This window comes from Patagioenas fasciata, chromosome 1 (assembly GCF_037038585.1).
Source record: "Patagioenas fasciata isolate bPatFas1 chromosome 1, bPatFas1.hap1, whole genome shotgun sequence".
NCBI lineage: Eukaryota > Metazoa > Chordata > Aves > Columbiformes > Columbidae > Patagioenas > Patagioenas fasciata.
In genome coordinates, this window is record NC_092520.1 from 69,016,551 (window position 1) to 69,086,808 (window position 70,258).

Consider the following 70,258-nt stretch of genomic DNA (forward strand, 5'->3'; position numbering starts at 1 on the left):
GGTTCTCCACACAGTCCATGCTGTCAGGCACACGATGGGCTAAGAGAAGGCCCAACTAAATGCTATAACCAATTGTTTAAGACCAGCTATTTAGATTTGATTTACACAAGTTAAGCTTGTCAAAAACAGTGCACTTATGGCCACTTCATATTTCAGATTTCCTTAAAGAAGTCAGCAATTTATTAAGAAAATAATAACAAGAGACCTCTGTTTATACTGATGTCTATATTTTAAAAGTTTGAGCAAGGTTTACCCAGGCTTCGTAATATAAAATGTCTTTCAGGATCTTAAGTGAAGCTGCAACAAGTTTAAAAAAAAAAAAAATTAGTTTCTAAAAGTTTCTAGATAAATGGCTGTCTTGAAATATCACCCTTCTGGGGCTCAGTGAGATCTTGATGACAGTCTCCAGTGCTCTAGGTGGGAACACTGGCTGCAAGTGTACTGTATCAATCTTGATGCTGTCACAGGAGTTAGTCATCCTCTGAGTCACTCTCCCCCTTGGCTGGGACACACGTCCTGATTGAGGACATGAGCTGGTCCTGGATCTGCTTCCTGGGGTTCTCCTCAAGGTCTGTTTTGATGGCACCCGACTCTGAAATCTTCCACTCCAGTTCTGTGGAGAACAAAACAACAGAGCCATGAATATAGCAAAGTAAACTGGAAAAAGCTCACCCTTGCTTCTCCAGCTGACTTATCACCCTGTCATCACCACCACCAAAACCAGGGCCCCGCTCCATTCCTCCTCCTCCTTTTCCACCCCTAGGTCTCCGCTCCTGCCCCATCTCCTGAACCCGCTCTACCCAAGCTGGTGAAGGAATACTGCTCATATGTTTCAGCTGTTTCCGTCATATACTGAGTTCATCACAATCAGAAGAGGGAGAGAATAGATATGCAGAGGGGCAAAAAAAAAAATTGTGATGAATCCATTTACACATTTGAATCATAGGTATTTTTCAGGGATGTACTCTGCAAGTGCAATTCACCCCTTTCCCACTACACCATGCACTGACTATTAGTTTGTTAGCAAGACAGTAAGGGAGACTCCACCATCAGTAGTAGGCCTATTACTTTACAGACTCAAACTGGATTGCTTCCTAGAAGTGGTAGAAACTCAGTACAACACATCCAGTTGAAACCTTTCTCCTAGTCCTGCTGGCAACCCTATCATTAAATCTAATTCCCTTCAGACATTACAGAGTAATGAATACAACCTCACACTTTCTTTAATCTCTAGTGAAAATCACCTGGGCTTAGAGGAGAAGGAAGAAATAAAAGTGCAGAATTTCAGCACCCAGCTTTCTGTAATGACTGAACTAAGCTGGCTCAGACACCTTTGGACTCCCCTAAAATCAATTATTTATGTGCTAAAAATAGGAGAAAGCTAACTGCAGGTTCTGCTACTGTTGCTCATTTCAGTGCAAAATTAGGAAACTGCTGTAGTTAAGATATAGCTGTTCTCAAATCAGTGATCTTGTTCGTGAGTTTTTTCTGCTTCCAACAGTTCAAAGTAGGGGACCGTTTTCTACAGCACATGCTCAAGACATCCTGTAAACTTCACGGTTTTAGAAAAAAAAAACCCAAACTCTTTGCATCCTATTCCAGTATAGGCAGTGACATCATTCAGCAGGGACCTTGAAATGCTGCTGAAATGTGGTTCACTTCAGATGAAGAGGCCCCTTAAAGTCTGACCTTGAAAAACACTGAAGGTACCTGGACCAACATGCCTACACAGAAAGCAGATGAGTCTGCTTTTAATTGAAGTAAAATCCTCCAGGTTACATCCTTTTCCACTGCTGACCTCTGTCTTCAAGTACTGCTGTAGGATACCATCCCAAAGCACTCATCTTCAAAGAGCAGCTTCTACTGAAGAGCCACAGTGCTCTGTGAGATCTGTACCACCACCCTCATCTCCTGAAGCACATCACACTGATGAGGCTGCACGACTCAGCCTGCCTCCAGGCTGCTGAGATGGGCAAGGAGAAACAGGTCTAGGGAAAACAGTGACCTCCAGAAAAGGTAACAGCCTCTCCCCATGGTGCCTTGTGTCCCCTGAACTACTGGACTACCCCTATCTCCAGGAGGTGGCAAGAGGAAAAGGAAGCCACTGAATTTCAGGCTGGCAGCCCCATCTGGACAAACAGACGGGATCTCTCTAAAGGTTCATGAAGAGTGGAGCCCACATGCCAGGATGACAGACAGACAAATGTGAGCCATTGGCCTGAAACTGAAATGAGAAGTCCTACAATGCAACAGGCAGCACCAGTTATCAAGTGCATAGATTATCAAGTAGCTGGGGGGCAAGGTCAGTCTTTCAGGTAAGAGAGCTGGAAAGAATGTGCACAGGTACTATTTACCCTTTAAAACATTCAGGAAAATTTATTTCACCCATCACAGGGTGTGAATACTTGCATGCACATAAGATAGATATTTATACGTTGTCCTACTCAGCTACTCACTGCTTTTACAAGATAGCCTTAATTACATGATGTTGAGCCATAAGGGTGCAGAAAAAAAACTAATACAAGTTTTAGTACCTCCCTTCTCCTCCTAAGCTTCACTTCTCTCATTGCCAGCAAAGCAGTTTTGCTTTTCCTTTGGAAGAGCAGAGATGCAGATACTCACCGTCCCTTGTCAGGTTCATGCCACCAAACACCAAAGGCCCAATGAACTGAGCTTTGATGTCTCCCTCCAGGTAGACAAATATCGTAGGCAGGTTCTTATCAGGGTAGTTGGGAATGCAGGTGGTAGAGATAGCTTTGATGAATTTCACATCTTTGAACTTTCTTGCAAGCCCGCTCATATGTTGGTTTATTAAGGCACAGAGTGGAATTCTGTAGGGAACAGCAACAGGCACACATAAGGAAAAAATAAAAGGCAAATTAGGCAGTAATGTGCTCCAGAAGGAAGATTGGAAATATCAGCTCAATGAGAAGCATTTATAGAAAGACAAATGTACCACAATTAACTTCTGAATACTTTTGTTGTCCAATAGTCTAGCAGTCAAAGCAAACCAGCATCACTGGACATTTCGATGTGTGGTGGTGGTTTTTTTGTTGTTTTTTAAAATTAGCAATACAGCCTTCCCCTTTATCATATAGAGAAATCGGTTTACGAAGATAGGATATTTAGAAATTGCATGAGCAAGGGCAAAATAGAAAGCAGGTCCTGAAAGAAAGTATGCAAATGATGGTGAACACTTGTGAGGCAATTCAAGACAACGATCAAAATCAAGTATTTCTATCCCTGTCTAGAAAAACCTAGTAAACAATTATGAACACTTGCGAGGTAATTCAAGCCAACGATCAAAATCAAGCATTTCTATTCCTGTCCAGAAAAACCTAGCCATTTATCAGACCTTTTTGACAAGTTTTTCCACCATGCTGACAGGACTGGAAACCCTGTTCACTCCATTTTTATGTCTCTAGAAATCTGGCTAAAGATACATGGTGATCCTTCTAATGCACAGCCCCTTACACTTTATCCAAAAGAATTTCCAAAGCTCGGATATTTCAGTGGCAGCAGCTCCCTCTATGGTAGCTGTATGGTACAAGTCATGCTGTGCTGTACAGTTGTACAAGAAAAGCCATTTCACAGTAACATCATTTTAGAGCTAAATCCAGCAATATTGAGTCAACAGCAATGAAATTACTAAATCCATTTTTTATTTCTTAGAACTCCAGAATCAGCTTCTTATTTTCCACAATTACTACACATTTCTCCAGAGTATTTCAGCTATTGACAGTGAAAGGATTAAAGGTTAAAAACAAATTCTTACCCTTGTTTGTAGAGGTGCAGGACTACCCATATACCTTTTCCAGCTTTCGTAACCTCCTGAACATAATCTTTTCCTGAAATCTCCATAACTTCCCCAAATTTATTCTTCATTTGAGCTGCTTTCATTTCTGCTAACCTTTGCTGCCTGAACAGCAAGAAATTAGAAAGATCTTGAGAAGAGACGCATTTTTGACAGAACAACACGTAAAAGGAGCTGATTGAAACACAGACTTCAGAAGCACATTACAAACTCCTTCAAACCCCAGAGCGACAAAAGCAAGTCAACATAGTCAATGGATGCTCTCCTGCACCAGAAAGTAAAAACATCGACTTGCAAGAAGTATAACTATATTCCATTGTAGGGCTTTTCCCCAACACATTTCCACCTTCTGCAGACACTTCTTCTGCAGATACTACATTACCAAACTAAATGGAAAAACCCACATGAGATGGAAAAGTTAAAGAGATTATGGAAAACCAACACTGTAATTATGTAAATCTGCAGCACCTTAATCTCATTCATGCAAAAATTGAGAAATCTTGGAGGTGATTTTCAAAGTACTCAGAATCCCCAGCCATGAACTCAGAATCCCCAGCCATGAACTCAGCAGGTGCACATTATCTCTGCAAAACTAGGTTGTAAAGGACATTGAATTTAAATCCAGTTATCCTATTAAAGACACTTAAAAGCTTTACCAGAAACACAAGCCACTTTTTCTATCATCAGATCTAACAACATCTTTCCTCTCTTCAGCAATATCTAACAGCATATAAAAGAAAAAACACTCCAATTTTCATTAAAGCCAAATTCTGCATGCTGCTCTGACCTGTACATTTCAATAGCTTTCTCATCTTCCTCATTAAATTCATCTTCATTCTCTTCTAGTTCTTCCAGAGTCATGTCCTCGTAAGTTTTCACTAGAATGGAAGAAACATCAATACATCAAAAAACCTCTTTCCAAGATTAAAACTCATCTGCTTTTATCAGTCCAACAGAATTTATTTACTTTAAAGACAGATTAATTATGAAAAATACAGCTTTTTTGAGGTATTATTGTTACTGGATTTTTAGAAATTCTGCACTTGAGACATAAATGGAAAGACAATGACGTAAGGGACTCCGAGCTGAAGGCTGCTTAGACTAGCACATGAGTACCTGCACTAGCTTCCAAGTTTGTTGGCTACAGCAGAGACGTACCTAACACACAACACAGCAGGTATGCTGCATGACAGAGGAAGGAGGAAGCACAAAACAGGTAACATCATGAGATGTTTTTACTTGCGCATTCACATAGCAGACTCCTTTTGCAATGTTCCTATTTCAATTTTCCAACATTACTTCTGTAAAAGTATGGAGCTGACATCAAGAACAAAGCTCTCCTGTGCTGGAAGAATCCACAAGTTCAGGAACGTATTTGTTTGATACTGTTAACAGATGACCAGCCTACACGAGAAGCAGCTTTGGTATCCCTTATAGGCTTGGAAAAGGGCACGTTCCTTTACAGGCATATAAACATTACTGCTGGCCATTTCTTTGTACAAGCTTCCCCCAGGAGCCATTCCAAGACTTGTCCTGCTGTTGTCTGAGTCGGCCTGGTCACTCACCAAGAGACTTTTGAAGGATGACAAGCTGCTCCTCTTCCTTTGCACGCTCCTGTTCCTCCAGGTTTTCCTTTGGAGGAAGGATACCTTTCTTGCGGAGGATGTCATTCCACTCTGTGTCTTCATTTGGGTCCTAGAACAGAACAAGAAATGGATGATGTGCACTCGAGAACTTTGCCACTTCCAGAAGTTAACACAGGTAAGTTTCTAAAGAGACACAGCACCCTGCTAAAGTAGTAACTGTCTGGATGGCACCAGAAAGTCAGTATGCATCCTCCTGATGCTGAGGCTTCTTTGTGGCCCCACACCAGTACCCTGAAGAGTGACTTCATTTTATTCCATCCCATTTACAGCATGCACAGGTCTTAGTAGGATACAAAGGTCTGAAGCATTGTAACCATTGTTGCAGCTCTTACAAGTTGAAAGGGCAGGAAAGCAAACGGGTGACAGGGAAGCACACTGGCCACAGCACTTATGTACTGAGCCTCAGCAGAACAAAAGACCATGAAATCAGTGGTCATTCTGGTGAAATGACACAAAAGCAACAGCCACATGGACCTAACTCTGGGTATATGGGAAGTCTCCTTGGTAGATTCAAGTCAGCATGACTATACAAGCGCTTAAAGAGAAGCAAGTACAGCCTCTGCCAGACATGGCCATTGCAAGGGAATCAGATCTAGATCTACACCCTAGGCTGCACCTGAAAGTTCAAGAACACACAAACCAATCCACTATACTTCGAAGTGGTTGCAAAAACCCTGAAAAACAAGTCCAACAGCCACCCGTGTACTGCTGAGAAGCTCAGCAGAAGTCCTTTCAAATTATGCAGTGATGTTTGTGGGTTTTCTAATACCTGAAAAATCAGTGGTAAACACTCATGGGTTGGTTTTATTTCCTTATTATCTCTACTTGAGTTCACTTTGAAAACTGAATGCAATGCTTTGCTGCGGCTTGTGTCAATACACCTTACATTACATCTGCTCAAGATCGCATCTCTTCTCTAGACCAAAACACAGTGCTTCTGGACTAACCCCCCAAAAACACACACAAAAGCCAACCAACCGAAAAAAAGAAAAAACAAAACAAAACACCACACCAAAACAAACAAAACACACACACAACAACATTTCACAGCATCTACTGTCGTTTATCAACATACTGGTGAATTGCTTAAAACATCCCTTTGCTTACTACAGCAACAAAATAACTATGGTACTTGAAAAAAAACAACAAACAAAAAACCAAACCACCAAAAACCAGGCCACGGAGCTTCATAACAAGACAGCCACACCACAGACACCTTCACCCACGGGAAGGGGGAGGACAGCGGGGTGCCCCGCTCCCGGCTGCCCCAGGGCGCTCTGCCGCTGAGGGCGGCCCATGGCTGCCGGCGGGGCCCGAGGCCCCCAGCCCGGAGACCTGTGTCACACACGGCGCCCAGCCACAGCGGGCTCTCCCCCGCAGCACCGGCCGCACATGGGCCGGGTGAGCCACGACCCCCAGCTGCTCACCTGCATCCTGCCGGTGGGGCCGGGGCCGGGGCCAGGGCCCAGTCAACGGCGGCAGCGCGGCTGTGTTGGGCCGGGCTAGGCCAGTCCCGGCGTGCGCGGCGCGGCCGAAGGAGGCGGTGCTCCCCGGCAAGGCAGGCGCAGGAGCGCTGCCGCTTCCCGTACCGCCTAATAAGGCCTGTCCCGGCGGCGCGGTGGGGACTTGGGGGAGGTGCCGTGCTGGGAAGCGTCCAGATCTGGAGCCTTTCGTGCAGAGAGAGCTGTTGGAGAGGGGCCAGAGGGGGCCACAAAAGTGATCAGAGGGCTGGAACAGCTCTGCTGTGATGACAGGCTGAGAGAGTTGGGGTTGTTCAACCTGGAGAAGAGAAGTTTCCAGGGAGACCTTATTGCGGCCTTTCAGTATTTAAAAGGTGCCTGTAAAAAAGGTGCAGACAGGCTCTTTAGCAGATCCTGGTGCAACAGGACAAGGGGTAATGGTTGTAAAGTAAAGGAGGGGAGATTCAGGCCAGACATGAGGAAGAAATTTTTCACAATGAGGGTGGTGAAACACTGGCCCAGGTTGCCCAGAGAGGTGGGAGATGCCCCATCCCTGGAGACATTCCAGGCCAGGCTGGACGGGGCTCTGAGCAACCTGATCTAGTTGAAGATGTCCCTGCTCATTGCAGGGGGTTGGACTAGCGGGCCTTTGGAGGTCCCTTCCAACCAAAACTATTCTATGATTCTTTGAAATTAGTGGGGCTGGAGTGCTCTGGCTAAATGAGTTCATGGGTTTCAACTCTTGCTATAGTGCTCTTTATTCCCTCTTTCCTTGTCAGCATTTCCCAGTGCTGCTATAGTGCCAGTTTTTAAAAGGTCTGGGTTCCCCCCGCTGCATCTGCATGGGCATGACCCCTTTTCCCAGTGGGGACCCTGCTTTGTTTCCTGGGCAGGGAGCCCTGACATGCACACTGTGAAGAGCAGCATGACTTAGAAACACTCGGTTCTTGCCTGTCTGGCCTCCCCTGGCCAGGGTCCTTGCTGCTCCCTGTCCTTTATCTGCAAGCAGAGAGGTGTGGGTGCCTCAGGGAGCGACCCGGGGGCTGGCTGGCACCAGTCCCACCTGCAAGCAGCTGAAGTGGGTGCCCACTTACCCCTGGGGCTGCAAGCAGCTGCCCCTGCATGTCACCCCACAAGTGCTTCTGGAGGGGTTTTGTACAGAGGTTTTTCACCTAAGCCATGAATCTGCGTAAATCCAACAGGGCTCTGTGTGAGCCTCAGCCCTGCCCAAAACCCAGCTCAGCAGGGCTTTAATGCAAAGCACCATTTGTCTGGAGAGATGCCCACACGCTCTTTTTATACCCCTCCAACCAACATTAGCTCAGAAGGGGTGCGGGATGGAAGGTATGGAGGGCAGAGGAATTCCTGCCTGGTTTCGAGGTGTCGCATCCTCACAGCTGGCACAACATAAGAAACTTCTCCTCATCCCCCCACTCTATATCCCTCACCATCGGAGTCAGCCAGGTTTGCAATGCATCTCTGCTCTTGCCTTGCCCCTTTTGTGATTGTTTCAGCAGCACAGTGAAGGATACAACATCATGCCCTCTAAAAGCAGCCTGCTAAATGCACCCTGGGAAAGAGTTACACAGTGGGAAGCAAAACAAGGCATTAGATATCAGACTGAAAAACCTGCAGAGCTACTCCCTAACACCTCCCAGCATTATTTTCTCACCTGTGAGAATTTGCTTCTGGTCATCTATAATGTATTTTTTCCTTTTCTCCCAAATTAGGGCTTAGAAGGAAGATGAACCACAGGTGAGAATGACTCATTAATTGCTCAGGTGACTCACTGATGAGGAGAAAAAGTCGCTAATAAAAAGATTCAGCCTCAGGGGTAAAGGGAACCATATTCTATAGCTTGTTTTTTCTTTGAGTGTGAGCTATAGGAAAGCACAGCCTAGGCTAAAATAAGAAATTCTGAAGGTAATGGGATATATTTTTCATTCATAATACACAGTAAAAGATTTGGGGTGATTGTAGGCTTTATGTTATCTTGGAAGTTAGCTGCATTTGTATGTCTGTTATGGGAATAATCAGAAAATGAAAATTATTGACTGATAATAAGGATAAAGAATTGTGGCTTGGTTTACTTGGGAGTTTATCATGGACTGAGATATTTTAGTTTTGTTCTTCTCTCCAACATGTTATTCTGATTTTTCTTAAATATTTAATTTTCTCTATAAAAACAAAACAAACAAACAAAAGACCCCTCACATGTTAATCTGGTGATGGATGTTCTTGGGTATTGGAAACAGCTGTGTTGGAAGTTAACTGTTCAATTTACTCATAGATTAGAAGTGTTATTTAAATTAATATTTTTGGTACTCCAACTGTAAGAGTACTCTAACTGGACTGAATTTACTAATTCTGGAGTAAATAGATGGTAATTTCTATTCTTTAGTCTGTATTGTGCTGTCCAAGTCAATTCTTCCTTTTTCTGGTGCAGAACACCTCCAGTTCTATTGTAGCAGCCAGAGATTATCCTTTGGGGAATTAATTGAGAACTTTGTATGAAAGCCTCTTGGAATTTGGTTTGGTTTTGGTTTGGTGATTTTTGTTGTTGTTTTGTTTTTTGTTGTTGTGGGTTGGTTGGTTTGTGTGTAAGATGCAGGAATTCTTCAGTTGTTAGATTTAAAATGAAAGGAAGATCTAACTTGATAATGATTGAAGTTAGAATACAGATTTTTCTTGGAAGGAGAGGCAGGCCTGGCCTCAAGTGAGCTTTGAGGTAACAGTTAAGGAGTTTAAGAACAATATAATTGAAGAAGACTTGCTGTGCATCTATGTCAAATATGTTCCAGGTAGCAGGGGGAAATCCTCTTTTATTTTGAGCTCTTCATATCTACTTTAATGAGCCTTTCTTGACAAGTTATCAGATCATGCTGGTTTTATGAGGTCTCTCTCATGAAAGGTAGGCTGTAACAGGCTAGTAGTTAAAATCTGAGCTCTGCTATTAATGAACTGTGATGTGTAGCTCTGTATCCTCAAGTAAAGAACAAGCTTTCTTCTTTATGTGGAAGAGCCAGAAGTGTAATTCACCTTGCTGTTGTCTCTCCTTGCTGCCAGCTATCTGTACCCCGAGTACGTGGTTAACTTGAAGATCTCCAACCCTTTGTGCATCCTCACTCATCAGAATGTCTGGACGTGGCAAGAAACATGCAGCAGCTGGCAAACCCGGAGCTGCACCAAAGAAAAACAAATCAGCCAGGGCTGGTCTGCAGTTCCCTGTGGGCCGTATCTACGGGCTCCTCAAAAGGGGCAACTACACTGACAGGATCAGTCTTGGGGCTGCCATCTACCTGACTGCGGTGCTGGAGTATCTGACTGCGGAGATCACAGAGCTGGCGGGGAATGCTGCAGAGGAAAACAAGAAAAAAAGGATCACACCAAGGCACATCCAGCTGGCCGTGAGAAATGATGATGAGCTGAACAAGATCTTCTGCTGTGTCACCATCGCTGAAGGAGGGGTGTTGCCGAATATCCTTTCCCAGCTCCTTCCCAATAAAACTGCCAGAGATTCTGTTTCTTCTCAGCAACTAGGTGATCAGAAGTGAAACCTGCTTTTCCTGGTCTGTGCGTTTACAGATTATTGGACTCAATAGCACTTATTTATGTGTTTACTTCTTTGTCATATATTTTTCATGCTAGTTTTAATACATTTTTAAAGCTTGTAATAAAGTTCCTAGAAAGCAACACTGCTCTTTTTCTTTCTTTTCTCAGCTCCCCTTCTAGGGATGGAATAACACAGAAAATGCCCAAAAGCATCTAGCATATCACCCAAATAGTTTTTTAAAAAGCCAAGTTCATGTTTACTTTTGAAAATGTGTTATGGGTAACTGTTGTGGAGCAGCCAGAGGAGCCCAGATGCATGTTGCCATTCATGTGAACTTTTCCTCCACCACAGATTCATAGTGCAAGTTGTTTAGTGTCTCAGAGGTTGTTTAACTCTGTGTTCGAAGTTAGTAACTCTGTGCTTTAAAGTCTTATTGCTTATGAAGCTGAAAGCAGTACTGAACAACTACCTCTCTGTAGACTGCTCCAATGTGACACTAAACCTCTGTCCCCTCCATCTTGCTGTAACAACTACAGGCAGTTTATTTAAAATCTGGTGCAATATTTGTGCTGTTGGTAGAGGTGACTGTCTTGCTTCTGTCTATAAGTGCAGGAAAACTAGAAGTTTCTATATCCAAACAAACCCCCAGGCTTTTCCTGACTTGGTTATTGAAAGTCTTCCCTCAGGAACGTGCCCAGGGTTTCTCTGTTCATAGTGGGTGCTGAGGCATGTTGTTGAGCTGGAAACCAGGGGTCTGCTGCAGCTGCATTAGGATCAGTCTACCCCTAAGGCTGTGCCTGACAGATTTCATAGCATCTCACAGAGAGAAGAGCTGGTTAGAACCAGCTTCCTAAACTGTAGCTGGAGCATGAACTTTTTATTTGAAAATAAATCTGCCTGTCCTGTTGAGTTTGACTTAGCTCCTTCACCCCCTCAAAGCATGGTGGTGTCAGAGCCTACTGGGTGGGTTTTAGGATGCTGATGACTCATTTCAAGCTGTGCTTACACAGAAATGGGAAGAGAGGATACCTGACTGAGTGGACATTGATTGTAGGGTGGTGGGCAGCTGGAACAGCCATTGTATGCTGCCTGGTTTTCAAAAGCAACTATATGAGATCTTGGGTGGCCTGCAATTAACCCAGTGAAGTGAGAAAAAGTGGAGGATGCTGTAGCAATGAGAAGTAAGTAAACATCTGAGGGCAGATCTTAAGCTCTGTCTATATAGTGAAGATGTGCTATGTACAACTAGCCTTGTGCTGAGTGTTTACACCTGTGAATGGGAAAAAAAAAAAAAAGCTTTAAAAAAGGTACCTGAGAAATGAACACACGAAACTCAAATTATTTCCTCCATTTGACTATGGCAAGGGAAAGCAGGCTTTAGACTGATTATTTCTTTGGACTAAGCAAAATTCTAAGGGTTTAAAGTAATGGTAGAAGACTCAAGCAAGGTACTAATTTTGTGTCATTTTAAACATAGCACTTACAGCACCCTCTGCTAATCTGGAGAACAGTGTGTCAGTCATCATGCTGCTCCTTGATGCAAGATGCTCCTCAGAACCTGCTCTGCACCACACCAAATAGACCCTGCAAGGCATGGCCGGTGCTCAAATAGCTTCTAGAAATGCCTTCACCTGCCATTTTCTGTGTGATAAAGAACAGTGAGTGAGCTCTGTGGCCCTACCTCTACTTACAGCCAAAGGCAGAATTTGTGGTGAAGTACTGTTCCAATTAAAAAGTGAATTTTTTTTAAGCATTTCTTTGATCAAGAGCAATCTTGTTTGCTTTCTTCTAGCCAGTAGCTCAACCTATTTGTAAATTAACCAGACAGCATAGTGATCTGAAAACTTGCCTCTCTGGCTTCACAGTAACAGAGGGTAAATATCTATCTCCTAACCCAGATGCTCAGCAAAAGTTTATTTTGGGCCAGGGCTCAACTTTCTAGCACTCGTATATTAAAGAAAAAAATATTCAGCTGTCACCAGAACCTTGACCCTAGAAAAAACATACCCTGCAACACAGCTGTGCATGACTTTGGAATAAAGCTGGACTGTGTGGCAGATGAGGACAACTCCTAGAAGAGAGAGGACCTGATGTCAGAGATCCTGAGTTTTACCTAGGCTCTGCAGCACAGTTACAAAGCAATTTGGCTACTACTGGAAACACAAAGAACAGCGGTACGGGTTGCCAGTTTTAATCCTTGATGCCTCCAGCAAGGTGAGCTCTGCCCCCTTCCAGCTGTAAGAAATGAACTGCCAATCAGAGAAACTGAAGTTCCCTGAGGCAGTAAATATTAGGCTTGTTTCTAGAGAAGATCAGTTAACAAGGTGCTAAGCAGCTCTGTGAGGAGTAGTGACAAATTCTGATGCTCTTGTGTTGGGACCTTGATTGTTTTTTATTTTGAGTAGCCGAATTATTGCTCACCCAGGAGGTATTAAGTGGTGCAAGAGCTGGTAGTGATATGGCTATCACTATCGAGTTTAAAAGGAGGTCGTGCTTGCCAGAAGTTGTGGTTTGAGGGATTTGGGTATTGGTATTGTTGGAAAAGATACTAAGTCAATAGCTTATTTGGGTGAGAATTTGTTATTAAAAAATGACAGCATGTTTTCTTTGTGTTAGATAAACTCCTGCATTTGTAGTATCCTGATGTACAGTGTGCTGAGTGGAGCAATTAAGGCATCTGGTGTAAAACAAATCTTCCCTACTTCCCATAAGTCTCATTCCTGATTGTGGCCTGCTATCTTGCAGCAATAGGTCCCCTCACTTCTGGAAAGAAAGATCAATTTGAAGTGATATCCAGTAGATGAAGTTCTTTTCTGTTGTTCTTATTTCAGACAAAGAGATGGATTTTTAGTTCTGACTATCCCAAGTTGATGATTGAAGAAGCTATGTAGATTCTTACCAGGGGTAAGTTCAATGATGCTTCCCTGTGTGGTTTCTGAACACTTGTAACTATCCTGAAGCCTAGTTTGTTTAACTTTTCTCCTTAACAGAAGTTCTTCTTTGATACTGGGTCAGAAGACCTTGCTCCTAAGTTCTACCTTACTGTCTTGAAGACTTTTTGGAAATGTAGCAGATGGCTGACCTCCCGCTCTGGCTGAGTTTGTAGATTTCCCTTGGCTGGGAACTTGTCAGACTCTCCTAGAGCAGAGCCTGACCCATCTGCTCCTTTAAACAAAAGTATGAACAACTAGCAAAATTTGAGTGGGGAAAGCTGACTTGTAAGGTTTTTTGGAAGGCGGTGAAATGAGGAGGAAGAAAGGACTTGATTTCTGTGTCTGTTTTTGTTTTTTTTTTTCAATTATTGGTCTTTTTATAATAGATTGGTGTTAGAATGTCTGAACATGGGAAGAAAACCACAGACCTCCTCCTGGTACCAAGGAAAACCAAATCAGCCAAGACTCATCTGCAGTTCCCTGTGGGTCGTGTCTACAGGCTCCTTAAAAGAGGCAACTACACTGACAGGATCAGTCATGGCGCTGCAGTGCTGGAGTCTCTGATCACAGAGATCATGGAGCTGGTGGTGATCGCTGCATGGGAAAACAAGAGAGCCAGGGTCACACCCAGGGACATCCAGCTGGCCGTGAGAAATGATGATGAGTTGCATGAGGTCTTCTCCCGTGTGACCATTACTGAAGGAGGGGTGTTACCTAATGTTCTTCCCGAACTTCTTCCTAAGAAGACCGCCTTGCTTAAACGACCCCACAGATATGTCCAGTCGCAGGAGTTCTAGCTGCCACCAGGCTTCTGACCTTGTGGTATTGTTAGCACTGGCTTTCTTCACAGCTCAGAGTTTTTTCATGCTGCTTGACATATTTGATCTAAATTGGTGTGTGTGTAACTGTGTACATGTCTGGAAAGCTGCTAAAGATGGGGTTGATAGTTAAGTTTTCCTAGGTATGTCCTTCAAAACCAAAAAGTCAGCCAATGACTACTATGAATACATAAGCGCTCAAAGGACTCACGTGCTTCTTACTCCCTTCTATAAAATATTCGTTGCACCAAACAGATTTTTTTCTTTGGCAATGCAGTTATCTAAGGAAACCTGCTCTATGATCTTTAAAGCTTGTGTCTCTGTGTGCATGACTGGAATCTCCTTATTCAATATTGAGCAGAAGTCTACTTCACCTGACCACTTTAGACTTCATCATGGGCACAGTTAACTACTCAGGGTAAGTAGATGCACCTGGAAAACTTAAACTGGACTGCCTTATAATGAGGATAAAGCTGATCAATTATCTTCTCTAACATCTGGATACGAAGGTAGAGCTGTGCTGTAACTTGAGAGTGTTGCTGCACACACCTTGGTTCAAAGATTGTGTTGGAATTGTCCTGAGTTTCTGCATTAATGGAGTTCAATCCAAGGAGTCTTCTACAGACAGTATATAAACCTTGTCAGTGCTTTAGCCTTAAAGATCTTTTAGAAACTGATCTTAAGAATGAATCCAAATATAATTTCTGTCTCTCTGGTACTGTGAATCCCCTTTACTACTTTGAGGCTTGTTCCATTACGATCCTGATCAAGGAAACCTGTGTGTTAAAAGGCAGTTCAGGGAGTAACCTTCTCCAGGAGCCTCCAAAACACTTGTCTTCCACCGAAGCAGTTTGAAAGGCTACCTGAGCACTATTAGATTTGCCCTCGGGCTTGCAATGTTATGCTGGACACATACTAGTACTAATCTGTTATGCTGTGGAAAAATTTGTTTAACAGCTTCACCAGCAGGATGCCACTCGAGCTTTATAAGTGCATTACTAGGTGTTTGAATTATTCTGTTCATACCACAGAACAAGAAAGAAAAGGCATGCCCTGGTGTCCACCAGCTTCAGATGTAGTAATCCAGCCAGGTAAAAAGGCTATTTAGAGAACTCCATCAAGACTGACCATACCAGCCCAAGGTTTGGAAGACTGTTTCTTCTATCTGCCCTATAGTAACCCATAGTATGCTGCTGCTTTTTCTCCAGTGACTCCAGTATCTCCCTGGTCCTCTGGTCTTGTGAGAACTGGGGCGTTTTGAAGAATGGGCTGCAGAGTTCACCTCTTTGTATAGGCAGGCTAGGGAGTTTAAACAAAGGGCAAGAAGCCAGGAATGAGGTTTTGTGGGACTGCAGCCAGAGGACTTTCTGTATGAGAAACCTCTAGCGTGTGTGTAAGCTGCAAATACCTACTAGAGGTCATGCTATGAGAAGGCAAAGAGAGAAGAGTATTAGTATTGGGTCAGCCCCAGTATGAGTGGCTGCTGTGGGCACTGCAGGTAAGTGATTTATAGTGTGAACTGTAGAGAAATGTAATTCGGAGGGCAGCCACAAGATCAGCTGTTGCTGCCCGCGGCAACTTTGGCTACAGATCTAGAGGGTGAAATGGTGCTGAAGTGCTGACCTGCACCATAAACCAAACTCTCCAGCTGGTGTCTTGGAAAGCAAGAGCAGCTTCTTAGGGGGCTGCTGCATGTTCTTCTACAGCAGTTTTGATCAACGCTGGCCATATGAGCTACATTTGAAGAAAAACAGTCCCATTTCCCTGTCAGGCTGACAGTTATATTTTGCACTGTGTTGTCTCAGAGGGCTGCTCCTGGTTTGTCCAAGCCAGCCAGCCACAGCATGGGTGCCCAGCAGCATCATGGGCTCCTGCAGCTCCTGCCACACTGTAGTGTTCCCTCTACTGTGCCAACACAGCTGCTTATGGCACCTGCTGCAAACCAGCTGCTGCTGGGCTCAGGTGTTAAACCTTTTCTTCTTTTCAAAAAGCAGAACTCATGTCGAACTAAATGTGTGTGCCTTTCACAATGATTCTGGTACAACTCCAGGGTTTCCATGGGGGCAGGAAAAAGAGGCTGAGGATGGGATGATGACTGGAGCTGCTGAGGCAAAGATTGCCTCCAGTGCCTCCACGACATGGGCTCTGACTGTGAAGTTCCATGGGATTTTCAAAGGCCTCTGCCTGAAGAGAAGCTGTATCACACCAGGTACGTGAGTTGAAATGACCCATGGAACGGGAGGTTTCAGCAAACCCCTGTGCCTGTAGAAAAAATACCAAAAAAGGGAAAATTAATGGAGACCTTTACCCCAGTCTCAGCTCTTCTGTAGAGGAAGCAAAGCTTGACCCTGGCTTCTGTAAAGGGTTGCCCCCAATCTTGAGAAGCTGTATGGCCTGTGCTGGGACAAGCTGGCCAAGAGATGCTGCTGCCCACGGTACAGGACTCAGCCTGAGACCCAGTCAGAGGGAAAGCAACTATTGGAGTGTTGCTTGTTGGTCTCGCTGTCTTTGTTGCCAAATAACTAATTTAATACATCTTATATTAAACTGATCTAGCTTTACCAGAAAGTTTATGTAGGTTTAAGCATGACTGCAGGGTGGCTGTCAAGCTCAAAGCATCCTGTTGCTCTAGAAGCGGCAAGCTTGGGAAGATGTGGTCTGTCATGGCCGAGTACCCGATAGATGCTCTGGGGTCTGCAGCTCACATCTGTGAAACTGCAAGGTGAGAAGAAGCATCATCTTCAGCAGTGGCTCACCCTCACTTTCTCAGTAAAACTCAACAAATAAGAACAAACTGCAGGAATACTGGCATGGGGAAGGGGTGTGGGGCATGGGGCAGTGACAGGTCCAGGGAGAACCACAGGGAAAGAGCATCCCTGGAGTGCACAGAAGTCCCAGCAGCCATCAGACATCTCTGTTTTGTCTTTAGCAATTGGAGCTGACCTACAGACATACTAGTCCTGAAACATGTCTTGCTGTGGCTCTCCTGATCCCTCTGCTCACTACTACAGCTTTTATGTTGCACTTCTAAATGTAGAGCCACCAGTGCATTCTTTCCTGCTCTTTTTTTGGGTGAAGTTTCAAGACAATTGAAAAGATAATGCCTAATGCTAGGACATTAATTTTGGGGAATTCATCCTCCCAGTTCTGTTTCTCTCCTGCAGCTGTGAAGCCTACTTTGTCTTTCTTTTGGAGATACATATGCTTACAAAATTATGCATGCTTCAATGGGATACTTTTAATCTTTGATTGAAAAAATTCATTGTCACTTTAAATACATAATAAAACTTATATTCCATCTTTGTGTATCCTTAGACCTATTCATTACCAGGTTGTGCACTGCTCTACTCCAAATGTATACATTGATTAATAAGTGAAGCACATGGTTTGGGAAAGCTGTCCTAGCAGCTGGGTCACACTCTGCTCTTGTTTCCACCACTGCTGCCAGCTTCACTTGGGAGGTTGAGCCAGATGATTGGATGACCTTTGAAGGTCCCTTCCAACCCAAACTACTCTATGATTCACTTCTTTCTCAATCTCTCTTCGTCAGCTCTCCTTGCTGTCACCACTTACAAACTTTCTTGACTTCAGGGAGCAAATTACATGTTAACTAGCTAGTGTTCATTGACTATTTTGAGGCTGTTGAGTATTAGAAGTACTGGAAATTGTTTTGTTTATACAAGTAGCTCATTAGGTTTCCAAACAAGCGGTTATATGAAAAGAGTGCTTGAAGGAGAAAGGCGCAACAATTTCTAGCATTGCAATGAAAAGTATATTCTTTCCAGCTTGCCCCAGCTATCCATGCAGCTTTGTTTGCAGTGCTGTGCATGACATCTGTGAGAATATTTTTACCAGCAACATTGTGGTGAGGTTTCTTAATCATTCTACCCATAAAACAGACAAGTTCACTTAAACTCAGCTAGTAACCATTTTAACTTTCAGATGCCTGTAACAGCTTGGCAGCTGGGGAGAGGAGTCAGTCATGCTCTTAGAAATGTGTGAACAATGAACCAGCAAAATGTGCAAACTGACCCTATGTTATCTTTGTGCTCTGATATTCCTTGAAAACAGTGAATGGAGGATGTGGTCACTAGGCCGAGTTAGATTTTAAACGCATTTGTCAAAGTGGCACACCCACAAAGAGCATTCGTGGCATAAATTTGCTAGCTGCATCCTTTGTCAGAGTGAAAGCTCCAGAGCTGCCAAACTAAGGAAGGTGTACATGTTTTCAAACATTGCTGGGTTTGGGTGTACCTGTCTTCTTCCAAAGTACCACAGTTTAGGTGCCTTTCTACTCATGCCCTGATCTAAAAGGTTTTCATGAAGCTGCCTAAGGTTCAGTTTGGCTGCTGTTCTTTCTGTTAGCCCAAGGCATTAGTAATTTCTGTTGCTAACAGCCTGCCCTGGAGCTATGTTAGCTCCTTGCTGCATATCACTTGTTAAATCCTGGGCTCTGAACTGCCACAAATTTATTTTTCCTTTTTCTAATGTCTAGTCCAGATGTGATCTCAGCCCATAAGTACGCTTCTAGGTATCATGTCATTTAGAGATAAAAGGCAGAGTTGACAGGCCTACCTTGCATAATGCAGCACACAAGAGATGTGAAAGTTAGTAACATGAAAATAGCTGGTTTTCGTCTATGTCAGAGGAGAAACTTGGGTCTGCCTTCTTGTAGCATGCACTAAATCCGTGGCACTGGTTAAGCTGGAGTTAATGACACAAAGGAGGAAACAGTGAGGCACTGTGTCAAGCCATCACAGCACTTGGTGAGGTTTTTCTTTTGAAACTCAGATATAGCGGAGTCTTTCAGACATGCCCAGAAAACAGTGAAGATTGCTGCTTGAACTAGAAAACAGAATTTTTTATTAGCTTCTCTATTCATTCAAACATCACGCTGTTGTTTGATGAGGCTTAAATCATACTTCGCTAGCTGAATTCACCAAAGAAGGTTCCCATTGCTGTAAGGGAACTCAAACATAGCTCATCATGCATCTGTTGGGAAAACATTAAGCATCTGTCACATATTCCTGTCCCTCTTCCTTCCAAAGTTTTAACATGCTTACTTATTTCAGATTACTTTTCCCTTATTGATCTCTCCTATCAGGGTCATTGTAACACAGCAGATAACCTACCTAGGACACAACCTGTCCAGGGTATCTTAAACACACACCCTGCTCACTGGGACACCATCCAGCAATAGGCCTGGGAAGCTTGTCTCAGCATACTTCATATTTACCAGTCTGGGAGCTTCTTTCTACATGTTATCATGCAGGCCTGATTCTCACAATGACTTAGGTTTAAATCTGCCTGGATTGATGGAGATACACTGGTGTGAAATTGGTTTGAGATGTGGATCATGGCCTACTTCTGGATGAGCGCTTCCCTTGTACACTCCTGATGGGCTTAAGGGGCTGTCTTCCAGGAAGACAATGGCAGCAATATTAAATCCCAGTAAAACAATATCCTTGTAAACAACTGAGTGCTTCACCATCACTTAATATTGATAATTGAAGCATTCCTCTGAGAAATTCAATGATGTACGCATTAGTACTCCTGTCTTTAAACTGTTTCTCTTTGGATGTCACTCCCTCTTCAAGTAGACCTAGTCTTCCTTCCTTTGAAATCCTGGCAAAAGATCCAGAAACTGGTGGAGCTTTGTCTTCTCTTTTAACACAGATTGCAAATTCAGTACTGGTCCATGGCAGAAAGAAGTATGCAAGTTATTAAGAACCTTATGAAGGGGTCTACTCTTCCTTCTACCTCCTGTAAGCCATCTCTTCCTTCACAGATAAAAAATTAATAGTAATTTTTGTGATTTTTCTTTTTTTTTTTAAAGTAAAATTACTCTTCCACATCCAGGGGGTTTCAACTTACTCTCACTACATTAATTATCTACAGTTCCTCTCAAAGGAAACTTGCTCTAGTACCTGCTTCACAGCATGTTCCTCCACAGAACATAGCCTTTGCCACATTGGTCTGGACCAGGACACAGAGCAAACAGAGAAGGAAGGGCTGAGGTAGAAGTTGTTGGGGGAAATGGTGCTGGAGCGGTAAGAAACTATTAAATGGGAGAACTGAGAAGAAAACGCTGTAAAAATAGAAACATAGATAGTGAAGGAAAGAACAGCATAAATGTCAGCAGGAAGTGAACATAAAATTTGTTGTGTGAAGTAGCATTTAATCATAGAATAAAGCAAAACAAAGAATAATTCCCTTGGTGACAGGAATTACTGGGTGATGTTCTTTCGTTTATGCTATAAAGGTTGTCAAGCAAGATGAATGTCAGGGCACTTTCCATCCGTTCTGGCAGTGTGTTTCTACCTGCTGTCCCATTACTCAAGAGGACCACTGATATTTTCCAGACATATCGTTCCTTCCACAGCACTTGTTAAAAGTGAATGCAACTCATTAAACGTCATACCAGCCCTGGCAAGGGCCACCAAGAGATCAAAAGTCTGCTGCTGAAGAGGAGACAAACACATTTATGACATTTCACTGCTACCTTACAATGCATCAGCAGAGAAATGAGAGATACTCAGAAACCTTGGTATAGAACAACAAAAAAAGGTTTTTTTTTATTAGATGTGTTACTGCTGTGAACAGGATGAATACAGGGCTTTGGCACATGGTTTCACAAAATATACAGTGAGGAGTACTTAAACATTTACTGGAGGAACGCTAATTACACTGATGAATAATGATGCATAATAATAATAATATAATAATAATAATAATAACTGCTTTTATTTGAGGATAATCTAAATGTAAGGATAAATTCTCTCATTTGATTAGAAGATAAACTCTGTGAATTACTCTGTCTATTACAGGAATTAATGTCATTATTTTTTCTGGATATAGTGATTGGGAACAAATTCAGACAAATATCCAGATCATCAGCATTTGGCCTCCTTGGAAGGTTGGTGGTTTATCCACATTGATTAATAGGCACTCTTGAGGATTTTGAAGCTATTTCTGAATAGAAACAAGGTAGGTATCATAGCAAAACTTTGAGGCTAAGTGACCATACCCTCGTTTCATAAAGGAAGAAGCTGAGTCAGGTGGAAAGGTGCCATTTCGGTAGTGCCCGTGCTTCACTTTGTACCCACGGGTAAGCCCCTGTTCAACAAAGAGTTTGGTAAGTATGGAAATCTCTCTCTTAAGTGGTTCAGTGAAATGTAGAGTTACCATTATATATCAAGAGAGACAGAACTAGAGTTCAGACATCCAATTTCCCATTTTATATACTCCCTACTCATCTCCCTTACTCCCTTCATTTTTTGGCCTTCCTGCTAAGAAAACAACATTTATGGCAGCACACCATTTGCTTGCTATTCCATCTGTCCTCATCTATTGACTTCTGAATCTGCTGAGCAGTTCTAAGCAAATATGGTGAAGACCTGAAACCACAAGCTGACTCCTAGCAGTTACATGGAAATAAGTAGCTCGGTAAAAGAAAGAGCTCCAGTGTATGCCCTGGCAGAAATAAGGGCCACAGCATGAAATTGTACTAATGAAATGGTAATAAAAACTGTCTTTCATTAGATATAATATAAGTGATCCTTCTTGAAGTAAAATATGATAGAAATAACTTTGCTAGTCCTGTTGATCACAGAAGTACTCATTTATTTTGGTAAAACAAGACATTAGTTGCATGGTAGTTTGCACATGACTAGTTCTGTCATATCCCACATTACAGATTTCAGCTTAGGTCTAGCCACCGCTAGCTGAGGCTAGTACGTGTCTTAGTTGTAAAGCAAAGCAATGAAAAATTTCAAAACACATCTCCTCTGCCACCTCTCTTGTTACTGGTGCTGCAAAATGCATTTATCTTAATGTAGCATTGCTTTCCTAACTTAACTGTGGTATGGTGCGATTTTCTTTCAAGGAAAATGGATGTTTTCAATAACACACTTTAGAAAATGTGTGTACATGGTACTCCACAATTCAATGAAGCTGTGGGCAGATGGAAGCATGGAAATGAAATGATGCCTGGAAAAGCTCATCTTCATTTTACCTGCCTAGAGGACTGATGTGGTTGATGGATGTCTCATTGTGCACAGTGCCTGCAGCTCAGTCTGCACTGAGATTTGTGTGTGTTTACAAGCTTGCTTTCTTCTGTCACCTTCACATTCTTTGTAAGGAGAGGAAACATCCCAAGTTATGGCCTCAGAGAGCCTTGTCCAGGGGGGTACAAGGGCTGCGTAAAGTCTGAAGTCATTTGTTACTGGAGTCAGGAACAGATCAAGCACAGAGCAGCAACAGCCACTGCTCAGCAGAGCAGGATAAGGCCCGGCGTGCCTCTGCTTTGAGCATCGTAAATTTGATATTAGCGTTGCCCTCTGCTGACCAGTCCCAATATTGCAATGCTAAACATCCTGGTTCTCTTGGGAGTCAAGTGCATGCTCTACTACAAGTCACAAAACAGAGACTTTGGGTTATCTTAGCTTATGCATAGTCTGTGGAACTGTACACAACCATGATAATGAAGGAAAACGTGTTCCATAAGACTCCCAAGTTATAATCAAAGGCTTTTTTTTGGTGTTTATTTACATAGCAGAGTCTCCAGTCTAGTCCCCAGAGAGGCCACGCTGCCCAGGAGGGTGGGTGGCTGTGGCACATCCTTCCACTTTGAGGTCTTGGGAGGGAACATGAGCTCGGTCCTACACTGAATGAGTCTCTGGATTTTGTTACTTTTCTGATGTGTCACACATGATTGCAAGTGCTTTGTGATCTGTTCATGTGTATGTTCTAGTCCATATTTAGGTGTTTTTGTTTAGATAGCTATACTCCAGAAGCATGTATTTCTGTGCATGCATACCCCCATGCAGTAATTCATCAGGCATTATCTGTACTGCTGTCTAGAAACCCCTGGGTGCAAAGGCTTTATGGTAAAGCTATTCAAAACTTCCTTCTTTCAAGTTTGCTATATGTTGTCCTTCAGACTTTCTCTCAGCAAGTTTAAGGCTAATAGATAGATTATATTTGGTGTATGATGTTCTTTGTTCCAGAGAAATGTCAACATTTTAGGTGGTGAATCACAACCAGCAATGAGATCAGTCACATTTTTGTTTCTGCGCTGTGAAGTAGAACCAGAAATTACCAGAGAAGGAAATGTGGCAGCCACTTCTAGTTCAGTGCAGAAATCTATCAGGGTGATAGATGTTTAGATTAAGACAGTTTATGCAGGCCAGCCCTGTCAAACATATGCCTTTATCTCGTTTTATAAGGTAGAAGGGTGGCAATTGCAATGTGTGAGTTGTCTGGAACAGATAAGTAAGACAAGTCTTCAGAGCAATCTCCACGTAAACATCCATCTCAGCTGCCAGTAGAGATCCTGCAGTCACTGTTTGACTCTAATATCCCAGCAAAGAAATGAACAGTTTGTTGCTTTATTTAGAATAATAAGCATATCCACCTTGTCACTAAGGTTCAGTTGGCAGCCTCACGTGCACTTAGGAAAGCTGGAATGGGACCCTGGCAGCTCTTGGCCAGCCTGTCAAGCAGCTGCGTATTATCTGCCAAACTGGCTATGTTAAGCAAATGGTTTTAAATCTCCAACAGACAGATTTGCAGTTTTTGCACCTACTTCTGTCTCATTACATGTTGAACTGTGAAGATGAGACAAGCAGTCAGCTGATGTGTTCTTAGTTTCTAGATGACATTTCATGCCATGCATATACAGCAGTTATCTCACTTGGCACTGGTCAGTCCTCATTGTCATTCATCTGAATCCACTCTGCATTTTCAAAGGACTCCAGTTGGTGTGCAGTCTCAGTTTGCAGGTCACGAATGGGCTTTTCCTTTTCTTTTTTTTTTCTTTGTAATCCAGAGGCTTCTTTTTTCCAGGCCAGGGTGTTTTCTCCCATTTTACGCAATCAATCCAAAAGCCAAGACAATGGCCTTCCCAGGGCTGCCCTGCAGCTCCAGGTACATAAAGCTCTGGGCATCAGATGCTACTTGTCACATATGTTAGTAACATGAGTTAAAAAGTATGTAAAGTGCTGGAATCTCTAAGACTGAATCTTCTTCAGAAGCAGCCAGAGCAACTTCTATCTGAATTATGGTAAATATTCTACAAAACAATTGTGCTTATCTTCTATTAAATGAAACATAGTTAGGAATAAACGTCACACCATGATGTAACACTGAAGAGAGAAAATGCTGCTGCAGTTTTTTCAAACCTGGAACTTCCGTAACTTGGAGCCCGAGTGAGGTGTCACTTTCCCTGGAGAATTTTTATGACCAAGAAAAAGTAACCCTGCCTATCCATCAGCGTTCATTCTCCTGATTGTCAGATTTAATGTGAATCTTTCTTCATTTTAAGCTTACCTCTCCTAGTTGCATCCATGGGCATGGTGGATGCTGCCAGGAGTGGTAAGCTTAAAATGAAGCATTTGATCTTTCCCTCTTGCAAACCAGCCCCGCTTCATTCAGGGTACTGACTTTCCTTAGCTTCTGCCTTTGCTCTCTGCTGGGCTCTCTCCTGTTGGTCCCTCTCTTCCATCTCCAGTGCTACTTTGTACATGAAGTCCCAACAATCAGTAGTACTACACCTTCCATGTCAGAGTCTCTACAGCTTCTTATTCATTCTACATTGTATTTTTGTGTTCTCCCCAACATTGTGATACTTGACTGTCTACAGTTACCTGTTCCCTTTGCTCCAAAGCTGCGGCTGATTATTCTTCAGTGTGTATAATACCTTCCTTTCATCCACAGTGAGCCATATGTATTTTTTTCCAGATGCATCTTTGCCAAGACCACTCTGAACGCTGATTCTGTCCTCTAGTACTTGCTGTCCCTCACAGCTTGCCACCGCCTGGAGATTTATTAAGTGTGCTCTTGCCTGTGGGAGCCGAGAGTAGAGCAAGGCTGCCCGAGAAATAAATCATCAAGAGCTTTTTCTTCTCCAGCCTCGTGGTCTGGCTCTCTGTTGAGCAGCAGGTCGTGAGACCAGGCAGCACTCGCTCCCCCACCGGCGAATACATTTCCAGGTCCCTCACTGTGCAGTCTGCTGAGCAATGCCTTGTTGAGTCCAGCTTGAGCAAGCCATGCTTTTAACACAGGAGGTCCTAGCCCAGCCTGAAGTGATTTTTGAGGCAAGTTAGGTGTCATGGAGGTGTGTGCTCCTGACTGTGCCTCCCTTCCCAAGAATGAAATATAACAAGGGAAAGTGTAGGGTATTGCATCTGGGCAGGAACAACCCCAGGTGACAGTATAAGTTGGGGAATGACCTATTAGAGAGCAGTGTAGGGGAAAGGGACCTGGGGGTCCTGGTGGACAGCAGGAGAACCATATGAGCCAGCACTGTGCCCTTGTGGTCAAGAAGGCCAATGGCATCCTGGGGTGTATTAGAAGGGGGGTGGTTAGTAGGTCGAGAGAGGTTCTCCTCCCTCTCTACTCTGCCCTGGTGAGACCACATCTGGAATATTGTGTACAGTTCTGGGCCCCTCAGTTCAAGAAGGACAGGGAACTGCTGGAGACCATCCAGTGCAACAGAGATGATCAAGGGAGTGGAGCATCTCCCTTATGAGGAAAGGCTGAGGGAGCTGGGTCTCTTTAGCCTGGAGAAGAGGAGGCTGAGGAGTGACCTCATTAATGTTTACAGATATATAAAGGGTGAGTGTCAGGAGGTTGGAGCCAGGCTCTTCTCGGTGACAACCAATGGTAGGACAAGGGGCAATGAGTTCAAACTGGAACACAAGAGGTTCCACTTAAATTTGAGAAGAAACTTCTTCTCAGTGAGGGTGACAGAGCACTGGAACAGGCTGCCCAGGGAGGTTGTGGAGTCTCCTACTCTGGAGACATTCAAAACCCGCCCGGACACTTTCCTGTGTAACCTCATCTAGGGGTTCCTGCTCCGGCAGGGGGATTGGACTACATGATATTTTGAGGTCCCTTCCAATCCCTAACATTCTGTGATTCTGTGATTCTCTGCAGAGCCGTCTCTCACTGCACAATCTAAGCTAGGGCAACCACTTTCGGGAGTTTATTAAGTCTTAGAAAAAGCATTCCCCTTTGTGACTTAAATATATTGCTTCTCAGTGTAATTGAGTCTCCCTCTTTGCTCCTTTTTATTACAAGAGGATAGATAAGTGTCAGATTTACTCTCCTAAACACACTCATTGCTTTGTATACCTTCTCATGTTGCTCTCAATTTGTCTCTTTTCTTGCTGACAATGGGAACTGAGCTTTCACTTCTTTTTCTTGCAGAAATTTTTCTGTGCTTCTAATTGTTATTGTTACCTGTGTTTGTGGTCCTCAGTTTCTGCTATGGGTTTTGCAGGGGGATGTTCGGAAATAGTTTCAGGCCAGTGATGACCTTTACATTTCAATATTATTACTCTGATGTTTGTATTGCTCTGAGGAGCAAAGGTTTCCACTGAGCAGTGAACATGAGATCTCCTGTGTGCTTTACAAAGGAGCCACTGTCACTACGGAAGTACAGCTGAGGAGCCTAAGCTAGTTCCTTACCTGCAAATTACCACCTATTTATGAGTTTTATTTAACCACTTTTAAGGCCCAAGTATATGTTATCATTGAAACCTTCTGGAGGTGGAGGAAGACACTGCTGATGGTGAGAGCACAGCATGGGTTGCCTATGGTACAGTATTGCTGTGGTTTAACTCCAGCCAGCAGCTCAGTCCCATGCAGCCGCTCATTCACTATCCCCTGGTGGGATGGGGGAAGAGAACTGAAAGGGTATAAGTGAGAAAAGTTGTGGTTTGAGATACAGACGGTTTAACAGGTAAAGCACAAGCCACTCATGCAAGTCAAAACAGGGAATTCATTCACCACTTCCCATGGGCAGGCAGGTGTTCAGCCATCTCCAGGAAAGCTGGGCTCAATCACACGTAACAGTTACTTGGGAAGACAAACACCATCATTCCAAATGTCCCCCTGTTCCTCCTTCTTCCTTCAGCTATATATACTGAGCATGACATCTTATGGTGTGGATTATCCCTTTGGTGAGTTGTGGTCAGCTGTCCCAGCCATGTCCCCTCCCATAAACGTCTCCACCTACTGAAACACATCACCCCACTCGATGCAATGCAAGCACAGTTGGCTGCATCACAGGTGCATTATTCCAGAAAAAAAGGGCAGATGGTCAGGGCATCTCTCTCATAAGTGACTCATTTGTGCTTTATGATACCCAGTGAGGTGAGGCCAAAAAAAATACAACTGATCAAACGGTGTCTGTGTGTAACAGCAGTACTTGTTCCCCTTCTTTCAAAGTGCTTTGGAGTCATCAGGTATCACACTCAACACCTAAATTATTCTAACTAAGAATTAAATTGTTAACATGTCCATGATGTTTTTAATATCTTACCATACTCTTTGGAAAGCGTGTTCTGAAATGCTGGTGAAATATTTTCTAGTCAAAATGGCAAGTTTACAATTCCTGGCCATATTAAAGATGTTATTAATATAAAATGTACTATTGGATTTGAAAATTGTCAATATTCAGATGATCGATTTCCTTTGGATACGGTTGGAACCAGGCAATGCTACATTACAACCCAATGAAATCTAGTACCTGTTTCAATTAAAAAAAGGACAGCAAGAAGAATTAATGATTGCAAATTTATTACATGGAACAGCAAATTCCAGACAACTGAGTCACATAATAGACAGCCAGTGCAATGGGGAGTCTCTTTTCTATACGTAAACCAAGTCATCAAGCTGGTAAATCGACCCAGGAACTTCATATTCCACGATGTTCTGAAACAAATTAACACAGTGTCATATTTTATGTTGAAATGTTGAAATAATATGACCTAGTATTCAGTTCTATACGTCTTGTCCTTCTCAAAAGTTAGGAAGGCAATAGCTTCAAATTCTAGCACCAGAAGATTAAGAGGAATTAAAGTTTGAAAGTTCGGATAACGGCTCAGGTCTGTTATTTGTACTCAAACACAAATCCTCCTTCACACAGCACTCCTCTCTCCACCATGTCCTAACTCCACTGTCTTCCTTTTAGAGGAATGGAGGCATGGAGTGCATCTTCCAGCCACAGTGGCTCAGGGAGCTGAGCTGGGGATAAAATTTACTGCTGTATGTAAAGCCAGGGCATGATTATAGAGTAGTGGCTTCTACACCAGCACTTTCATGAGAACTGGTTGATAGCCCAGCAATGCTGCTAACACTGGAGTACTCTGCACAGGGTACTTTGATGCAAGTTCATTGTAATTGGTTTTGAACTGTTTTGCCCAAAAGCTATAGGGACTTTCTACCCATTTGGCTTATCTCAGTGGTTATCAGCTCATGCTTCCAGTTACTCTGAACAAATCTGGGCAGCACTACCTGTTTCTACATGAAAAACATCTCACACACACGCACACCTAACAACATAAGAACAGCTGCACTGGCTAAAACCAAAGATCCATCTAGTTCCCTATCTTCCTTTCATCCATGACAAGCAATGTATTCCCAGAGCAGTGATGCTGCCCTGCAACACTCTCCCAAGTCTTTAGTTCCTTTCTTCCTGAAATTGTTTGATCCTGAATATACAGCAAAGTACAACAAAGGTATTCTTTGCATGTGTTTTCTTTGCAGTTTTCCTTTCCTATCTTCCCGGCCTGTTCAAAAACAGAACAAAATAAGTCAAATAAAAGATAACCCTTCCAGAGAACAGTTGGGAATAATTCTTACATTGCAAACAGAAAATGGGGATCTTTTATTCTGAGGTACAAGACTGGAAAAAAGGAGGGGACACATGTATATTTACTGTCTTGTCCATTTCCCATTGAAGCTCACTATGATCTTTAATAGACACTTTCAAAGATGGATATGTAAAAGTGCTAGGTGATGATATTAGACTTCACTGTCTTGCATCCTTACATCCCCACTCCTGCTCTTCCTATTTCATGTTTATCCCAAGAGAGGTCCCTAGTTCTAATGTAAGAGTGACTCCCACCTGCATGCAGAGATCTGTCTTAGTGGGTTTTTACATGACATTAGGTGACTGAAGGTCTCTCAGAGGAAAGAGGAGTTCATGTGAAGGACCAGGCTAGCTTTTGTGTTCCAGGTGCAACTTACACCCTCTGTTTTCAAACTTTGTCATTTCTGTACCATTTCTATCATTTTGCAGAGGATGAAAGCTCCTCCTTACTGAACCTTAAAGAGGGAAGAAAACAATCCTTTCGTCAAAAAAGTACGAAGCAGGTCTCTCAGACTGAAGAAAAGCATTTCTGCCCAGACAGCTCCCAGTGACCATATGAAACATCCACGTAGGTATTTAGGTTTGTATTACGTTTGCAATACTTCTCAGTAACTCTGTTATGAGAATCATCATTATTGAAAAAAACAGAACAAATTCTTGCCACTTTTGGATGCCTACTTACCACCGTTTTCAATAGTTCTTCCATTTCGAGGCTGAAAAATATAATAATTATATGGTTGTACAGAAGTATTAGACGCCAAATTTATAAGCACATCTAAATACATCTCCCATCTTGCAGGCAGAGTACATAAGAAGGCTGCAGTAAGATTTCTTTTGAAAGAACAACAAATCAAATACCAGGGGATCCACAGAAGGTGTGGTTTGCCTTTGAATCTGAGAAACATTCGCTCAGCCTCTATCCAAACAGCTGAACAGTCTGGTTTTAATTATTCTCATTGTGGGCCTTGGTCCCAATTCATTGAGGTACTAAATAGATGCCTAAGAAAGAGCAGATAAATACCAGCACTAAAAGTACCTGGCTGGACACACTTGAAGTGAGCTAAAATGTAAATGACAGCTGAATTTGGACTTTGGTTAGTTGCCATTACCTACTTATAACATTTTTTTTAATGTGTTGAAGATATTCCCAAAAACTAGTTTGGTGTTAATCATAGAGCATGTCTAAACCAGCATATTCCACATTAGACCATGCCATAGTTCAGCAAGCCAGTGGGTGAAAAAATACATAAGTGATGATGTCCATAATTTTGCTTTGGCTTTTCACCCCATTATGCAGTGTGCCATGCCTTAGTGGTCTGACCTTTCAGACCAAGTGGACATTCAGCTCATGCACATGTTTTATCTGATGAGTTTAGCATCAGTGCACCTTGGCAGTCTCAAGGATCCAAGCCATGTGCTACTTTGGTCTTTGGAGAATTTGGCTCAAGATAAAACACTTGCAGGGTCACCTCTTCAAATAAAGAATGTTAATACATTACTACCCCAGATCTCATTATCTTGTGGTCTTTTAGTTGAACCAGAGTTTTTAAGCAAATAACTCCCTAAGCTTTCAAGCAAGAGATATTTGGCCTTTACTCAAAACAAGTGCAGCAAGAATTTGTAAAGGCAAACAGCTGCTTGTCTGTGGATATATAACATTGTTTGTGATTCAGAATCTTTAAAAAGTAAGAGATTCAGATACCCTGAAAAGGAAGAAAGGCCGTCCCAGAGTCCCTTTTCTATCCTGTAAAATAAAACACAAAGCTTTAACAAAATGCTTTAAACTCAGTTCCATAGATCTGTTGACAAGTTTCAATATAATTCCACCAGAATATCAATAATTCAAGGCCTTTTTCAGCAGCATGCGAACAAGATGTTGATAGTCCCCAATGCCCATTCATCTGGAATGCTGATTAAAATTAATACGCAAAGGGCATTGTCAAGAACAATCCATTCTGTCTAGCGTAAATATACTAAATTACCATAATTAAAGATTCAAAGGCTTTAGAAAACGTATAAAAGAAAGCTTTACACAAGGTGAATTGCTTTGCGGAAGCAGGGTCATCACAGCTCTCATTACACTCATTGAAAAACGCAGTGACTTTAAAAAAGCAGCAAAAGAAACAGGGAGAAGGCAATACTTCCCTGTCCATTGCTACTTGTTTGACTTCACATTTACATACCTTCTTTGTAAACTTTGCAGTAGCAATCTGTGATTCCTGCAAGTGGACAGTGTAAGTTAATCAAGATGCAGTCATTTCTTTGGTTTGTTAAGGTAACCCTCCATCACTGATGACGTTGTTCCACTCCATGTGAGAAGGGAGAGAACATTACACATATCACAGACAGACACAAGAACAGCAGCAAACAGATCTTTTTGAAGATTGATTTTAAATCTTGTCTTAACCAATGTTGCCGCATTCATTACCAGCACTCAACACATGTTCCTCACTGTACAGTGAATCACAGCTGTGTTCTGGGAGGTAAAACAGAACTCCACCTGAACTGAATGTAGCAGCTCCACTCCTCAGGCTTGAATTAGAATCATAGGTTCATTTTGGCTGGAAGAGACCCTCAAGATTATTCAGTCCAACCATTAACATAACACTGGCACTAAACCACGTCCCTAAGAACCTAATGTGTTTAACACCTCCAGGGATGGTGACTCCACCACTTCCGTGGGCAGCCTGTTCCAATGCCTGACAACCCTTCCTGGGAAGAAATTTTTCCTAATAACTGATCTAAACCTCCCCTGGAGAAACTTGAAGCCATTTCTTCTCGTACTATCACTTGCTACTTGGCAGAAGAGACCAACCCCCTCCATGCTACAACCTCCTCTCAGGTAGCTGCAGAGCGCGATAAGGTCTCTCCCCAGCCTCCTTTTCTCCAGGCTAAACAGCCCCAGTTCCCTCAGCCTCTCCTCATCAGACTTGTGCTCCAGACCCCTCACCAGCTTCATTGCTCTTCTCTGCACTCACTCCAGCACCTCAGTATCTTTCTTGTAGTGAGGGGCCCAAAACTGAACACAGGATTCAAGGTGGGGCCTCACCAATGCCAAGTACAGTGGTGCAATCACTCTCTAGTCCTGCTGGCCACACTATTCCTGATACAAGCCAGGATGCTGTTGGCCTTCTTGGACACCTGGGCACACTGCTGGCTCATGTTCAGATGGCTGTCAATCAACACCCCCCCCATCTGCCAGGTAGCTTTCCAGCCACTCTTCCCTGAGCCTGTAGTGCTGCCTGGGGTTGTTGTGACCCAAGTGCAGAACCCAGCACTTGGTGTTCTTGAAGTTGTAACTGCAGAATTGTTGAATTGTACGGATAGCTCTTACCTTGTTAAAATGTGGCTGCTCTCCACCTTTCAGACTGCCCTTGGTTTTCACTCAGACATGATCGCTGGTTTTAAGTCTTCCCCTGCACCCTTTAATCTTCAGAAAAATTGCTCATTTTTCTACTCAAAGCCCTGAACCTGCAGTCTGGTACATCTCATTTTGGAGCTCTCCTGCCTACGGCATGGCTGCCTGGCTGCGTGATCCCGGCTGTGACAGCCACAGTCACACTAGTGAAAGGGTTTAGTTACCTGGGGTGGGCTTGAAAAACCAGCACATATAATGAGCAAGGATGTGAAGACAGGGGAGAAGAACACAGGAAGACTATGTGGATGGGAAACTGAGGAGGAGGAATTTAAACAAACAAATAAATAAATAAATGTTATATATATATATATACAAGCAAGAAGGAGGGAATCAGGATTCAGGATGAGGATTTCCTCTTGTTAAACTGTTCTTGGTTCAAGCCTCAAGGCAATGATTCATAGAGATACTGGCATCAACTTACAGGGCTCTAAAATTCTGTGGAAGAAAAAAGTGCTTGTTCAGTCAAGGTGCTTTAAAGGATGCAAAGGAAGATACTGTGAATGCTTGTTTTGTTCCAAGATGATTATTACATACCAATCATGGACAGACTGACTCATGACTTAGCCTGCAGTTTCAAATATCCTAGCTAATTTATAGCAGATGAGAGTTTACTATGTGAAAAACTGAGCTTCTAACCAGTGTGTTGGCTTGACTTAAGGTGGAAATTTCAAACTCTCATGGAGGTGATTGCAGTGTAGCTGGGTTTAGATATTTAGTTATTTTTTATAACTTTGAAAGAGCCATATGCAAGTTTTACCCAAAGATTAGACATTGAAACAAAACAGTCTGTTAGCTCTCCCAAAAGATTTTGTGTTCCCCAGATGGAGTTCAAATCACATTAATGCTACAACTGCCACTGACTTTGCCTTTCATAGTGCTGAGGCATCACTCCTCTTGAAACACCATCTACATTCTCTATGTAATCCACAACTCTGACTGAATTATTTTTTTTTAATCCACACAAATATGGGATCATGCAGCAAGTTGAAGTCTAGCTGAAATCAGTATGATTTTTTAAGTGTTTCCTTGGGTGCACTACATAAACACTCGTGTTTGTAGTGTCTTCTCAAGATTCCTCATGGACTGAGAATGTACAGATTCATGTTATAAGATATTTGACCAGCTGGGTAAAAATCTGTACCTTTTGCATAGCTCTTTTTTCCATATCTCACATTCAGATTTGATCTACCACTTAATGAGAACACACCAAGAAATATTATAGATGTGTAGCTGATATTAGTCACATCTCTTGAAAGGATTCTGTATGAGATTCAGCTCCCAAGCTCAAGGACTTTTTTGAAAGTTAGTAACTAAAATAGTAACCAGGAATAGGGCTCCATTCAAAGTTACCTGATGATTCTGGATATCCCCTCATTAGCTAAGCTGCAGAAGTAGAAGACTCAATACTGAACTCAAAGCATTCATTAGACATTTAAGACTGAAATACTAGAATTTTTTATACAATTATCTTCTGTATTGTAGAATTTTATGGCTGCTTTTAGAAAATATGCTTGGAATTACAATAAGCTGAAGACACTAACAAGAATAGATATTGAAATACATGTCAAAATGCTTTCTATTATTGTCTTGAAGGCTCTACTCATTATTTGAAAAAACAGAGGACTCAAAACCTCCACATCTTTAACATACTCAGGGGCTGAGTGAGTTTTATGGGAACGGCTCTTAATAAAATGGTGATAATAAAAAAGTGATATAAGTCAGAACTGGCATTGAGCTAGGTCCTAATATGACTGCACCAATGAAGAAGAGCTCTAATCTACTTAATCATTTGGACCTGACTCAGAAATACAAAAAAACCCCACCAAGCTCAAGGAGAATATTAAAACCAGTAAATCAAATAATATGCCTTCATGTTTAGCATGAAGTACGCTGTTGATCCAAAGTTGCATATATTTTTAGCATATTTAACCATGCATTATTCAAAAGTGAGGGTCAAGTTAAAACATTGACCCCAGGTGTAAGTGGACATTTTGGTTCTTGAGCTCTGAATTGGTGAAAAACAGCAAATTTATATATAATTTAATGAAGTTAAGAATTACATGCAAGTTACTAAGGAGAAGAAAAAAATCGTTTACATACTCTCTTAGATTTCCTAAACCATGATGATATTAGATTATACATTATTGTTTGGAGAGAAATGTCAAGAAGTTGGTTTTGGAGAGGCTGCTTTTTAAGTTTAAGGAGGGAGGGGATGTTTTGAAGTAAAAGAAGCAATTACACTTTACCTCATTTGTACGCATGCTGTTGAATATGGAATAACAAAGATCCAAAACAGTGCTGGAGATCTGCAATACCAAACAATACTTCAATACATTTACTGAGACCATGTGTTATACATGGTTCGGCAGAGAACAGGCTTGATCTTGATCCGAGCACAAGGTAAATTGAACACTGTTCCACTAAAACCACTCAGAGCCAGGCAAGACTTACTGAAATTATTATGAGTTGAAAAACCAGGATTTTGTATGAGCAGCATACACACAGTACTACTAATGACTACAATATAGTCTTGTGCTCTAAAGAGACATAAAGCAACTGCTTACATTTAAAATACATTTTCCTGTACTAAGTGTTCTACAAATAGGTTTGGATTTTGGCATATTTAATCTACATTCAATTTCATCTATAAGCATCTCAGTCCATCACTACTATAATCTTCAACCATATGCTGAAATACACTGTCCCATACTCCCTGCCACAGGACATGCAATCACATAGACAAGAAACATCCACAGCTCCAAAGGAAGTAAAATGTAAGACACCTGAACAACTAGCTCTGGGAACACCACAAAACAAAACAAAAACCCACAAACAAACAAACAAACAAAAAAACACAAACACACCAGCACAAAATGCTGAAAATTTCCAGATAATTGGTGATCCTACAAAGATTTTTGTCTCCCCTTTGAAAATGAAAACGACACTTGGGCTCAGTATCAAATGCGGTGGGGCTGCTCTTCCAAAGTTACTCAAGAGTCTGAAGAGTTTGCAAGCTCTGGGACAGAGACACAATAGCAGAAACAAGCTGTGAAACCTCCCTCTCACTCCTCTCTCCTCTGAACACCATCCACCCACCACAGCAGAGCAGGGACGAGGCAGCACCGTGCCTGTAGCTCTTGTGCTTCTTGCTTCAGTGCTCGCTACCACTGTGATGGGAAGAAAAGCACATTTTTTTCTTTCTTTAGGTCTGAATTACCTCTGCAGAGAGGAGAGCGCACACACCAGCAAACTTGCTCTGCTCTCCAGAGCTGCTGGCTCTCTGGGGGAGGCTCTGCCGCCTGTAGCCACTGATGCTGAGGGTTACATGTGGCAATTAGTACCTCTGAAAGAGAGCCCCGGCATATCAAACATTATCAAAGTCAGTTTACCTGGGGTTGATTAGACAGTTCCATCCACTGACTGAAACACAGCGCCAGTTGCTTTGAAAAGTAAAGATTAGACATTAACAGTGGGGCTTTCATACCCTGAGAGCTGCCTTTTAGCTCAGGGAGTCAGGCTGGTTATTAGCTCGCCCTGCTTTTGCTGACCCGGGTACTCTGTTGTGCATCCAGCTGCACATCACATTTCTGCCCCTACCCGTCCAACCTACCTCCCCGGGCAGCAAAGGGCTTCAGCCTCCCTACTCTCTTTACCACTCACCCCAGGGATTTCAGGACGCATTTCCACTCGGTTGCCAATTTCCTACCGCAATTCCCCGCCACGGGTGAGGCACGCTTCCCAAATCCCTCGGCCAGCCCGGGCTGGACCGGCTCTCCCCAGCACCTCCATCGCATCGGACGGGCTGGCGGGGAAGGCAAAGACGGACAGACGAAGGCAAAAACGGACGTACCTGGCTTTTGGGCAGGTCCACGCCGTCCCTGGAGCGCGAGTAAGGCTGAGGGAACCCTGCGGGGACAAGGCGGGGGGAAGAGGGACACGGCTGTGCGGAGCTGCCGCGGAGCCCAGCCCCGACGGCGCCCCTCGATGAGAGACGACCCTTTGCAAAGTTTGGGGGATTCGCTCGTGTCCCGTTCCCTCCTCGCCCCACACACACAGGGGGCGGGACGTACCTGAGCCCCGCGGGAGGGCGCAGAGGCAGCATGCGGCGAGCAGCCAGTGCAGGGCGGGCGGGGGCATGGCGGGGCGGCGGCGAGCGGACAGACGGACGGGCGGGCGGGCCGGAGCCGCCTTTATGGAACCGCGCCGAGCCCGGGCCGCCCCCGAGCCAATGGGCGCCGGGGCGGCCCCGCTGCCGCTCCCGCTGCCGGATGCGGCGCCCCCCGCCGCCCCCCCGGTCCGGCCCGGCGTGACCGAGAACCCCCGGCTGGCGGGAGAGCCCGCGGGAGGCTCCCGGGGTCCTGCATAGAATGTCCTAAGTTGGAAGGGACCCACAAGGATCATCGAGTCCAGCTCCTGTCCCTGCATACGACAACCCCACCGTTCACACCATGTGTCTGAGGGCTTTGGGCACCTCGTCCTCTCCGTCCTTTGGGAACCTCCATCAAAGTTGGTTTTCCAGAAGAGGTGACGGAAAGGAAGGAGGGAAGGAAGAAGGAAAGAAGAGGCTTTGCAAGAAGGGATGGAGCTGCTGGAATTTTCGTTTTAAACAGAAAATTCAGTTTTGTTGTAGGATTTACTGAGTCTTTGGAAAATATTTCTCCTCGTGGCAGCTTGGGAAATAAACGTTTGCCTTCTAATTAGAAGGAATGTGAAGTTTCATATTGAACAAGTCCCAGCTCATCTTACTACATTTACCTTTCTGTGAAATAAGGAAAACCATCCATCTCTTATTTCATTCCATAGTAGGTATGGTTGTAGACAAGACATAGATCTGGCCATAACAGAAAAGGTGAATATCTAGTCTTCCTAATTTAATAATTGGGTTTGACTTTGGAAAATCCTTCCCAGTTTTCTCTGTGCTAGTTCTAAGGGCAGTGCTTTCTAATCACATCTGAGACAGAGAAAGGCAGAGTCCCTTTAACCTCTTTTTATAGTCTTTGGGCTTGCTGAAGCAAATACATATCCAGTTGTCCAACTTCTCACATATGTAGGAGAGATTTTTCAGAGAGAATGGCTCCATGTGGGATATAAGACATAAAAAGCTGCAGAAGGCATGACTGTCACAGCAGCCCACCTCATCTCATAATGTCCCTCGATGGCTGTGCTGTGCACTAAAAGGATGATGGCAGGACTGTTCCTGATGGGAGCATCTCAGAGCAGCCAGAGAGAAGACGCACCAGCTTTCTTGCAGAGAAGAAAAGGGGAACCAGACTTCATGCGTGACTTTGTCAGCTCCGCAGTTGTGTGTCCTGAGCATGTAAAGCGGCACAGGAGTGGCTGAGTGACCCCAGCACCATTAGTTCACCCTTTGTTCCTTCCCCTGGGAGAGGTGGCTGGCTTCGCCTCATCACATCCCTTTGGGTGCAATAATCTGAGCAGGGGCTGTCAGGAGAGGTCAGACGCTGCTGTAGCAGACACCCAGCTGTCAGCTGCTCACCCGTCTTGACTGGAAATGGGAGTTTCAAGACAGGGTAGTATTCAAAGAGGTTATTCCCTCTGAGTGCAGAATTTTTACCCTTTGTGGGAGCTAAAGCAGATTGCAGTGAGTTTTGTGATGATGGTTTCTCACAGCAGATCCTCCCAGGCTTTGAGTAATAAGGAGATGCAGGGTTCCAGGAAGCCTGCACTCCTTTTCTGCAGTGACCCTGCTTTCTGTCCAAGCCCATGCAATACTGGAGTGAAGGGACTCCCTGTGTTTGTTAAATTTTCTCAGAAAAGAAGGGTGGGGTTTTATTTTTGAGGGCAACAAAAACCAGGTACCTACTTGGTGTAATGTCATTTATGCCAATGTGGTCACAGAAATGTGAAAACAGAGCCCCACTAGTGTGAGCTGGGCCCTTCATAGGCAGACAAGTAAACACACTCTGAAGGATTACACAATTTCATATGAACTATCTTCTTTCTGTCTTTTGACACTTTAACCAAGTTGAAAATTATTGTCCATCAACATTTTTTGTTGCTATGCTTATCACAGATTTTGTATCCCAATCTCTCCCATGCTGCAGAAACATGGGATCTTAGAGCAGTTCTAGATTCAGCATTGCTATATTTTTGAATACTAGCACATTCGATACTACTACTTTTAAATACTAATTACTTGTTACATTTTAGAATACTATTAAATGGCTACCAAGTTGCTAGTAATTATTCACTGTAATGGGATGTGGTTCTCAGGTTTTCCCTGCCTGGTAAGGAAGGCAGAGTCTACTGCATCCTTCCTCAGTCTGCTCATTATCAGCCTAAAATCCCATTTCTGTCCCACACAATCTCTTAAATAATAGCCCATTTCAAAGTATTTACCTATGTCTGAGTTTAGGAGAGTGAATTTTTTGCAATAGCACAGGGAAAGGGATGTGTGACCACGCTGGGTGGGTAAAACCTACCCATCATGAAGTAAAACACAGGATGGTGCCTGAACCTTTCTTTCCTCTTTCTCATGCCAATGCAGGATCCACTGCTTTATTGCACCCTTTCACACTGAGTACCCCAAATGTACCCTGTGCCTTCCTTCAGCAGATTTTGCCCACATCTTTGTCTCATGAAGCCTATGGAGTTATTAATTTGCTTCAAGTGAAGCTTATACTTAGAGATGAACTAAAAAGGTTCCATTAAAAATATCAGTACAACTTATTACCAAACTGAAAATAGTATTTTGCCATTGGCTGTGCAGTATGAGGGAAGAATGGGGGAAAGTGTTTAAAAGTAAAATTTTAAATAGCCCAATGTCACATATTATGAACACATCCTCCTTCCTTAAATCAGGATTTTCTTCTGCTGCTGTACTTTTCATTTCATAGGTGTTAGATAATGTGCAACTCTGCCAATGGATCTATCAGCACCAAGCCACATTAATGAGCCACACTTTTGCTGCACAAGTGAAATTTCTGCTTTAAGGTCTTGTGTGCAGAGAGAGAAATAGCTTAAGAGTTTCAGTACCCATATTCACAAATGAGTTAAAAATGAAGCTTTGGTGGGGGGGTCAATGAGAAACAAGAGGATTTTTTGTGGTGAGTCAGGAGGCTTGGCTTATATTTAGCAACAGCAATATTACGGCACCCATAATTTTAGATTAAAACATGCTGTGATTGCTAAATGAAGAATAAGAAGGAAAAAAAATGGGTTCAACAGCGATAAAGGTGAAGGGCTGGCTTCCTTTTTGTAAATGATCCCTGCAGTGAAATCAGCAGGTAATCACAGGCAGTGAGGACAAAGTCGGCAAAACGTCACCACTGTGCAGTCCCTCAGTGCATCCCAACCAGCTGCTTTTGCTCCCGCACGCCCCTCACCATCTTCAGCTCCACAGTGCTGGGTGTAAAGGCTTACCCTGCTCTGACCGCTTTCTGTACCTTACCCACCATCCCTTTGGAAGGATGAGAAAAGCTGCTGAATTTGGAGAGTTTTTATGAGGCAAACCTGCCATAAATTCTGCTCATCTTCTATTAAATATGGCAGTGCCTGTTTATGCTGAATCCTAGGCTGGTTCACTGTGGTTTTGGTTAAACTTTCCAGTCCAAATGATGAGAGCTCGCTTCATTTTTTGTTTCTACATGGGCAAGGATCCACTCAGCATTCAGAGCTGTGGTCTCAGACTTTGCTCTCCCCAGCACACACTGGCCATTGTATTTCTGGTGTTAAAAAAAGACTGTGGAAAAAAAAATCACACTTCTCTAAAGTAACTTCTAGTCTATTTTTAGTATAGGTGTTGATTTGGTTGTCAGAATGTCAAATAAGTACAGAATAGTTAATTTTATTTTCTGTTTGTGGTTGGATGGCTCCACTTTACAGATATAAGGCTATTGCCTTAAAGTTCAATAGGGCAGCAAGTAAATATGTAAAGGGGATTGGTAAAAGCATGCCTCATCCAGCTGGAGTTCGAAGAGGCTAACCAAGAGCATTCAAATGGAGGTGCTTATGAAGAAGTTGTGGAAGTAGACCACGGATCTGACTAATTTCTTGGATAAACATGATTTTATGTCTCCTGAGTTCAGACAGAGAAGTGAAAATTCCTCTGAAATGAAGCAATTTACACTTGTCAGTTTGTACTGTATGGAAACAGTACTGTGGCAATGGGCTACATTGGGCTATACTGGGCTGAAAGATCATAACAATTAGTATGCTTTGAGGTATTGGAAAAGATCTTCAATATGGAAGTTTCACTTGGCTTGATTTTATTTGTTGCTTCCGCAGTAAGACAGGGAAGAAGGATGCTGTTCTGCTTAGGCAACCTGTGGGATAACTCAATTAGTTTCTATGGTTGAGCTTTCATCAAGGATTTATCCGGAACGATTTGTTCCTGACTCCTTAGCTTGTGCCTTATCAGAAATTTCCAGGTGGTCCCCCAGTCAAATACCGGAGTGGCTGACATATACTTAGCATTGACAGCTGAACAGATCTGATTTTAATAGCTGACACTTATTCATGCTCCTACATCTGAATGATATCATTTGTAGCTTTAATTTTCTTTGAGTATAGTTATAGGTAAAATCATAATTTTGTGGTTATAGAGGGATTACCACAGTCTGTGGTACTGGATACCTTATACTGATTACTAGAGTAAAAGATGTAGGCTAATAAATATACACCATACATCTCAGATTTCTGGTAAACACTCAAATCCAAGTCTCCATTAGTGTATGTGAAGAGAATATGGAAGAATATGTTAAAGGAAATGTTTGTCTCACCAAGAGTTGGCTACAGGGAGAACCAATATCAGACTATTTTTACTAACCAACCAGGTTTCCTCAGCCACCACTCTAAACCCACCAGCCAGAGAGAAGGAACTGCCAGACAACATTAATCCACTTCAATATCATATAAGCCAGCAACCCTCTGTTGGTGATATTGCTCATCGTTTGCCTGAGTTTAAGACCATGCACAGAAATAACCCATCTAGGAAGCTGCGTGTGTAAATAACTGGGAACTCAGGCTTCTGGACACTCCAGGTTATGCATCTGTCATCATGTGAGAAGCAAGGAGTTTAACACCAAGCTTTGCTTCCCTTAGCCATATTTAGCAGCACTTACTCCCGTCAGAGATCTGAGTTGAGTGCCATTCAAAATTAGTAAGTACTCAAATTCTGTCACTTACAATTATTTCTGAAGATACCTGTATTTTTGCTGTTAAGTAATTTGACTCATTTAATAGGAAAGCAGTTAATTTTCTCACTCTGTTTGAGGTCAAATGTATTTAGGCAGAATTTTACTGGCATTGAAAATGAACTGATTGCTTCCCTGACATGTTACATTCCATTTGAATGAAGTCTTCTGTGTCTTCTGACTCCTGATATCTGTAAGATTTGCCTAACTTTCATTCTCCCCTTTGGCTTAAATGGTTATGCCTAGACACTCATTGGCCTGAGTATTTTCTTCTCTCATTAGATTACATTACTCTGTAAATGCTTTACTGTAGCAAAAAGCAAAAACTTTTCAGCTTTTAAATGATATTATCAGCCTGAAAATACTGGAACTATAAGATGCATGGAAATGGCCGCTCCCAAGCCTAGCCATCAGACTAGACTGGCAAACAACAATAAAGTAAAAGCCATTAATACTAAGTCTGTTTGTACTATTTGGATTAGGGTCCAAAATAGCCTGTAAGTAGTGATGCCTCCTGTACAGCTTCTATTGAGAAATGCATTTCACCCCTGAGGGGAATTTTTGGACACACTTGAGTCCCAGAGTCCTTTGTGCCCAGAGTATATCTGACCCATTCCCTAAGTCAGATTGCAAAAGATCTGCCAGGTTTGTCTGTGAGCAGCTGGCCAGAAGAGTCGCTGGCAAACAAAAGGCAGGCTTTCCTTCCGAAAGGACTCTCCATTTCACAGCTGAATGTCTTTCTAAAGCTTTTAATTTCCACAAATAAATTTGAATGACATTTTTTAAATTGTCCTTTCCCAAAAGTCTTTTTTTGCAGAAGCACAGAAGGGTTTTTAGACATAGAATTAAGGACTCTGTCTTACAGACTTCGGCTCCGTTAACACCCTATTTACTCATTATCTTCTTGAGTTTCATTGTTCCATGTAGGCCAAACCTATAATTGAGAGGGCTCTCCCTGCTCAGGGGCAGACTCCGTGCCTCCAGGAACTCCAGACCACCTGAACAAGCCCTTCTACTCACTTTGGTCTCTGCTCTGGAGACAGTGTGTTGCTGTGCCACTGTTGAGCTCAACAGGGACCAAAGTTTCCAGCCAAACATCCAGAGCCCTTGCTGGAAATAAATGTCTAGAAAACGAGTTCCTCTAATATGATGCAGCAGCTAGACAAGTGAGGGAGAATGATAGTGTGGTGACAGGAATACAGTCATTTTGTAAGCTCCTACTCCCCATCTGCATTTACTTTGTCTTCTTTATAAGTATTTATTGACAGGAAAATGTTGTGTGTGGGATTGCTCTTGTGGATCACCCTTGGCAAAATGGCCTGGTAAGACAGGAATTGAGTGTCAACAGCATACATGAGAGAGACTGAGAGGACATTTGCCCAAACTGGTCCTGCTGAAGAGGAAGAGGATTTAACAGCAAGCAGGGAACTGGAGTCTTTTGAAAAGAAGTACAAAAGACGCACCAAAACTTGTAACAGAAGGACGTGAGCAGAGCAGGGCTTGGCAGTGCCAGGCCTGGCCCCACAGCACCACGGCCCCTGCCCAGCACAGAGAGGGCAGCACCCACACAGGATGGGGGACAGAGACAGCATGCAGAGGGGTTGACCTGGTGGGTGCAGTACAGAGGGACCCTGCACCTGTGTCCACATGGGGCTTCCTTGTCAGCACGGGTGGTATCAGGGGGTGTCGGGAGCAGTGGGGGGTCACATACAGCCAGAGCAGATACATCCCCCAAAGGAGAGGTGGGCAAGGAGGGGAGCCCCACATCGAGGGGAAGAGGTGGGCACTTGCCTCTCCTCCCTGTGTGGGATTTGAACTTTGGGGAATTAGTTGTAGAAGACTGTTCTAAAATTTGTAGGAGTTCAGTAACAGTTTTTTAGTGCCTAGTGTTGTGGTCTTTAATATATTATTCACCAATTGCTGATTAATTATGTGCTGTTAATAAATCAATAAACCTCTTCAACCCTGATTTGGTTTAAACTCTGAGCAGGTTTTCCCTGCGATATTTAAGCACCTCAATGCTAGCAACACTGTGCATGAAAATGCAATAAAATGAGCGGGTTTTTTTTTTCCCTTTTATAGTAATGTACCCTGAGAATGCATCTTGTCTGGCTTAAACGAGAACTGCTGCACTTTCTACTGGCTCTGAAGACTCTGAAATAAAGAAGGAATTATTCCAAAGCCAAGAAAGAAAGAGAAAAATTTGAGAGAGAAAAAGCATGAGGTGAGGGAAATAATGACACAGGAGGGAACAGAGAGCTAGGTCTCTCAGAGTGACTATCCACAGAGAAAACCAAGTTCTGACTCAGTAGAGGAGGGCTCTAACCATCACATTCTGTCAAATGCAGTACCTGCCGGTCTCAGCCCTACCACCAGAAACAAGTAGAGGCTGGAACCTCTCTGGCATTCTTGTCTGTATGCAACTGGAGAAGACAGCCTTTCCTTCACTATATAATTTGCTGTGAGACACCACACTTAAAAAAAAGCAGAGTGCTTAGGGTTTTTACCTGGAAAGACTTCATTGCTAAAGAAGGAAAAAGCAAAACTCAAAAAGAAAACAAGCAGCCACACCAATGGTAATGTCAGCCACCTTCTCCTAAGTACATCTCACTGGGGAGAGGTTTTAGCAGAGATGACATGTTGGGACTGCATCACATCACTTGTCAATATAAAACGATATGGTGCAATAACTGGCGAATCCTGTTCGGTTTATCACTATTAACCTCAAAGACTTGAGATGGCTAGAGGTATGTGACTCTCATGAAGTTATATGTAACTGGAGATCATGTTGTGTTTATTTAGTTGGATGAATAGACCTGGGACAAGAGAACCAATTGCATGCAATTTAAATTTTCTTTTTCTTTCTGTTGACAAATTTGTCATATTCCTGGACAGCAATACAGTGTCTGTGGGGGACTACGGTGGGTCCCTGGATTCCCTGACAGAGGGCATGGGAACAGAAATTAGCCTTGAAGATATGAAGGCCTACCCGTGAGAAAGATGGGAGTAAAGGAGTATCCGGAGATGTTAAGGATGTACCCGTGAGAGAGAAGGGAGTAGAAGAGTAACACTGGTGATAGCAAAATTAGCCAATGAGATGTTACTGCTGTAACTTGTAACCAATAATGAAGAGACACATGAATTGGTAAAACTGTATAAAAATGCACTTGTGTCAATAAATGGCATCTACTACTTTCATCCTGGAAGAACGTGGTCTATGTCGTTTGTCCGTCTCAACCACGACAAGTGTCTAAAGAAGACTGTTCAATCATAGAGTAACAATGGAAGAGTGAGGAGAGCTGTGTTAGGGAATCAACTGCCTTAGCTTAGTGAATCATTTGGTATACTGGTTCTTATAGAACTTGTTTAGAAAGTACTTACATAGAACTCACTTAGCATAAATAAGTTTGCTTAGCATAACTTCTGCAAGCTGTGAACTTTTGAACTTTCTGCTTTGTTAAGTATAATAAAAAAGTCCTCAGAGTCTTCTAGCTACTAGACAAGGGAATCTGCATCCCTGGAGATAAGGAACAGAATGGTCTCTAAAAGAAGACCAGAAAGAGAAGAATGTTTTGGTTATTGCCAGAACTTATTTTTCTTCAGCTGCAGATGCAAAATGGCAGCTGAAGGTCAGGACTTTGATTGATGGCCCACCTGATTAAAATGAAGAGATCCAATGGAGAAGAGGGAGACCCCCGAGTCTACTTTTGCAATTGGCCCGGAGAGATGTGTGGATTGGATGGCAGCAGTGTAATTGTCCAAGGTTTTCTTCTCCATTTTCAGGAGGTACGCAGCTCAAGATGCTCTGTGCTATACCTTCCAAATAAATTACTTATTCAAGAAGAATTTCTGGAATCCATGCCTGAGTCTCTGCAGAGGGAAACCTAGGGAAAAGAAACTTCCTTAGCAGCTGTAAAATTAAAATCCAATTAATCTATGATGAAATGCAGTGAGATATATGAGTACAATATTAAATAACCCAATTTAGGCTATATTAAAGCTTCATGATGCATCATAAAATTTCAAAAACCAATTCTAGAGATATATTTCCAAAATCCAAGCTATCAGTCGAAACACATTTTTAAATGTCCTGTGTTCTAGCCAAGAAACATATTTGTATATACAATTTCAGCTGGGTTTACATTAAAAAAATTACATTTCACTTTATAAGGTAGCCTGGCAGGTTTTAGTCATTTGCTGAGGTTTTGGCACATAACAATGATGCTTCTACAGTCCACGATCTTCCCTGCAAGTCTGAAAGGTAGTGCTGAAGTAACTTCAATATCAAACTACTATTAATAAGCATTTTTTAAGTACTTAAAAATAGGGATTTTCACCACTCAATCAATAATGTGCTTCACTTGTCCAGTCATAAAATCCTAGTGGAGAAAAGGGATTTTTTCCTGACAGAAGAAGGAGATGGATAAAATGAAATCTGCATGCGCTGGATTAAGGTTAACCTCAAATTGACTACAGTGTGACAATAAAACAAAGAAAGAAGCAATCAAGCAGACCTCCCCACCTCCTGTTTGGACAAAACAGCCAGAATGAATTTTCCCTATTGTAATTCGGTCAATATCATTGAAAGAACAGCAGAATTGACATGAGCAAATAAATTCTGTAACAGGCATGTGCTTAGACAACAACAGCCATAGGCACAATCTACCACCATGAGTTATCCAAGAGAATTAAGCCCAGTCTATTGCTGTTGTTATAATTCCTGGGGAACAAAATAATCTGCTTTATTTTTAATATAATATCAATGAGTCACTGCTCAGTTAAATGATTTCTTTAATGAAGTGAGTGCTTGAGGAAGCTGCATGTAAATTAGGAAATAAGGATGTTGCAATGAAGCACGTGCTGATTGCTCTGGTGCTTTTTTCAAACCGGGGAAAGCTTACTAGTTAAATTATGTCAAAAATAAAAGGATCGAATGTCTAGAGGGAATTGTAAGTAGGTGGATGCATGGCAGCCTCCTTCTTTCCTGGAGATACAACTTAAAATAAAGACAGTGTTGCTGGGGAAACATGCCTAAATGGTGCGATGCTTCCAAATGCAGGGCTGGGGTGTCCCTCATGCTAAAAAAAGAAATAGTTGTGATTCTGTAAGATTCTTGTGAGCAGGGCTTGAAGATGAACAGAGGACCTAGTGCCCTGCACCAACAACTGACAGTCTAAGAAAGGGAAAAGTTTGGCTCCGAATGGTCAAAAAATATTGTATTCAATAAGAGTTTACGATATTAGATTGCAAGAGGAGGAATGCTTACTACAGCTGATCTGGGCTATCTATAGTACTTATAAAGGAACTAAGAATGGAGTCAATGTCAATAGGATCTGTGCTCTGAGCTGGTATCCTGGACCACTAAAATATCCACTTTTCATGGTAATACTTAGTTCACATTTGAAAACCATGTCTTTGCTTGCCTTGGTTATTTTTTCATTCATTTCATAATTTTGAGCTCAGCTGCAGATTTTGCTATTTAGAGCCACATCAGCTGAAAAAAACAGATCCTGATACTTTTTTGAACACTACAGTGATGGATATAAAGCATAGCCTAATACATTAAACAACAATGACTTTTTATTTGCTTGAAGTACAAAACTGGCACCTTCAATATTGCTATTTATCTAATACCAACTGCAATATCAACAGTGACTTCTTCATTTAACTGTGTGCTTTGTAACTGAGTAAATTCTAATACTTGTAAGAGATTGTGAACAGACATTTCAACTCATTGACCCTCTTTCATTTAAGTTGAATACATAAATGCATAAAATCATTCTTACTCTTTTACTCTTTTTAGACGAAGAAATTCCTGGGGATAAGCCATGATGCTTCTCATGGTTGATCTATCATGGCTGGTCCTGATATAAGGTTTGATGAACGGTTGGCAGACACGCAGTTCCAAAACATCAGCTGCTGTTAGGGTGAGCTGAATAAATGGAGAATTTGGTTTATGACGATCAGTTATACTTGAAGAGGTGTCAAAGCTTCATATTAAATGTTGAAATCATGCTCTCAAGCCTTTTCCTTGTAGAGAGGCTGAAAGGTGTGTTATAAAACTTCCTATATTTACCCAGTCCCTCATGTTTTCAGAGCCCTCCTTCGTGGTGGTTGCCATAACTGGTTAAAATACATTCCTTTTTAAAATGAGACCTTTCAAATAGACAATCTTGCATGTGTTCTCACCTTAGTGAGAACAAGATTTTAGTTTCAGCCCAATACTGAATATGCACTAATATCCTGGGAAACATTAAGCTGAAAGAAATAAAAATTGACCACAGAAAATCAAGGTAAAATTAGAATATCTTGTGGGCGTGATGTCTAGGTTTTTCAACAGCAAGAAACTTCAACATAAGTTGCAGTGGCTAAAGAATCCTCTTGACCTCTAAGTTGCAACTCTGAAAGCCACCTTCTTTAAAACAATCCAACTTCTTCCTCTTAGCATTTCTTTCTATGCCTATTTCTGTCTATATGTTGACTGGGGAAGTTCCTTGTCCCTTTTTTTGCTTTTATTATTTTAGCATGTGAACATGCACAGTCGGTCCAAGGACACATGATAACATCATTAACAGCTCACATTTGAGAAGGCAGCAGAATAATCCCCTGAAAACATGAGAAATTTCCACCTTGTGTTTCTCTTTTTCTTTTTTAAATAAAGAATCAAGGAAACTATGGGCTGGGTTCCAGATTCTGGGGGAAAAAAAAAAAAAAAAAAAAAGGGCTTTTAATTTCCATTTAAAACAAACATAAATATTAAATTACTCTTGGTTAAGGACCATACACTGAGGTAAGATGAAGGGGCTGAACCACGCAGGAGGTGTGGGGCCATGGGGAGTGACTCCTGTGGCTGGAGCACAGTTGCCCTTGCACTGCATTGGATGAGAGGACATGCCAAGAAGGGCTGTGAAGTTAAGTCCCAGCTCTCACAGACTTGCCTTCCTGAAGTTCGCAATGTAGAGTGATGTCTGTCATTTTAGGATACCCTTCTAGGCTTAAATCCCCAAGAACTTCTGGCATATGCATTTTTTTCCTTGCCTTCACAGGAGTGGTGCTGTTCCTAGTTAATTATTGGGCTCCTGCAATATGGGAAAAAATGTTCAAATTCCTCTTGATAGATACCACATCTGCCACCTCCCAAGAGTCAGCCCCAACCAGCATGTTATAAATTATTTGAATCACTCAATGTCCCTCTGAAAGCTGTTTCACTTAATGTAAAACGCTCTGATCCTACCTACATTCATTAGCAAATGGGACCCGGGTTCTGTGCCTGTGCCTTCCTCCACCTCTCTTTTTCTCTTCTCACACTCCCATGACCCAAGTCACCCCTCAATAGTCCCTCAGGTGTTTCTGTTTGCCCCCAAACTGGTCAGTTTTCTAACAGTGTGATAATCAAGCAGAAGACAACAGGTCTCCTGATCCTTGATGGTATCAGATCAGTCAGGAGTTGTGTCTTCTGCTTAGCACACTGTCTTTACGTATTTCTTTAACATCGGAGAGCGTGATCTCAGACACTGTCAAAGTAAAGTATTGGCTCAGCTGCCTCCACCCAATACTCCCTTTTGAGAAACAATGACCAAAAAAAGCCTTTAAAACCTGCCTTACTTCTTTATCTGTGCTCAGAGCAGGTCTGGTGCTCTGTGTGTTGCCGATATTGCACAGCACAGCAAGGGCACATGCAGGTTGTCCTCACTGGAGCCTAAGTCACAGATGCAATGAGAAGCACTGTATGTGCAGTGTGACAGCAACTTTGTCACCTGGAAATAGCATGAAATTAATCTGTCCTTTGGTGGATCAAACAGCAGAATTTAAGACTCAGCTGCTTGCCAATTTGACTCTGCCAGCCACAGAGGGAAATTAAAGTTGGTAAATCCAGCTGTACGGTTCAGGGCATGGGGAAAGGGGATGGTTAAAGGAAGGTAGCATGTTACTTTAAAGTAAAGTAACTTGTTTTCAATACTAATTGATTCGGTGAATTGTCTTAATTTCACTACTTTGGACAATATCCATAACTGGGTCTTAAAACTCAATTGTTATTTCTGATTTTTGTTTAAAGAATTGACTTATCTTTCTACATTGACATGATAATTTGCTTGTTGGCTGCACTCATTTTATGACTTATACAAATAATTTTTAATTACTTGGTTCAATTTTAATTGACATTTATTTGATAATTAAATGTAGTTCTTAGGTACTCTAGCCCAGTACTGGCAACATGTTCAGCTCATTGCTATTAATAAACGCCACAAAGTTGTTTTCCCTTTCAAACTTCCAGCTCAGACTGTCTCAAGAATATAAGGTAAACCAGATGGTTCAGCTAATGACCTGCTTACCTCAGTCTAAACTTTGTCTCCTGCTCAGAAGGCAATCAAATGGTGTAATGATGTAAAAAGATTTAACAATTTCAAAGGCACTTATCATGAGATAAAACTTGCTTCAATCCTGAAGTAAAAAGTGGACTTAATTTCCAAATGAAAACAAGTCTCATCTGCTGCTTATGGATCTGATCTTCCTCCTACTACAGCCAGTCTGATTTAGTGGCAGATACCAGCCCTAAGCCCACCCCCAAGCCCTCCACACACCTCAGTCCTTCCTATATGCCAGTTATTCTAGACATGCACCTTACAGGTCACTCCTTGTTCAAGTTATTTTATATTAAAAATATTATAAAATTAATATTAATATTTGAGTGTATTATATTACAGGTAACACTTCATAGGAATTAATATTTACACCATATTAGTAAATGCATCTGTATGAGGTTGTACATCCTTGTTGGTATTGCTGTATTCCTCAGCCTGATTTTTGTGATTGCTGCAGTGTCTCTTAATGACTGTAGAGGCCACAAGGTATTCTATATGTTCTATCTTCTGTCAACCAGATCCACATTTAAACTAGCTTGCTCAAGTTCCAGAAAGAGACAGAATCTGGTGATAAAGATCATGCCCGAAAAAATGCATTACATGCTAGAAGTAACTTGTCTGACCAGTTGCAAAGCAAGGTATTTGCCCACAACAGATCTCCTATGGTCATCAGCCATGTCTCAGAAATGCAGCCACGAAGCAGATCAGTGATTTCACTAATAATGGCACTGCACTAGGAAAAGCCTGCGTTCCTGCCGATTTAAATAAGATTTATTCTTCCCAAGTACTTGATGCTGAACAGGTGACTTGTCTTAAGGTCAGCTCTTATGGAGGAAAAGCACGACAAAAAGCACTACCAAGACTAATCTCAGTAATTGGCATTGGATTAAAGCCTGAAATAACAGCAAAAAGGAAAAAAAAATAGCATAAGTTTAACAATATGGGCAAGCTTATGCTTCTGCTGAATAGGATGAGCTTGGAAGGTCAAGGAAAATGAGGGTGTCTTCAGTGTGATTAGGCTGGATGTGTTCAAATGCAAACTGCAGTATGGATGATGACTTGTCCAAGACAGAGGCTCATTTCAACATTCTGGTAAGCTTAAATACTATTTAGAATTAATTCATACTGAGGGCAGTCAAGACAGCCTGCCACTGACTGACAATAATTTTTTTAAATGTTTCAATGTGCTTTTGCAGCTCACATGTCCAGTGCCACACTTGGTCCTCATGAATGGCCAAGCCGCTCTTCCAGGAGAAGTGTCAAACCTGGAATCAAGATTTACAAGAGTACTTAGGACATCAAATCTTTATTAATGGTACAAATATTGCATGTGTTTTGAAGATGAAATTTTCCAGTTTAGGCACATGTCCCTACAGAAAAATGGGTGTGTCACTTCCATTAGATTCAGTGGCATATCTCTGAGGAAGCCACTGTTACTCTATAATGTCCCAGAGAGAGGAGGGTGAATTTCACTAGCACAATTGTCCTTTATATTGCTCTGGCATTGTAAAAATTCTCAAGTATTAAAAAGAACCCAGACTCAAACGTTGATTTTGCTGCTTATTTAAAGCACTAAACCCTACTACAGTTTAGCATTATTACTTGCAAGAATCCTGTTGGCCTGAACTAGCAACTGTATAATCCAACTGTACAGTTGCCTATGCAACACATTCTTCAACTTCATCAGACACCTTCAGGCCCAATTACTGACAACAAAGCTTATTAACTGTGCTTAGCTTGGAAAATTGGTTCCTTTTTTACTGGATTAATTATTATACATGTCAGTAACAACGTACTTGAAAGGTGAAAATACTTGGGCTGAAGCTGATAATCTGGCAGAAATTGGTTCCACAGCCAGAGACCACTTATTAATCTGTGTGTGGCTGCAATTGCGGTCATTCACTCTGAAGCATGAAGAAAAAAAGTAAATTTCTAGCCTGTGCAAGACTCAAACCAGAGAGAGTCACAGATTTCCTGTATGCTTTGCCAACAAGGTAACTATCGCTCTCACCATTTCTACTTCACAGGTAGAGGAAGGGAGGCACAAGGATGCAGTGTCCCAACGTGCTGGTACAAAAAGCAGAGTGAGTCAGGCAGAGAACCTGGGTTTTCGATCACTCTGTTTTGACCACTGGTTCTACATTGAGGTCTACGTATCTGCTGCTTCACTGCTGGCTACCGGCCATCAGCGTAGCACTGAAGGTACCATTGTTAATGCATTTGGATGAGCCTGCTCTGCTCCGCAGGTGGGCCACAGCATCCATACCAACCGTAGAGTCCTTGGGCTTCCTCAGGTTTCTTTGGTCAGGCTCCAGCGTAGCTCACTGTGGTAATCAAGTTTGGAAAGGCACAGATCAGAGGGACTAAATACCCCTCAACAGGGAGGGGTGCAGCCCCTTGGTCATTCAATAAGGCATCGGATGATGCACATGCAGAGTCAGACTACCCACAATTCAGGATTGCAAACCATGCACGTTCCATGGGCTCATTTGCCAGTGAGCCTCAGACTCAGGCTCCACACAGTGATGCAGACTATAAAATGAGAGGGTGGGAAGTACATAGTGTGAGGATTTAAGTTAAGGTCGCCTCTTCTAACCCATGTTTCTTCTCCCCTGTTCTAGAATAAGCACTAGTTTAAATTTTACAATATATTTTTTAGTTGTGAAAGCATTTTAAACTCTTCTTCCATTGGATTATTTTCTTTAATTGGTAACCAGACACACAGAGACAGAAACTTCTGCTACAATTCTGTCTCTTCTGAATTTGTTCTGTCTTGAACTGTTGACCTTGACCCTGCACCAAGCTTCCCGGCACTCTTCACAGGCTTCATTAGGGTTTAGGGCATGACTTTATTACCGTCCAACTCTTCTGTGGCAGATCAACTTCAACTGGGTGTTGTGTAGGTATTTACTTTATTCACACAATCCCATTAATGGGCAATTTTACCTTATGTTTTCCACAAAAGACCTCACAGGAGAACCAGAGTGAAGGGCTATGTAGCATGAGCTGCAAGCCTGCTGCAGAAGGGGCCCACCCTGTGTAGTGTGGACACCTGAGAATCTGGCCTGGGATTCAGAGATCACTCCTCAAACCTAAAAATGCACTTTGATTTCTCAGTCATGTCTTCTTCCATGTGTGGGCTTCGCGATTCCCACCTCTCTCATCACTGAGCTCAAAATTATGTTTATGTGGGTCTTTCCAAGCACAGAACATGTGCAGAGATGGAAGAAGACATGAAGGCTGGGAGCAAGGGCTTCTCATGCAGCATGCCTGTGTGACTACTTCAGACTGATCAACAAGACTGTGTGTTGGATGCTGTTTATTCTGATTCTCTGCTTGACAGATGGGATTTCCCTGTGCTCCCCACTCAGTTTACCAGTTCCCAATAAGCAAATCAATCCTGGTGACCAGGCATAAGAGGACACATTGCAGGAAAGACTTTGTGCTGGGTCAGGTAACAGGAGCACATATTTCAGGGTCAGGTGACAAAGCCCATCCTTTGTGTTACACCATCTGATTTCCTACTGGAAGATGTGGCCCAGCACTGCAGTGTTCAGTGAGCTGTAAAATGGGGTGGCTTTGCTCTGGTGTCACCCCTTCTCCAGGCACTGTGCAGAGGTCCCTGCTCCACTGTCGTGAGCTTCATCTGTGCAGAGTTTAGGAAGCACCACCTCAGCACTGTAACACGTCCCTACAGCCACACACTGGAATATATCCCCAAAAGAAGTTGTTTAAATAACTGTTAAAAACAGATCCAGCACCTGGTTTTGGTGAGATTTGTGGGTACTGGAATCCTGCAGGTGCAGAAAAGTCGCATTTTCAGCCTTCTTTTTCTTCGGAAACACGAGTGTTAAAGAACTATTAAGGATATTGTAGCAGTTAAAAAGCCAACGAAACAAACAAACAAACCAAACAAAAAATCCACAAAACAAGTATACACGTGTAGATACGCGAGTTCAGCTGAGCGCTGGCTGCGGGCCCCGTCGAGAAGCACCGGCCGCCCTGGGAGATCTGGAAGCCACCGGGAGACGGCCGAGGCCTGCGGCGGAGCTGGACGACAAGGTGACGGCCCAGTCACACCAGCGGCAGTGCCGCCCCCCTGGCCGGGGGGATCGTGCCCGGCCCGCCGGCTGAGACGCCCCGCTCCTGCTGGGGCGAGGCGGGGCTAAGAAGAGAGCGCAGCCCGCCCTCCATCCATCCCTCCTTCCCCTCCCGCCTCCAGGCGCCGCGTCTCCTCGGAGCCGAGCCGTCTCCGGGGCTGTCTTCGTCTCCTTCCCGGCGGCAGGGCTGTAGGCGCAGCCGAGGCCTGCCCGTGGCTGGAGGAAATGGAGGCGGCGGCGGCGGGGCCGGGCGGCGGCAGCAGCAGCAGCAGCAGCAGGGGCTGAGCGGGGGCGGGGAAGCGCCGCCGTTGCCGCTGCCGCCGCCCGCAGCCGGGCGGGGAAGGATGCAGCAGCAGCCGCAGCTGCTGCCACGGCCGCTTGAGCGGGCCGGCTGCGCCGCGGAGTGAGGCGGCCCCCGGCGGGAGCGGCGCCCCGCCGCGGGGAGCCGAGGCTGCGGGGAGCGGCGCTGGAAGGCCGGTAAGCCGGGGAGGGGGCGCTGCGAGGGAGGCCCGGTACCCCGGGGCGGGGCCGGGGCTGGGGCTGCGGGGGGAGGCCTGGCGGCCGGCAGCCGCGGGGAGAGGCGGCTGCGGCCGGGCGGGCGGGGAAGTCAGCGGGGCGCTGCAGACGTCTTGTTGTCTCTGCCTGCCGGGGGTCGGGGACAGCCCGCCCTCCTTCGTCCTCCGGAGCGGGGAAAGTTGACGCCAGTTCAGCCCGGGTCCGTGCGGCTGGGGGTGGGCTGTGCCTCGGCTGCTCAGACCGCGGCCGTGTCCCGTCTTCTTGGAGGGGATCCCTCTGTTTTTATCCCCCCGCTCCGGGCAGTGCATGGAGCCCTCAGGGAGCCCCGATGCTGGGGAAGGAGGAGCCGTTGCCATTCCCAGCTGTGAAGAGCGTGGGGTGCCCTGTGGAGTCGGACCTTGCACCCGCTTGACAGGGGGCAGGGGTGGGGAGGCAGGGTCCCCTTCCCGGCCTGGGGTGGGTTCCGCGGCTGTTGCAGGGGCTGCGGCCTCGGTTACCTGGCTTTCTTCCCACTGACAGGTGAGTTGTGTGTGCTCAGGGGACACTCCGCTCTCCAGCGGCGGCTGGAGGAGCAGAGACGATAGGCCTGTTAACGCTGTCAGGGTGGGGGAAAGCTTTTGGAAAGAACCGGCTTTCAGAAATGCCTGTTATAATGTCTGTTATAACATTTAGCAGCAGCGTATGACTTACCAAAGGAGTGTGTAATAAATTTTAGTCCAACTTTTTTTTTTTTTTTAAAAGCGTAATAAGTTGTCCGGGTCTCTTAACTTTTAAGATAAAACAAAGGAGGCCTTGATGAAAATGGATTAGGTATCCCAGCTAGCTGTTGTTTGTCTTCGTTACCAGTTCCATTTCAAATTACATCATTAGTCATGTGCTGATGGGCAAACAGTTGATAGTTTGAGACTATGGGTGTGCTGCTGTTATTCGCGATGTGTGCAGGGACTATCCTGCCAAGGAGACCCTGTCTGAAAAGCATAGGCTGCATAGTAGGGCCTGTGCACTGAGTTTTAGTGTTGTTTAAGTCGTGTATACGTGATCCTGTTGTTCACATGGAGAACAGCAGCCTTCCCCAAAGTGCAAGTGTTTTTTCCAGATAACATGTTACTTGCAGGCCTAGCCTGCCAAGCTGTGTGTCCTGATCTTTAGTTTGTGTGTGGTCACATTTTTGCTCATGCAAAAGTGGCATCTGGATGATCTGAGGGTTATGTGACTGTTTGTCTTTGGGGTAAGTAGCCTAGGGAGGGAAGGACAGAGGAATGGATGGTGAGACGTGTTTGGGGGATCTTGTACTCCTATAAAGTGTAGAATTGCGATAACAGGGAAAAGGAGCACCCTGAAAAATGGGACTAAACCTTCAACAGCTTTCTTGTTTTTTCTACTTATAAAGAAAAATGTTTTAGGCAAGGAGAAGTAAAAGACACATTTGGAAGCTGAAAGAAACTATTAAAGAGAAAAACCAGAAGCTAGTACGTGTATTCACAAGAAAATAAGTAACAGAAGAGGCGACAGAAATGCAGTAAGATCAGAGAGATAACAGTAAGTACGACTACCCTATGTGAAAATAATAAAATTATTAAAGAAGCTAGAGAAAGGGAAACAACATAAACATGTTATTTTTAAAATGTTACTGGTCATTGTATTTGAGTCAGTACAATAGTTGAGTTACTCCTGTATATAATTTTGAACAGTCCTGCTTCCTGAGATAGGTAATATGCTGCTGATAAAAGTATAGTTTTGCTTAGGATGCTAGAAGTGAATAACAGTGCCAAACACTGTAATTACATTATGACAAATACTCTGACAGGACTCTTGCATCTATGACTACGGTTGCAGACTTGCTGTGCGCATGAAAAAAAGGAGAAGACAAAACTGCTTAATATTTTCCTCTCGGCTTCAATGTACCAAAGGGTGATAGTGATTGGTTTTAGGGATGTGACTGCAGTTCTGTCCCCTTTCTGGTCTCAGAGTCCAGTTCTTGAGGTCAGTAGTGTACTGCTCGTAGGTGTCTTTGGCTGAAATGTTGTTTTCCTGTCCCTAGAGCACAGGATCTGGCAGCAGGGTCCTGTGTGCAATAACTACTTTTCAGGTCAGAGCACGTGGAAACTGCTCTCCCTGTGTCATGTAACTCAACGTCTTAGAAATCCAATGCATAAATTACATAAGGGGATATAGATCAATAATCCTTACTGAATGGTGTGTATCCATCACCATTATAAAAGCAGGCAGGCTAGCAGTGATGCTACGAATGTTGTAGGCTGTTTCTGTCATTCTTTCTGTAGAACAAACGTACTGGGTTAGACAGAAGGATCTGGTCCAGACCATTTGTCATGTCTCTGAAAAGACCGTAGCTGATGGTCAGAAAGAGGTTTTCCTCATGCAGAATGTTCTCTGCAAGCTTCTGGCAGTCTACTGCCTTGAAGACAGGTTAAATTGTATTTTGAATGGTTCTCATGGTTTTAGCTGAGCTACCTAAAAAGTAAAAATATCGTTGCTATGGTTTGTGTCCTGACATCTATTTTGCATTTTTTTCATTTGAGAGAGTTTGAAAATTTTCCAAACTATTGTGATGTCTGAAAGCAAGGGTGGTAAATTTTCATGCTCTAAATGGGAGATGGTGGAAGTTGTGGCAGACTGAAAAATGAGGACCTTAGAGACCTGGTGGTTTTCAGCATGAACCTTAGGGCAAGTTTTGCAGGAGTGCAATGGTAGGATGACAAAAACTTCCGAGCTGCTGAGGTAGAAAGAGGTCAGTGCTCTAGAATTCACACGGTATTATTTGCCCTTCCTGGCCAACATTTTTTGATGTTGAAGAACAATGTATCTTGGACATTGCATGCTCAATGGACAGCTAGCGAATTGCAGTAAAAAATGGGAAACAATCAACATAATCTTTATGGAGGTCAGAGCACCTGCAATTATCTGACAGTTGATGCATCTTTTTACCTAAATGCAGCATTTTCAGGAGAAGTTCTTAAAAATGAAATCATAAAAGAAGGAAAAAGAGGACCTCTCAGAAGCCAAACTGAAAAATACTGCACTGAGAAAATAAAAATAGGCCTGAACATGCCATCCCAGCTAAAAATTATGAATTCTGTTTTTCTAATTGGAGATGTTCTGTTCTTTTCCTCCTCTCACCCATTTCACATACATCCCTAAGGTCCTAAGTCTGTTTTGAACTGCATGTCTGCCAGCACAGGCTTTTGACATACCCTGAAGACATTTCACTTCTGTCAGCTACAGTGAGAACCCATCCTGGAAACATTTGCATTGCTGGAAGGCAAAAGCTGGTTGGAAAAGTGATCAGCCTCTGCAGCAGTAGTACTGATGTCACAGATGGACACGCTGAAGTAACATCAAAACCAGGCTCACTTCTGTTACTGAAGCTTTGTGGGAATGAAAAAGGTGGAATACTGGTGTAAAACTGAAAAACTTAGCACAAAGTTTGCTTAGAAGTATTAACTAGAATGTTTTTGGCATCTTAGCTGGGAATGAGTGCGTCTCTTATTCCCTGACAATTCACTCAAGTGGCTCTATAGAAAGTGTGATCACAGACCACGCAGATGTGACTCTCATTGAAGTTACATGTGACTACTTTAGGACTGAGCTTACTCTTTTTGCTAGTTACGTGGGTGATTTTGGTGTTTTGTTCTTCTTGAGGCTACAAGCACAAACGTCACAGGATTGTTGAGAGGATCTCATTGTATGAGATTTTTGTGTTACAGCCTCTTTGGTTAAGTGTTCTCAAGTTATGTTATATGTATCCTCAAGAGGAAGCACTGGCTTATGTTTGAACTTGCCAGCACCTGAGTTCAGGCCCTCAAGTGTCTTATCTCTCCAGCAACAACTGAGGCAATGGCACTTTGTATTTTTGCGAGATAAATATTCAAGCCTGAGGAGTCTCAGGTTCTGGTAGGTAGGCTGTGACATTTGCTGTTAGGTTTTAGTTGTTTTGTTTTTAAGTTATGGAAGCTTAAATTTTACAGTGTGGCTTTCAGAGATCTTTGGTGTCTGCCTCAGTGCTCCCCTGGGTACCTTGCCCATCAGAGGCTGGAAATTCAGCAAAAGATGTAGCTTAAAATTATCCGTTTCTCTTAATGGCTGGGGACTTACATTTATTTTGTAATTGGTTTCCTTATACTGCATTGTAACTTTTAACCATAAAAAATAATTTATTAGGATTACAATTTTTAAAATCAAGCTAAGAAGTGCTCAGAGCACTCCAGCAAACTTACCAGCTGTGTGAGGTAGGGCGGACACCGCATGTTGGTAAGACTGTATGGTGTTCTCACCCTCACTCTGCTTGGATTCAGTCGGTACTTGTGGTTTCTTTGTGCATTTAACCTGTGGTCTCAACTTTTTGGGTAACCCTTCCTGCCTTCCTGAGTTAGTCCTGTCTTTAAGGCTTACCTGCAGGGATGCAGCTACAGGTAGTAGACACTACTGCAAGGGAACTCCTTTTTACTATTTATATGAATAGTGCTTAGCATGATGGAAATTAAAAAACTCTTCTAGAACCTATGGCTGATACTTTGCTGGCAATAAAAGTGACAAGATAAAAAGATACATTAATGTATTTCAGTATTTTATTGGGTTAAGCTCAGTGTCCTGGCTCAGTAGCTTCCAGCCCATAATTCACGTAGGCTGGGCAAGGGATGAGTCCATGTTACATGTCATGAGCTGACTTGGGATAACTAAGAACATTAGTTTATGTTACAACTTGGTTGATCTGACTAGCTACCACCGAGAGTGCAGTTTGCTTCATTCTCCCTTTCTTACAGTGAGCTGGCTCACAAAGTTAAATCGAAAAATAAACTACACTTTAAAAAAATTGTGGATTTTGCTGATCTGCCTCCATGAACAGTCAGACCAGCAGTGCTATTACCAGTGCAAGGAGGGGACTGAGAATGTACGTAGGGGTGAAGGACGAGTGAAGCCTCCCTTTGATAGCAGCTGGTGGTTACATTGCCTCAAGCTTAAGATAGATTAAAAACTCAGCCAAAAGGACCAGAAAGCAAGAAGTGAAATCTACTGCTATGTTTTGTGACACACATGCATATTAGAGTTTTGTCATTTTGGTTATGGAAAGTATTTTTCTAAACTGGAACAAAAGTAATGTGTCAATCTTTCCTCTTTCAAACAGGAAGCAACAACTTTATATGGCTCATGCCTGACAACATGCACCACCAGTGGCTGCTGCTAGCTGCCTGCTTTTGGGTGATATTCATGTTCATGGTTGCTAGCAAGTTTATCACATTGACTTTTAAAGACCCAGATGGTAAGTTCAATATTTGATGTGAAATAGAAAATTGAATACACACAATATGCACAAACTGAGTATGTACAAATTCTGTGCAAAGTAGTTCTGATCATGTTACCACTTCTTCAGTAGGATTGAGAACAGAACAGCTAAATTTCTAGAAGTGACAGTGCTGATAGTCAGTTTCTGCTTTTCTTGGTAGAAGTCTGCAAAATTAACATAACCTTTTTTTTTTTTTAAAAGAAAAAGGTTAAGAACAGAGTGGATCATGTTTTACAGTACTGTTTTGTGGGGTCCACTTTCTCAAATAGACTCAGTTTCAGTATCTTGATATATTAGAAGTCATATACAAAACAACAGAGCACAATTACCTGTTTAAGGACAACGGAGATTCACAAGGAATTAAAGATTTCATTTCACATGATACTAGCTTTTGTCCTCATGTGACTGCTTGTCCCGTGGCTGCAGTATTATGTAAAACTTGTGGAAAGTTCTATTTCGTTTGCAATGCACTTAGCCTAGCCACCTCTGCCCTGCTTTTTGCATTCAGTTTTATCCTCTGCTCTTTGACTGACAAACAGCTTATAGGCTTTTGCTTAGCTTAAGTAGCCCAGATGGTATTAAGCTGATGAGGAATTTAAGCCATTTGATGACACCACACAGCCTGTTACAGTTTTCTCTCTGCAGAGGAGCTGCTGTTACAAAGCCATCCTACACAGAGTTTAGGTTGAAGGTGATGACATGACTTACAGTCCCCAGAGATGTGTATTTCTGCATCTTCCAAAGATATGCAAAAAATGTGTTACTTTTGAAGCGCTGACATCACTAAGTGCCATTTGTTTCAAGGATTTGATAGTGGATAAATATATTAGGTATACCTTTATAAATAGCATACCTCTGTGTGGGGATCTATTCAGCAAGTCTTACAGATGGGAACTGTAGGCTAACTCAGCTTTCCTTGGTCCCAGCTGGTTTTGGGCCCTAGTACATCTACAGATAAGCTGATCTTATGTTAAGTAGTTTAATCTTTCAGTATTTCATTCTAGGCCAACTCCCAGCTCAGGTATTGTTTGAGTGGTTCTTTCTACCAGAATTTGTCAGGTGAATTAAAATGTAGGGTTTTAAAAAAAATATACTAGACTACAACATTTGCGTTTACTTGCTTTTTAGTATCTTGGCTTTCCAATTTTTCTCTCTCTTGTTGTTTTCCTATGGTGAGTCCTCCCCTTTGAATAGTTCTCTGAGCAGAAGATTTTGCAATTTCTTAAGCTCCAGTCCTGCAAAGGCATGACTATGGTTAAGTGTATGTACGTGCTGGAGATACCAGTGTTTGTACTGGGACTAATGAAGGGAAATAATGCAAATGTACCAACAGAATTTTGGAGAAAGCCCCAACAGGATGGCCAATCCTGGAGGAACTCTTCTAGACTTAATAAAATATGGCTTGTCAGAAGTTTTCCTTATTTGGATGTGTGTACTTAGCAGCTAGAACAAAACCAGCAGATGCTCAATGAATCAGTGTTCTTTTGTTTAAGCCTTTTACTGATGTCTCAGGTGGTTGAGCAATAGGAGCTTCTTAATGAGAAGGAACAAGTTTCTGTCCATCATCTCTAGTAGTACCTGCAGGCTTGCTTTTAGCCAGTGATATTGAAAGATAGTTTAACTGCTCTTGCACTGAGTCAGCTTACTTTGATTTTACAGAAGGTTACTATGAGGTAAGTCTCTGCACAACAATATTTACTGTAGCTGATTGCTTGGATGCTTACATTGTTTTCAGTTTTAACTTGCTTCAGTTTTAAAGTGCCCTTTGCTAAAATCCAGTGTAGACAGAGTACTCTTTTAAGAAAAGGATATGTGAGTACATACATTTTCTGGACCATAAACCAATCAACCACTGGGAATGCAGATGAAGAAAGAATATTATGGAAGAAACTCTATGAAGGGAAAAGTAGTCCAATATGGATGAAAGTAAATTTTCAAGGAGAAATCATGTTATTTTTGTGTTGTGGTTAGGGGAAGCTGCATCAAATTATTTTTGATCTTTCCGCACCATGTAAAGAAAAGCTACAGCCTTGTGTTATTTTTCAGTTTTCCTGTAGCATACCAATTGCAAAAGATGCAAAGGGTTCTTTCCTTACATACTTTAATTTGGTCCCAAACTATTAGCTGCCCTGCAATCCTTAAGAAAGAAAAAGAGTATCAGCTGAGTGTTTTAACTTTGGGAGTCTTTCAGGAAGGCTGTCAGTCCAGCAATAAAGAAGCAATTTTGTATTTATTGCTGGTTAGAGGTGTTTACTTAGAGCACCAAATAAATAAAAGGTGGTCCTTAATTACACTTTTCTTCTGATAATATTGAAGAGTTTACCACAGAGGAAATCTGTCTGCTAATATGAGGGGAGTTTTATATTTGGACATGCTTTGGGAAGTTAATTGAAAACTAAAAATCTCCTGCTGTCAAGTCCGTGTAGCTATACTGAATTGTCTACCAATCATGATATTTGGATTTATGATTTCTATGTCTCTTTGCACAGTTTTGTTTAAAAAAAAGACCAAAATAAAAGATGATGGACATGTGTCTTTGATAAAGCTCAACTGAAATTGCAACTGAAATTCCCACCGAGTACATCCTTCAAAACACTCGTGGCTTGTCTCATGTCTTGTCTAGTTCCTCCCCGTTTGAAATAAATCCTACTGTTTTGTAAGCATAATACAGACAGTGATGTTCAGTTGCGTTAGTTGTAAAGCAAAAATAGTTGCCTTCCCCTCACCTTCTGTAATTCTCTTATCTCTCTTCCTCCTTTAGGCTATGGTGCCAAGCAAGAGCCATTGGTACTGACAGCTGTGACTAAAGTGGAGGAGGTACATGTGCCAGAGGAAAAACGTTGGCCTGAAGAATTCCAGGTGCATACTGTTGAGATAAGACTTACATGTATTAAAGAGTGGGAGAAAATAAGAGACTAAGTAAGAGCTTCCTGTTGTTAAAATAAATTGCTAGATGGAAATTATCTATTCAGACTGCTCTATTTAGATAGGGCCACAGAATTCATTTTAGCTTCACAAAGCTAGTTTGTTTCGGTGACCTGCTGTCTTGTTTCATCTGAATGGTACAACTTAATGTGTTCCCATTTTGAGGAGAAAATTGTTGCAGTATTGCTTTGTGAAGTCAGGACAGTCAGTTTTGCTAGCCTTTTTAATATAATGGCCCAGTTTTGATTACTTGTATTCTGCCTTGCCATAGCCATCAGGTTCATGGTTCTTGAGGGCAAGCCCATGTCTTATCTATTCTTTTAGTTCTCTGCCCAATCTCTCTGATTCTTTTTATCAGTCTCCATTTCTTTTTCATGTTTTGTGCTCTTTGTGCTTCTCATCTCACTATTTTTCCAAAGTAGAACATGAACACAGTAGTAGTCAATACCAGCTGATACTTTAGAAGCATCGTTCTGTGATTTCAGCAATAGAGCAGAACAAATGTGGTACCTGCTAATTTACAGGGAAACTCTGAAAATACCTAGTGCAAATGTAAATTTGAGACTAGTTGCACAGTGGGCTAAGGGCAATTTTTTTGGTTACATAAGTCACCTTAGGTATTTTTGTGATGTAGCATGGAAGTTTCTGTAGGTTTCTGTATAAACATGATGCTTCTTGTTTTCATATGTAAAAAAACCTGAAATTTAAGTTATCATCAGAATACTTGGAAGAAACAGTTTATTCAGTGGAAGACCGGCAGATCTGTGTAGCTAGTTTTAATATCTTCCTTTACTTGTATGGAAGAGGATAATAAGTTTTCTGGATCTAAAACTATTCCCTTTTGACTTCCCGACAGCATGAAATGCAGAACAATACTGTTAATCCTGGTTGCATGCAAAAGGAATTGTCTTGACAGATAAGAAATCTGTCAGGCTGTTCAGATTACGCTCTGACCAGGGGATGTTGGAGGAGAGCAACAAAAAGAAAAAGCAGGCTGAGATTTTTTTTTCCTTATGGAGGATTGGGACGAAAAGTAAAATCATTCTTTTTTCATGTGTAGCTTGAACATTATACCTGAAATCATAGGGTCACAGAATGGTTTGGGTTGGAAGGGACTATTGAAGATCATCAAGCTCACCCCCCCTGCCATGGGCAGAATCATCTTTCCCTAGACTGGGTTGCTCAAAGCCCCATCCAACTTGTCTGTGAACACTTCCGGTGATGAGGCATCCACAGCTTCTCTGGGCAACCTGTTTCTGTGCCTCACCACCCGCATACTGAAGATTTTATTCCTCATATCTAATATAAACCCACCCTCTTTTAGTTCAAAACCATTACCCCTTGTTCTGTCGTTGCAGACCCTGTTAAAGTCTTTCTCTATCTGTCATATAAGCCTCCTGTAAGCATTGAAAGGCTGCAATAAGGTCTCCCTGGAGCCTTCTCTTCTTCAGGCTGAACAACTCCAACTCTCTCAGCGTGTCCTCACAGCAGAGCTGTTCCAGCCCTCTGATCATTTTTGTGGCCTCCTCTGGCCCCTCTCCAACAGGTCCATGTCTTTCCTGTGCTGAGGGCTGCAGAGCTGGACACAGCACTCCAGGTGGTGTCTCACCAGAGCAGAGCAGAGGGGCAGAATCACCTCCTTCGACCTGCTGGCCACACTCCTTTTGATGCAGCCCAGGATATGATCAGCTTTCTGGGCTGAGAGTGCACGCTGCTGGCACATATCCAATTTTGCATTCATCTGTATCCCCAAGTCCTTCTCTGCAGTGCTGATCTCAATCAGTACATCCCCTAGTCTGTATTGATATTGGGGATTGCCAATTAGTTGAAGGGGGAAGATTTGTCAGTAGAAATTTTAAATTTCTCATCACCTGGTGATCAGATAAGCTCCTTTTTCCTTTCTCCCCACTAATTATGAGGCAGCAGTGGTGATGGGTTTTGTCATAGTTTCAGGGAAATGAGACATGTCGAACAGGTCATGCATTTTTGAGAAGAATCCTGCCTCCTTTTTTCATTTGCCACAGTAAGCACTGATACTCATTGTGTGAAATTTTGTCCACTTAATTTTGTTATAGCTTGAATAAATGGAGACACTGAGTGCCTGCAGGTGTTGCAAAAGAACACAGCTTTTATCCTAAATTCTTCTTTGCCAACCAGATGGACCAGCATCCCTCACACCCATATTCTCAGACATCAGAGCTTAATTTCTGTTGAGATTCCTGTCCCAGCCCCTCAGAAGCTTTCTTACTTGCCATTGAAGCTTTGTGGGAGGTCCAGTATTTGGTCAAGGCATGTTGCATCCACACAGATAAGACCCTGATGCTCTGCACCAGGCTTAAATTGATGTATGGAAAAACTCTCACTACTACTACGTAATGACTTAAGAGTTGAACCAACCTGTACAGCAGCAGCCCAGGAAGGAAACTGTGTCCTACTCTTTTAGTTAATATATAGCAATGTTTTAATAGTGAATCTGAGAGTGATTAGGATGCACAGTTTTGGAATTTTTATACTTTAGAATTTGATCTGAAAACTAAATTCTTGCACTTTTGTTTTTTTCTTTCCCCTCTGCATTTCGTAAAGCCAACTGGAAAAGCTTTTTCTGGAAATCTGATCCGCCAACCTCTAGTTCATATGGAAAGACTGGAGCTTCTCAGGAATGTCTGCAGAGACACTGCATTGAGAAATCTCTCTCACACTGCAGTTTCCAAATTCGTCTTGGACCGAATATTTGTGTGTGACAAGCACAAGATCCTGTTTTGTCAGACGCCAAAAGTGGGCAACACTCAGTGGAAAAAAGTCTTGATCGTTTTAAATGGTATCTACTCTGCTGTGGGTGCATGGGTTTCTTTGAGGAGGAGGAAAGAACAGAATTGGTCCAAAAGGGACAACACAAAAATGGATTCTTTCTGCCTTTTTTGTACATTGATACTTAATTTCAGCCTTTCATTCTTCACAGTTGCTTCTAGTCCTTTCAAAACGTCTATTTTAAAGAAAATGCACCTGTTCTTTCTGTGAAAATAAATCTTAATATTACTTGGCTTGAAAGATATTTTAGTCATGAAAGAGTACCTATATGCATGTGGTAGGTAGATTTTTTTACCTTTGAAGGGGTGGAACAAATTTGTAGAATTTTAAACAGGTAAATTACAAGGTATTACAATTCCCTAAGAAACAATAATGTAAAATTTCTGACTGGAGGCCACTGACTTATATCTAGGGTTGTTTAGCCATGAATAAAGCTAGTTAAAACTTGGCTGGTGCTGTTGGTCTGTACTGCTGAAATTTTGTGTATGTGCTATCAGTGACCCATCAAAGGAGTTATGAAGGTTTTGAGGTGCTCAAGGCAATAGCTTGGTCAACAAAGGTATGTTATAAAAGACTGTAAAAGAAGGAGAAGTAAAAGGAATAGTGTGTTTGAATAACAATCTGCAAGGTAAAGACTGCCTGTCTGTCCATAGCCTACCATCCTCTTCTAGTAGCCTTGTATGCCAAGAAAAATAACTCATGTTCTCAGTGTTTTCAGTGTACCGCTACCTGCACTATGTAAACTTGGCTTGATGGTATTTAACGTAACACACCTTTGTTTGACATGAGATGATCTTACCTGTCTGTGCACCAGGACTGTGAATTTGCTACATATAGTCAGGCCAGTTGAGGTCCTCCTGAGGTTTTGCAGGTGGTGTAGCTCACAAAGACATGGGCAAAACCTGGACATTGTAAACCCAGCTTTCTGTTACAAGCACCCTGCAAACAGCCAGCGCTGCACTTGTGCTTTTATGTTTACCTTGCGTGAGCTAGTTTGCACAGCCAGAAGAAAACAGTCACAAATTGGCAAAGGAATGTGTCTTTCAACAAAACTGTTGTATCAAGGAGTATGTCTTTAAAAACTTCAATATTAGTTGCAACTTTGATAGATGGATAGGAGCAGGAAAGATCTGCATACGTGTAGGTATGAGCATGTGTCTTAAATACCTATGAAAGCTGCACTCCAAGAAAGCACTAAATATGCAGCTATGTAAGTGCCTTAGAAGTGCTTGCTCTTATCAGAATTTAACAGAGAAAACATGCAAAGAATAGCTCAGGACAGGCAGGGATGTATTGGTTGTGTTGAGCAGAGGATAACTCATATCTTAACAGCAGGGAACGTTTTACCTTGAGCTTCCTAGTTCTGGCATATTGGGAAATGATAGAAAATTGTTGCCCTGTAAACATCGATCTCTTCTGCCCTGAGCTGCCAGTGTACTAGTATCTGCTGATGTAGACTACTGCTGCAGTTGACCAAACTTTCCCCTCTTCAGATAGTTTCAGCAGGCAGGACTGATACTTGAGGTGGAACACTTTACATCCAAATACCTAAGTGGTATTTGGAGGTTCAGGATGGAGAAATGCAGCTGTGGGACTGTGAGGGAGCCAACTCTGCTACTGCTTGTACTGAACCTCTGCTCTGGATGAATGCAAGGTTTCAGTTTCTGAGGCAGTCTAATCTGACATCTGTTGTCCATGCGGAATTCACCTAGAGTACCAAAAAAATTAATTAGAAAACTGAGAAGCTGAGTGGTGTGGATTATTCACTGCAGTCCTGGAACAGAGAAGGCTGTAGACGCTTTCACCTTAAACTTGTTTTGTAGCACCCCGTTCTTGTTGCAGGTTGGTAGCTGTTGTGTGAAGGCTTACTCCTAAGGTCCAAGGGGTCCACATGAGATATTTCTTAAGGTCATCAAAAGAAATGGATGTTAAATGCATCAGAATTTAGTGACATTATTTTTCTTGTCAGCCTATGTGCTTGTAAAAATCAGTATCTGGAGGCTTTCTGTAGTTAATTCTAGTGCTTTTTAATCTGTGTGGTATTGTATGATTGGAATTTTTGTTTCATCACAGCAAAGTCATCAAAAAAACTTCATGGATCCTGACAGCAAAGTGCTTTTGTGTTGAAGCAGTTCCAAAAGCAGCCCACAGCATTTATTTTTTGGTGATGGTAGAAACTCAGCCAAAAAGCTGGTCCCTTCTTTGGAGTTAATCCTCAGTCTTCCTCCATTTGTATGTGTGGGCAGAGGGAAAGAGAATGGGGACACTGAGGTGAGGAGTTAAAGGCTTAGATGTAATTGCTGATGAAATTTGCATAATGTGCTTTTCTGAGAGTTTTGAATCCATTTGATTTTTGGACCTTGATGTCACATACCCTGAAGAATTGTAACAGTTTTCAGCTTTGCTGTCAGAATCTCTCATCATTTAACAGTTTTAAACATAGTAACTGTAAATGCTAAAAATACAGAAAAGAGAAAGATAAAACAAAAAGCTGTCAGCCGAAGGCACACATACTTGCTTGTGCTCACTTTTTTTCCTCTCGAAAGATTCACTTGCTCTCTCTTTTTGATTTTTTTCTAGGAGCGTTTTCCTCCATAGAAGAGATCCCAGAAAATATCGTACATGATCATGAGAAGAATGGCCTTCCACGCTTGTCTTCCTTCAGTGACTCTGAAATTAAAAAACGGTAAGAGATGCCTTCCCAGTGGTGTGGGAGGCGTTTGGAGTCAGTTGTGCTAGGGACTATCAAGAGTATAGTTGAAGTCTACAGCTGGAACTGACGGCAGTGGGGTTTCTACTCCAGCAAGTGTATTCTGGCACTGTTCTGCAATCCTCACAGATGTTGCTGTGACTACTTCCCTACTGGCTTCGATGGAGAACACTGGTGTAATTGCTGATAGAGTTAGGTGAGCCAACCAACTCCCTCTGGATATAGGGTTTCTGTAGTTCAGTGCAGACCTAGTTCTTACATAGCTGACCTTCAGAAGAGAAGCTTTATTTGGAAGGTACACCCTGATGCCTTGCCTACAGGAAAGAGAGCCATTGCAGGCAGATTTGGTTTTTGGGATTGAACTGGATAGGTTTAACACGTGAGTGCTTCCTAGCCTAAGAGTGTTGTCCTTTCAGCTGAACCACTTTATCCTCCTGTTTGGGTGCTTCTGGCTCTTCCTAGAGCAGAAAACATACTTCTCTGCAGTACAGTCCTCTAAATTCCTTTGGCTAGAAAATTTTCCTGTGTCTGCTCTCGTATCTGCTAGGGCCTATGCCATACATAATCCCTGTAAGGGGTGGCAACATGGATAGAAAAGGGCATAAGATGACAGCAGACACTTGTAAGCTTGTGCTTGTATGGTTTTTGTGTGTATTCAACCGTTGGGGAGAGTCAGCCCTTATACATGGGGTATCAGCTATGAGCAGAGCTCAGCCCAAGGTTTGTTGCATTCAACAGTACAAATTAATCACAGCTGTGCCTGTGGAAATGGGGTCACTTGATTGTGTGCAAGAGAAAATACTGTCACCACATTCTTGAGACTGTGGATCCATTCTCCCTCACCGTGAACAGCCCTGCATAGAAAGTAGCTGTTCACATGGGGGATGAGCCGTAGCTGGGGTATTAGAAGTTGAATGCCGTTATGATTTGGGTTGTTGCAGTCTGCCCAGCATAGAAGTTGTGCTGGAGATGCACAACTCTTGTGCTCCAGCGCAGCTCTTACTAGGAATATGTCAGGAGAAGCTGAAGACTGATGCAAGTGCCTGTTGAGGCCGGAAAGAGTCCATCCCCTTATTTCAGCGAGGACTGGGCTATAAATCTTTCTCAGCTGTTTACTGAAATAAACTTGGGTTTCAGTTTATTCCTCCTGTAGATAATCTCTGACTACAGAATATTATGGTTCAGTGGTATCACAAAAAATTGTGAAATTTGTTGAAAACTGTGGTCTCGTAAAAATAATGTTCTCGACCATTATTGAAAGAATGACAAAACATCAAATGAAGTACAAGAATTATTTTTTTCTTTAAGCAGTGATTTATTTTAACTGCTTGGCAATGAAAAACACAGCCCTCTGTATGCATTTAGCTGCACCAAGCTACTTTTTCCATGCTTTTGTGTATTTTGCTTCTTGAGCTTGATCACATGGCATTAAAAATATCTTTGACTTGGAGCTTTCAGCACCTTTTGTCTCCTGTTTATATGGATCGAGATAAACTGAGCTCCTCCAGTTGAAAAATAGGATGAACTATTTCCACTTTGTACTGTATACAAAGCTGTTAGTAAAAAGACAGAAATTGTTTCTAGTCCTATCGATTATAATATACACAGACTAAACAAGTTATGTGAGATTCATGTTGCTGTGTCTGTAGTTGGAGTTCATGTACATTTTGTAAGTCTTTGCTAAACGCACTTTAAACACTTTGCTTAGCACTTTAATAATTTATTTTCCTTTTTTTTTCTTCCTCTGTTTAGACTGAATTTATACTTCAAGTTTTTTATTGTTAGAGATCCATTTGAAAGACTCATTTCTGCATTTAAAGACAAGTTTGTGCACAATCCCCGTTTTGAACCGTGGTACCGGCATGAAATTGCTCCTGGCATCATTCGTAAATACAGAAAGAACCGCACAGAGACCAAAGGGCTGCAGTTTGAGGATTTTGTGCGCTATCTGGGTGACCCTAACCACCGATGGCTGGATGTTCAGTTTGGTGACCACATCATTCATTGGGTCACTTACGTGGAACTTTGCGCCCCGTGTGAAATCACGTACAGCGTGATCGGACATCATGAAACCCTGG

General features: G+C 42.6%; 5 protein-coding genes across 11 annotated transcripts in view; 3 read left to right on the plus strand and 2 right to left on the minus strand.

The window, feature by feature from the left end:
• Positions 1 to 206: 206 nt before the first annotated feature.
• PDCL3 (phosducin like 3) lies at positions 207 to 6,996 on the minus strand. The gene is made up of 6 exons (XM_065829487.2): positions 6,888 to 6,996; positions 5,380 to 5,509; positions 4,602 to 4,692; positions 3,776 to 3,919; positions 2,623 to 2,831; positions 207 to 613 (listed from the first exon to the last, which is right to left on the minus strand). Exons 1-6 carry the CDS (start codon positions 6,891 to 6,893, stop codon positions 471 to 473), a joined length of 723 nt encoding a protein of 240 aa, XP_065685559.1. The 5' UTR covers positions 6,894 to 6,996; the 3' UTR covers positions 207 to 470.
• Positions 6,997 to 10,054: 3,058 nt separating this feature from the next.
• Positions 10,055 to 10,474, plus strand: LOC136106771 (late histone H2A.1-like). The gene has a single exon (XM_065847417.2). It carries the CDS (start codon positions 10,055 to 10,057, stop codon positions 10,472 to 10,474), a length of 420 nt encoding a protein of 139 aa, XP_065703489.1.
• Positions 10,475 to 13,804: 3,330 nt separating this feature from the next.
• LOC136106709 (histone H2A type 1-H-like) lies at positions 13,805 to 14,203 on the plus strand. Its single transcript, XM_065847287.2, has one exon. The coding sequence runs from the start codon at positions 13,805 to 13,807 to the stop codon at positions 14,201 to 14,203; it is 399 nt and encodes a 132-aa protein (XP_065703359.2).
• Positions 14,204 to 27,819: 13,616 nt separating this feature from the next.
• On the minus strand, positions 27,820 to 36,446 carry NMS (neuromedin S). Of its 4 annotated transcripts, none has more exons than XM_071803642.1 (8): positions 36,372 to 36,446; positions 36,152 to 36,207; positions 35,691 to 35,741; positions 34,548 to 34,607; positions 31,067 to 31,102; positions 30,586 to 30,627; positions 29,566 to 29,596; positions 27,820 to 27,943 (listed from the first exon to the last, which is right to left on the minus strand). In XM_071803642.1, exons 1-8 carry the CDS (start codon positions 36,436 to 36,438, stop codon positions 27,927 to 27,929), a joined length of 360 nt encoding a protein of 119 aa, XP_071659743.1. In that variant the 5' UTR covers positions 36,439 to 36,446; the 3' UTR covers positions 27,820 to 27,926. The 4 variants fall into 4 exon arrangements, with proteins under 4 accessions (XP_071659743.1, XP_065700736.2, XP_071659741.1 ...); XM_065844664.2 differs by lacking the exon at positions 27,820 to 27,943 and adding an exon at positions 28,567 to 29,265; XM_071803640.1 differs by lacking the exon at positions 27,820 to 27,943 and adding an exon at positions 29,195 to 29,338.
• A 17,489-nt stretch (positions 36,447 to 53,935) lies between these two features.
• CHST10 (carbohydrate sulfotransferase 10) overlaps positions 53,936 to 70,258 on the plus strand; it is an 18,636-nt gene continuing 2,313 nt past the window's right edge. The window contains exons 1-7 of one of the 4 annotated variants that reach the window (XM_065829484.2): positions 53,939 to 54,396; positions 55,826 to 55,974; positions 59,579 to 59,713; positions 62,499 to 62,596; positions 65,246 to 65,480; positions 68,051 to 68,156; positions 69,933 to 70,258. The exon at positions 69,933 to 70,258 is cut by the window's right edge and continues 2,313 nt beyond it. In XM_065829484.2, coding sequence (XP_065685556.2) covers positions 59,602 to 59,713; positions 62,499 to 62,596; positions 65,246 to 65,480; positions 68,051 to 68,156; positions 69,933 to 70,258 — 877 coding nt within the window. In that variant the 5' untranslated portion in view covers positions 53,939 to 54,396; positions 55,826 to 55,974; positions 59,579 to 59,601. Of the gene's footprint in view, positions 54,397 to 54,575; positions 54,955 to 55,825; positions 55,975 to 57,720; positions 57,841 to 59,578; positions 59,714 to 62,498; positions 62,597 to 65,245; positions 65,481 to 68,050; positions 68,157 to 69,932 lie in introns of those variants that run through there. The other 3 variants (XM_065829485.2, XM_065829486.2, XM_071808305.1) reach the window with 3 other exon arrangements.

What these genes read in the sequence shown, in the direction of transcription:
- PDCL3 (XM_065829487.2), bottom strand. An exon ending in CTGCACCTCTACAAACAAGG is followed by an intron (nt 2,832 to 3,775) that starts GTAAGAATTTGT and finishes TGTTCCCTACAG; the next exon opens with AATTCCACTCTGTGCCTTAA. An exon ending in CATGAACCTGACAAGGGACG is followed by an intron (nt 614 to 2,622) that starts GTGAGTATCTGC and finishes TGTTCTCCACAG; the next exon opens with AACTGGAGTGGAAGATTTCA.
- LOC136106771 (XM_065847417.2), top strand. Translation starts at nt 10,055, where the DNA reads ATGTCTGGACGTGGCAAGAAACATGCAGCAGCTGGCAAACCCGGAGCT.
- LOC136106709 (XM_065847287.2), top strand. Translation starts at nt 13,805, where the DNA reads ATGTCTGAACATGGGAAGAAAACCACAGACCTCCTCCTGGTACCAAGG.
- NMS (XM_071803640.1), bottom strand. Translation starts at nt 36,438, where the DNA reads ATGCCCCCGCCCGCCCTGCACTGGCTGCTCGCCGCATGCTGCCTCTGC. An exon ending in CGCCCTCCCGCGGGGCTCAG is followed by an intron (nt 36,208 to 36,371) that starts GTACGTCCCGCC and finishes TTGTCCCCGCAG; the next exon opens with GGTTCCCTCAGCCTTACTCG. An exon ending in TGGACCTGCCCAAAAGCCAG is followed by an intron (nt 35,742 to 36,151) that starts GTACGTCCGTTT and finishes TACTTTTCAAAG; the next exon opens with CAACTGGCGCTGTGTTTCAG.